This window comes from Condylostylus longicornis, unplaced genomic scaffold, assembly GCF_029603195.1.
Source record: "Condylostylus longicornis isolate FDR11 unplaced genomic scaffold, ASM2960319v2 ptg000013l, whole genome shotgun sequence".
Taxonomy (NCBI): domain Eukaryota; kingdom Metazoa; phylum Arthropoda; class Insecta; order Diptera; family Dolichopodidae; genus Condylostylus; species Condylostylus longicornis.
The window spans coordinates 10,594,337-10,663,631 of record NW_026577982.1 but is presented as its reverse complement, the minus strand read 5'-3'; the positions used below and the strand labels follow the sequence as shown (position 1 = coordinate 10,663,631).

General features: G+C 25.6%; 2 protein-coding genes across 2 annotated transcripts; one reads left to right on the top strand and one right to left on the bottom strand.

Annotated features, from left to right (window-relative positions):
* Window positions 1-9,027: 9,027 nt before the first annotated feature.
* LOC129605268 (transmembrane protein 120 homolog) lies at window positions 9,028-24,402 on the top strand. Its single transcript, XM_055514911.1, has 8 exons — window positions 9,028-9,493; window positions 9,846-9,964; window positions 19,828-19,957; window positions 20,284-20,423; window positions 20,490-20,707; window positions 21,131-21,354; window positions 22,685-22,837; window positions 23,189-24,402. The coding sequence occupies exons 1-8, from the start codon at window positions 9,425-9,427 to the stop codon at window positions 23,441-23,443; spliced, it is 1,308 nt and encodes a 435-aa protein (XP_055370886.1). The 5' UTR covers window positions 9,028-9,424; the 3' UTR covers window positions 23,444-24,402.
* Window positions 24,403-33,863: 9,461 nt separating this feature from the next.
* Window positions 33,864-38,739, bottom strand: LOC129619396 (protein white; the record flags this gene model as incomplete). The annotated part of the gene is made up of 6 exons (XM_055534658.1): window positions 33,864-34,478; window positions 34,829-34,960; window positions 36,238-36,427; window positions 37,155-37,286; window positions 37,375-38,029; window positions 38,397-38,739. Coding segments are annotated over 6 exons (2,067 nt in total), but the record flags the coding sequence as incomplete, so codon positions are not given.
* Window positions 38,740-69,295: the final 30,556 nt, after the last annotated feature.

The following is a 69,295-nucleotide window of genomic DNA, read 5'->3' as shown; positions in this document are numbered from 1 at the left end:
ATTTTTCCTTAATAAAAATTTATACAAAAGAAAAAAATAAATAAAAATTGTTAACAGACCATTTTGAATGTTTTATATAAAAAGCCCCTCCCCGAAATAAAAATTAAAAAATAACTTAGTTAAATTTTAACAGGGCAAAATGTAAATTTATTGGCATGGCATTATATCACTTTTAGTTTTTTATTTTATAGCGTTCTTTGTCTAAGAAGTATGACAAAATAGAATTATGTTACAGTCTTTTTGAGAAGCTTGAGGTATGACATTCTTATTGTAATATAGCAAGATTTTTTTTGCAATTCTAAAAGAATAGAACTAAAAAATTAATACAATGAAGGAGGTGATGTGATGATACAAATTCTCAGTTGTAGAGTTTACGACACAAATACATTTCTTTACGCTAGGAAAGTGTAAATAAAATAATTTTAGAGGAATGTCTGTCGGTTTGTCTGTCTGTTTATCTATCTGTTTGTGAATCTGTCTGTCCACATAGATTGATAAACGGTCTGTTCCTCTCAAATTCAACTTAATCGATTTAATTTGTATTGTGTGATCAAATTTTGGAATATGTTAAATCTTTGGAACTAGATCTTTATTAAATACGGTCCGATTTTAAACTCCTTACGCTTACTATGAGCTCCTTCTATAATAAAATACAGCAACTCACCTAATGTTAAAGAAATAAAGTGTTAACAAGTGTACTTTTACTGTTTGCAAAATTTATATTTTTACCCATGTGCAAAAAAAATAATAAATCAATTTCCTAGACATTTAATATTTGAATTCAAGGTGTTAAAGCCATAAAACGGAAATTTTTTTGGAATATAAGGGCTCGCAAACACAATTTTCACTTAGGAACGATTTAAGATATTTACCATATATCCGCAACAAATGGACGGAATTTTTTTAAAAGTTAATATTTGTGTTCTTGTTGTTAATGAAATTGAATGAAAAACTTTGCGGAAAACTCGAATTACCGAAAATTAAACTCTACTAAGAGCCAAATATACATTTTTCTAGATATACATTAACTATAAAACCTATATTCTATTTTTCGCAAAATTTGAAATAAATATTATGAATAAAAGAATGAAAGGAAGTTTTCAAAATTTTATATGCAACATTTTAAAAATGCGATCGGGTATGTGCTGCTCACATCTCATTTTCTCGTTTTAATTATAAATCTGGAAATTCCCATTATCTTATAACTTAAAAAAAAAATGCATAAATGTGCGAAAAAAAATCTTGCTAAAATCTAAGTTACTATTGTACATACATATATATAAAAAAGTGAATTTTTAAATGCTAATCGGAAATCCCCTATTTTCGAAAAATAACAATATTATAACTTACTGACAGCTGAAAACATAAAGAAATTATACATAATGCATGTGTAGTGTACTTGCAAGTATATAAAAAGAAAATTTTTCATTTATTTTCCCTTAAAAATTGCTCAGCTTTTGTGCTATAAGTATAAGTACAAAATTAAAAAACTTTTACGTGAAAAATATTTTAATTTTTTTATTAAGAAAGTGTTTTTTTTAAATTAAAAAATAATTGTAATTATAAAAAAATATGGATAATGATTTAGAGTGGCAAAATAATTGTCCAAATATTTCGACAAGAGGAAAGAAAATTCTAGAAATTGAAAAATGGTACGTATGTATGTATGCACATACTATTATTTCTTTATAAATATTTCGTAAATATTAAAGATACGTACGAGTTAATTATGACTCGAGGGAACAACGTATATTTAGTTTTTAAAAATAATTCCATTCAAATGTTGGTCGGGACTACGTGATCATATAAACGGTCCATCTCGACGATCGAATTTTTCTGAAGGATGTCATAACGCTAAGTTGTTCCTTTCATTTTGCTCAAGAAAATTTCTTCAGAGTTGTTGAAAATAAATCGAAACCGGATTTTTGCTATTACTAGCTTATTCGCCGGCACTTTCCATCGAAATACCTTTTGTACAAAATGAACAAGTCGGACTCGCCTTTGTGTAGATTTTGGTCTTGCCATCAGAAGCCTCAAATTGGAGGTGTTCCTTAGTAATCAACAATTTACAATCAATGCAAAGAACCCTGCATATTTATGCATTTAGTATAACAACTAATAATATTCTTTGTTTTGTATTTTAGGTGTGATTGCAAATTCCTGGTTGAAGAAGAGGCTATTTTTGGGCATAAATTAATATTGGCTATGTCATCACCAGTTTTTGAAAAATTATTATATAAAAACAATTATTCATTAAATGAAAATGATCCTATATTAATAAATGATATAAAACCGAGAATATTTCGAATTATCATTGAATATATTTATACCGATTCAATGAAAATTAATTTATTTGATGATGTTTTCGATTTATATAATGCTACTAAAAAATTTCTACTTTTATATGGACAAAAAGAGTGTATAAATTATATTATAAATAATTTGAATACAGAAAATATTTTTAAAACTTATGAATTTTCTAAAAGATTTAATGAATTTCATATAGAAAATAAATGTTTAGAATTATTTTCAAATAAAACTGAAGAAATTCTAAATCATAATGATTTCTTATATATTAATTTATCAACATTTTTAATAATATATAATTTAGATAGATTAAATATATCTGAAATAAATTTATTTAAAAAATTAAATGAATATGCTATTAAAAATAATTATATTAAAATGGAATCGAATAAAATTGAAAAAAATTTCGAAATAATTGAAAAAATTAATAAAGAAAATAATTCTAACAAAAATAATTCAAAATATGATGATAATAATATTAATAATGATGAAAAAAGATTTAATTCAATAAATAATAATAATGAAAATTTAAATATTAAATTAAATTCAATTAATAATTTTAATGATTTTAAACAAGCTATTAAAAATATTCGATTTTTATCAATGAGTTCCGAACAATTAACTGAAATTGTAAAAAATACGAAAATTTTAACAGAATCTGAATATTTTGCAATACTAAATAATATTTTATTGGGTAAAAAGAGTAAATATCCAATGCCAGAAGGTTTTTCTACAAGTACAATACCACGGCAATACTATTATGCATTCAATAAAAAATTTTATTAAAAAAAAAAATTTAGAAATTCTTTGAGCATATTGAATTTTTAATAAATTCATCATTGTATTTTAAAAAATTTTGTATGTGTGTATATGTTTATGAAATAAAAAAAAACTCAATATTATTATTAAAATAATTTCATTTTATTGCCACCTAAGAAATTCCATCAATTATATTGAAATGAGATTTTAGATTAAGTTTAATACAGACCGGCATTTTTTCAATTCATACTCGAAAAATTTATCCAAGATCATAAAATATTTCAGAAATATGGAAAACAAGAACATTCTATACATACAAGTATCTACGTTATGTTATTAATACCAAGAAGGTTATTATTAAAAAAGTTCACTTTTTTATGTTTTCAGTTACGCGCATTGTAAATGCTTACTTTTCATATATGGTAGATCTGCTGCTGTATGTATTTATGTATAGTAGTATTTTTCCTCTTCAAATATGTAAACTACTTATTTTTGTGCCAATTAAGTTTTTTTTCTTCCTACTTGGTTTTTCATAAATACATGGTAAATATGTACTCTCACAATAAAATTTAATATAAAAAAAAGATAACTAAGAAGGAATCCTTTTATAAAATTGCTATAAAAAAAATTGCATCAAAGCGTTATTGCAGACCTTTGTTTAAGAAGCAATATCAAATATTAATCCAACTTAATATTTTATTTGTTTTCCAACAAAATATGTTTGTATGTAGCTGTATATATATGTGAAACTTTGTTGTATTTTATATCCTTTACTTTACTATTATTACATTTTTATCTTATCCTGCTCTTAAAACAATTTGTTTTTTTTTGTACACTTTCGGCTACAAATACTTAAAGAAAGGTATTGTTTTAGCGTTCAAAATTTATATTCCCAAGCTAACAAAATATAAAAATTTACTATTTTCAGTGTGATTTCAGAAATAGGCTTCGGTTGTTGAATTGTTCGGACACTTCTGTACATCATTTTCTATTAAACTAATTTTCACAATTTTGTATCTTAAATTTTGTTATAATTGGTTTGATTCATCGAAATTGCTACAAACTTAATCAATTAATTAAAACTATCTAGAACCTATATATTATATTAAGTTTGTGAAGACTAGTTTCTTACAAAGTTCCTGAGATTTAAAATAAGAATGATAATAATTGAAAATATACAATAGGTCGATCGATTATTATGTACTGTTTACATAAAAATTTTTATTAGTCTCATAAATCTATCGCATATCTCCCAAGTTAGATGAGATCTAATATTCAAAATTATGCTAGGATTGTTAATATTTGGGTAAGATGCCATGAACGCAGAATTAATTCCTTCATTAAACAAACTACTAATAAGATGCAATTTTTATTCTCAAATTTTTACTTTCATTCTACAAATTTCGTTTTGTGTACTTCCACATACCGTCTAAAATTTTCTGATACATCCTGGTGAATATGGAAACAAAATGAGAAATTAGTAATTTCCTCCAACAAAATTATCGTTATTACAATATGAAATTAATTTTTTTTATCAAAATTTTTTCTTGCAGAGTTTTCTTATCCTTTGGTTAGGTTTTTACTTTATTCAAGCATGGTATTTTTTTTTAATTTCAATATGCAAATTTTCCTTATTTAAATTTTTATGCAATTACCTACATATAATAAGCTGTTATTTATGTTATTTTCTGTTTAATTTAAATACATATTTTTTTAGTGTAATGTTTTTTTCATAATAATGAAAAATAAATTAAATTTTTTTGGAGATTAAAACATAACACAATTCTTTTTCTAAAGTTTTTTAAAAATTTGATTAAATTTGATCATTGCACAATTTAAATATACTACATTAATAGCTTCAAGATAAAAATGTATAATAACTTCTGGCAAAAGACTAGATTTTATAGAACATGATTTCAACAAAGTCTTTTTTACATCGCTTGCTTAAGAAGAAAACTCTCAGAAATAACTATATTAATAAAATTCATAATGCAACAGTATAAAAGGCTTCTAGTGAAAGTCGTCTGACAAAAGTTACCTATGAAGAATTCGATTAAAATGGGGCTATTAAAAATTATTAGTCCTTTATAAGTAAATTAAATATTTGAAAAAAACTTACCCTACTGCTATAGGCTACCCAAAAATTTCGTTAAGTGACCAAAAATGGTTTTTTTTTTCTTTATTTCTTTCTGTAAATGCATCTTCAATCGTTATTTATTTTAGTTATAAAGTTGAATGTTGTTATTGAAAAACTTATTGAATAAAATGATTGGATTTTCCAAAGTAAAACAACAAATGGCATATGTAAAAGCACGCACAAATATTAAAGTAAGATGTGAGCTGAAATTAAAAATTAAAATTTGATGTAATTAATCCTTGAAACATCTGCAACATGAGTTTTATCTGTAATTAAAACTGCAAGTATTTAATCTTAAACAACAATGAAATGTTTGGTAATTCGGAATAATTTTCATGAATTTTTCATTAAATGAATCCCATATATATATGTATAATTAATTAAGGATTTTATTAAACGTTTCACTAAATTTGATTTAATTAAGATTATATTCGAATATATAAGATGAAATCCTAAACAAACTAGCCCAAATAAAATTTCCCTTATCTTTTTCTTATTATCATCAATCAATTTAATTTTAATCAATATTATTACAAAAGCACATATATAATCATATATACTTAGCGATATACTTTTCTTTTAAAAATGATACAGAAACAAAATGATATATTACATATATACAAACTTATGTATAAGACGCTAAATATGAATTCCTTGTAATCATCCAGGGTATTTCAAATTAACGAAAAATCAACAAGTATTTATAGTGTAAACATTTTATGATATAAAGAAGAAAACAAATTTAAAAACTGTATGTATTTTACAGTGTTTCCCTAAAATATTTGCACATAATTAAATTTTTAATAATTCGATTACAATCTAAAATTTATAAATTATTAACCTGTTTGTGTTTCTCTCTCTTGTAATGAAATACTCAACAAATTGTGTCTAGAAATTTTTATGAAAATCGGCCATGCTTCAGGTTCCAAAATTTGAAAGATTGAAGGGTCTGAAAAAAGTTAGCAAAAATATAGTAACAGAAATAATTAACATTTTAAAAGATAAATAAGATAATCGAAAAATTGTTTCGTAAAAGGAACTGTTGATTCAAATTAATGCAAAAGTGATCTTAATAAAAGAATTAAGGCTATGTAATTCAATTAGAAGAAGTAGCCATTTAATTGAAATTCTTATTTAAAATTATGTGTTTTATTAAGAAATTAAAAAGTTAATTTAAATTTGAATATCCTCCTAAAAGAAAGTCGTGCAACTTTTAAAACTTTTATTTTCATAAATTTTATAAAAATTTTTCATATCCTTATAAGGAATTCTTTTATTGATTGAAAAATAACCAGATGCATAAACAGAATTTTGTTCCTTCAGGATAAACGCTAAAAATCACTGATTGTACATTCAAATGATCTATGTATATTTGAAAAGGTATTATAAAATTTGTTACTCCGATAGTGACAACGTGTAAGATAAGGTGCTAAACCTGAAGGATAAAGAAAATTTTTTGAAATATACATATGTCTACTGATGAGTGACTAGTTAGGATCATTCTTTGTATTTCTTAATATCTTCTTAAGTCATCACTAAAACTGTTTAGACTGTTAGTGTCTTTAACTCAATTATTCAATTCAAACGCTAAATATTAAATTTAATTTTTATTTTTTATTTTATATAAGAAAAATTGGAAAATCTTATTGAAAAATTTGAAAAACTTACAGTTAAAATGCAATCTAAACCTTAAAAATTGTTGATTTGCTTTTTTTTCTATGAACAATTTTTAATAAAAAGAATTTTCAGTTACAAAACTGAATGGTTTAAAAAAATTACCATAAATTTAATAAAAGGGAAAAGTTAAAAACTTTTTTCCTTTTGTTTCTGGAATTGAATTTTAAAATATTAAAGATTTTACATAAATATTTTGCATTTCAATATCAAAAATAAAAAAAAAATTGCCATTCCTTAACAACCTGTAGAAGATTGAAAAAATTTTGATTGATATTCTTAATAAATTTAAAATGAAAAAATCAAACAGTTAAGTGAAAAAATATATGATGACAAAGAAAATTGTTTTATCCTTTGACATCAATTATCATAAGTTTCGAAACAAATCAGGGCATAACCAAAGCATTATATTCAAACTTTTTAATATCCGAAGTGTTATTTATCATCACGCGTGACTATTTTTTAATTTTATTTAATTAAATATCTTCTACAAAACGCTCTGCTTTTTTTGGTCCTAACGTATCAGAGCATAGAAATAAGCAAAGAAAATAATGCTGACACTTTAAATTTTAAATAAATTTCAAATTTTTGAAAACTGTTTCTATATCCGTAGAAATAAAATAAATACAAATTTTAATTTTTCCAAAGTTGATTTTTAGAATCTGTGAATCTGCAAGCCCAACTTCTTGAAAAAGTGATGAAGTGAGCGACGGTTTCTAAGACCCAACATAGTGATCTGAATTATTCACGATCAGTATGCATATCCATATGTATCTATAAGCAGTAAATTGGAACTTTAAATGAAAAAGATAAATTCCTTCAGAAATAAATTGTAGAATAATAGGTATTTTATTAATGAGTAAGAAACATAGGAAGCAGTTTGTATTTTTGGGATAAATTAGATAATCTATTGTTTTGTAAAAATAAAATTGTGTTATTTCTAATTTTTTAAATAGATTGGATAATGATTAAATCTTATTCCAGCTTCCTATTTAATTTCCAGTTTTATATTAATTATGAAGCAGTTTACTTACCAAAACTCAGGTGGGGTCACTTTCGTGAGTTCGAAGTTAGGATGTGGAACATTTTTATAATATTTAATATCTGTTCGTTTTTCAATATTACTGACTCCGTTATGTTGGTTTCTAATTCTTACTGTGAGGATTTATAATTTTTCTTCACGGGTTGCATCTTCAGTGCCAACCTTGAATGTCTATGAATTTTTTCCAAAAATGTTTCAACAACAGAAAAGAAAACCAAAAATAAATTTCCAATTCGAAAATATTTTCATTAATTTGAAATTTTTTATTTTTAAATTTAAAGTAACAAAAATATTTGTACAATTGAATTTTAAACAATGGCAATACTTTAAAATTTTTTTTTGTCAATTAGCTATGTCAACTCATTTAAATATTTGACATTTACAAAATTAGCACTGTTATAACATTCTGGTTGGTTTTTCATATTTTAATTAAAAAATAATGAAAATCTGACTCTTGAAGATAAAAATTTTATTGATTTATTAAAATATTAACGATTTTTGCCAATATTATAAAAAGTAAATTTAAGTTATTGGGAAGTCAGAACCTTCAAAATTCCCAAAAAATGTCAAAAACAAGTTATCAATTCTGAAAGTATTGATAAGTTTCCACAAATTTTCATTTTCAAAGTTTCGACAATCTGTGAAAATGTTTAAGGACAGTCTTATCAAACTTCACTTTTCAAATATCTTTCGACCTCACAAAATATGACAGAAAAATTCATATACCTAATAAATATAAGTTGGTAATCTTAGAAATTTGAAACATAAAGAAATTCTTACAGTCGTGTGTCACAACATAATAATCAAAATAAATTTGTACATAACAGAAAATTTAAAGTGGTATATACCCATTTTGTACAGCCATTTCAGATCATGCGCTTTCGTTAAAATTATATCGAAAGAAAAATTCAAAAACAAAAACACAACAATATAAATGTCATATGCATTTGACAAAAGGTTATTTTATTTTTGACGTTTCTATATTTTCTGTATTCTCTGCAATTTTTTTTTTCTTTTTGTTGTTTTGACTCTTATACAGAATTTACTACTCATTTTTTTATATTTCTATTCAGAAACGCATTAAAAAAATTAGGTGACGCGTTGTTGTTCGAAAGTAAAATTTTTATTGTATATTATTAAAAACGCAATTTTATATACAAAAAAAAAAAAAACAAATGATATAAAAATAAATTTTTATGTAATATTTTGTGAGCATTTTATTTATTACATTAAAATGAAAATATCGTGTTTGATAATCGTATGATTTAAAATATAAAATTGAAGAAATTAAGAATAATTGTTATAAGTAAAAGCCTCATTGGTTTGTGTATATTGTTTGATCAAGAACATTTTTTACTGTAAATCTAGTGTTCAGATTGTAACATTCATAATAGTATTATTATAATAATTTGAAAAGACAAAATCTATGAATATTATTTTCTTGTTAATCAATTTAAAATAACATAGTTTATGAATTTAATATTATAAAGGTGGAAAATTTAAAAATGGCTGTTGATATATCAGCACTGTCTAAAGAAGTTGATGAGCTCAATAGTGAATATAAAGAATTAGAGGTAGGTATATATACCGGCATTTTTTAAATATGCATGGGTTAGCTGAGTCATTTAAATATGTATGTACATTTAAGTATTCTTTTGTACATCGAAATACATTGATAAAATTATTACTTAACTTCACTAATAACTGTTCTTTTCTAATTAGAAATAATTTTAATTCAAATAAAAAATATTCCCGCAAAAAAAGTATACATATTATATGTACATACACATTGCTCAAATTGTTACCACTTGTGTAGGTATACCTAACCAAATAACCAAATTACATGCATAAAACTACCAAAATTTCAAAAATTTTAAATTAAATTGATATCTACTGTCTACTTATTTTAATTTTTAAAATTTTCAGGTTGCTAATCAAAAATATGTTGAGCTTTTAGAAGGATTATATAGCCAACAACAAAAATGTTTCAATGAAATTAAACACCAAAGATATCGATTAGGGCAAATTACTTCACAATTAGCTAAGTAAGTATGCAATTGGAATTTTTATTCCTTAACATAAAAAAGAAAATATCTACATTCTTATATGATTAAAATTAATAATTATAAAATCAAAAAATAGAAAAATGTAAAAACAAAACACAAAATTATTAATGTTTACAATTTGTAAGTTGTAAACTAAAATTTTGCATATCAGCGGAATCATACGATTTTTTTACGCATTCTCTGTACAAGTTTTGTATGTATCTCATTAAAAAAAAAAATTTTCAACAGATAGAGAAACAATTATTCTTTTTTCATTCATTTCTTACTATACAATACTAGGTGGGCCGGTACCTGTTTATGTAGATACTCGTTAAGTTTACCATATATGTACTTGTTTATTTCATCAAGAATACACTGTTGCAAAATAAGTGAGGTACTAAGTTATTTTACTTGATAAATTCAATTTTCATATTATATTGTACAGGAAATTTTTTAAAGAAGTTATAGAAACCTGTGATATTTAAATCTGGTTAGATTAAAGTTAAATTATATAGGTATTACCTACCTACCCTATATCTATTTATTCAAACTAAACAAGCTTTAATGTCTTACTTAAGCACATACATGCAAAGTATTTCCTTTTTCATGTTTTTTTTTCTTATGAGCAAGATAAGTTTGTTTCAATACAATGTATTGTAATCTTGGCCATTAAAGGATTTAGAAAACTAAATTATATAATTTTAATTTGAATTATAAATCAAGAAATTGTCGAAGTAGAGAAGTAAGTAGGTACATACTCGTCAAGGAAAATTTGAATTTGCAAATTTCTTTTACCTCAAGTGGGTACGAAATCTTTAATTTTTTTTAACAATATTTTACTAAGTGTTAAATTATAATAAATGTTTATATATTGGGAAATTATGTTAATTACATCGATACATATAACGTATATCTATTTAGTTGCAAGTTATATGAGAATTTCTCATTTTTTAATCAATGAATTTCTTTTTGTAAATTAACACGAAAATTGATAATTGGTAGGAAAATATACCGAGACAATATCAAATTGATGCGGTATGATTCTACAAATAAATTAATTAATTAATTAATTATCTCTAATTATGATTAATTTGTTATAGTCAATACACTATTTAATACCAATACCATAATAATAAGTACCTTGTGAGTATCACAAATTGGGTTTCAATTATAGATGGTCAATTTATTTTTTTTTGTTTTAATGTTCCATATTTTAATTAAATGATATAAGTACGAGTATATATAGACGGTTCATACTGAGGTTTATCGAAATGCCTACAAACTATAAACACTGACGTTGGCAAAATTTTCAATTTAAATAAAAATATTTTATTTATTTTTCAATGTTTATAAACATAAAGAGTTCATTTTAATATATTTTTTTATTAAATACTTACTCGTTTTTTTTTTATATAAATTTGATCAGCTATTTATATACAAAATATTAAGTATTATTTTTTTTACGGTAAATGTGCGAATTGTTATAGTAATATGTAAATTCAGGTGACAATGTTGGAGCTATGTTGTTTAAAAATAGTACCTATATATTTATTGATCTGTTTCAAAAAAATTTTGAAAATAAAATTGTTATTGTTCTGTAGAATAGAGTAAATTTACTTACATAGAGTGGTCCGAGGCAAGTTTTAAAGCCCTCATGCGGTGATTCGTTGAAATTTTTTAGAAAAAAATTGGATAGGTGAGGAGGGAAGAACTCAAACGTCTAGTGGTAATTTTGGAGAATTAAAAAAATGAGGCTGAAAAGATTTTGTTCGAAGAATGTTCGTTATAGCTTTAAAGCTTTTGAAATTAGGGCAAATTTGCGTTCAGAAATTTATATTAATTGATAGACCTACATAACAGTATGCCGTTGATTGGTGTCAGACTAACCGTTTTCAATTAATAGCTGTTGAAACACAAAATTTTCAATGAAAAACTGAAAACTTTCCAATTTAATTTGCAAAATGGATATCATGGATTATTTGCTTTTACCGTAACATTTTAACAACACATATGTGAATACATTTAAGTATTATAAATTGTTTTATAGTTAAACAAAGTATTAGGTGTTTGTGTACATTCGTATACATTGTATATGTTTAAATTTAAAATATATGCATGTAGATATATCCATAAGTGTTGGAAGTTTTTATGAATTTAACGAAAAAAGAATAATATTGCTTTTTTCGTTGTTGTTTGTATTCATAAGTTTGACATTGAAATTTTTATTCGGGGTCGGGGTAGCTTTAACTTATATTCGTTTTGTTTAATAAAAATTCATAATAATATTAGGCTATTTTAATCCGAAGCAACTTGTTGCCATTTAAATGTATGGTTATACTTTTTAGCAAGATGAATATAAATGACATTACCATTTGTGTGTGTATATTGTATGTACCTAGATTGATGATCTGATCATATTCAATATACCGCAATAATATCAAAACAAAATTACCTAACTACTTTATTTTTTTGATTAAAAATAAAAAATAATCATAAAAATTTAAACATACTTACCCAATTTTTTTTTTAAATATTTCAACAAAGTTAAATATTGTTTCTAAGTTCATTCCTTTACTTAATAACAAAAAAAAAATATTTTGAAGGTTATTTGATTAGATTGCATGCTATCATTAAGTTTTTGATTACGATTATTATTAATTCCACGGTTTAGAAATCAAAATTTCAAAATTATTATTGAATAAATTTTTTTTAAATATTAAATAGCAATATATGTATGTGTGTGTATAGGTCTATTTAAAAACATGTTGTAATTTATAATACTACGCTTATGTAGTATTTTGTTTATTTATAGAAGTTGGTTTTGTTTTCAGTATATGATACGTAAATAATGCGATTGTATGCCTTCAATGAAAATAAAATTGCATATAATAAATTGCAAGGTGTATTATAAATGTGCAATTAAACACGTTCGAGTGTACTTATTTACACTGATCCGAAACACGTTCAAAGATTTCATGTTAAATTTGCATTATTTTTAATTCTTTAGAGGATATTGTCCACTTAAACACAAATTTATTTTGAAAAATTTCCGCAGTAAGATAGGATTCCGTGTTGTCAAAAACAAAGTTTTGAAAACAGCCTGTAAACCGTATTTGAATCCAAAACAAAATACAATGACACTGTGTTGCCAAACAAAAACAAGATTTTATCTTACATTCTGGAATAGAAGTTTTGATATTTTGGCTCTTTAAATTGATATTTTAAATAACATCTTAATTTTATAACCATTTTTCTTAAAATTTCCAGTATATTACTTTGTACATCAAAGTCAATGCAAAAAGTAAAAAATTAGTGCTACCAATTAAAATATTAGCTGTCGCATACTGGTAATACTTATTGTCAAAAGTTTAAAAAAATTATCCAGAATGTTTTGATTCGCTTTTCTCTGCGGTTCGAAAACGAATTTTATAAAATTCGGAATGCGCATAACATTGTAAAATTTTTTTAAGATGCAATTCGGAACGTGATAAGAACTTTGTGTTTTTTTTACTGACTAACCTAAAATAGTTATTTTTGCTTTTGCTGTATGGAAATGCTACAATCATACAATCAAAATATAAGATTCTTTCTGGCTGTGTTATGGTACCTATTTTGTAGTTCCATAAACTTCTTAAATTATTTTATTTTCTATTAGAAAATCTTAAAAAATCATCCTATACTTTACATGATCAAAATTAAAGATCATATTTTAAATTTATGCTTTTAATTAAATATTGTTAAATTAAATTTTTTCGGGAACGAAAATTCATCTGTTCCATTTAATTATAAAAAATTATGAAATAATATGCTTAAGAAAATGCAATAAATGCAATTTATTTAAACTCATTTATTTTTTGATTGAAATTTTAAATATATTATTTTTGAAATGATTCCAACTAATATATAAAAATATTTAAATTTTAAGTACTCTTCAGCTATTACAGCATAGAAAATTATTTATATTCGTATATTGGTACATTATTATCATATTTTGATTGCTTAACGCGCCAACACTAAAATTTGTAGGTGTTTATGCTAACTGACATAATAAATATTTTAGAAAATTTCATTAAATGTAATATTTACATTATGGCAAATATGTATGATTAATTGTAATTTATTTAAAGCATTTTTGATTTTAACATACTTAATTTTCGATTCAATGTCTGAGTTTTTCATATTTAACTTACACAAAATAATATGCTTTATTATGAAAAAGTAAGCTGACCATGGGTGCAGTGGTTATGGCACCGGCCCTTTAACCGAAGGGTCTCGGGTTCAAACCCCGGTTAGGTCACTATAAAAAATTATATTCAATATTATATAACTTAATATGCAATACTAATAAATATTATACAAGTAACTTTCAAATATTCATAATATTCGATACTAAAGACTAAGAAAAATAAACAGTAAATATTAAGAAACTGAAATATTTAACATAAATAAAAACTACGGTAGGCTAGTCACCTACCTAGCTAACTCTCTATGACTATAGAAACTAGGGCATGATAGATATCATGCACTAGCCCTATATTCCTCCTAGGAGTGAAGAAGGAAAAAAAAAAAAAATTATGAAAAAGTACGATACACGCTATACGATAACCATCTTGTGTATTATACGGTATTGATTTTTCATGAATAGAGACAATATTTTGAATTATGTGAATCAAAGTAATTCGTTTTGAAAATTTTATCGGTTCATATTATTGGGATACAAATTTACCTAACCGTAATTATGGAATTAATAAGTACAACTTAGATTTCGGTTTTAAAGTGTTAGGCTGCTTGACATAAGCAACTCGTCTGACTAACTTCAACAAATTTTCACGAATGAATTACAATAATAAATATCTTAACCCTATTTAAATTGGATGTCATCGAAGCAGTGGTTCGGGTAGCTACCTTATAGTAATGAAATTTTGTAAAAATTAATATGCTAAAATGGCCATTATGTTTGATAAAACCTGTTGAGTACGTAAAAAACAGTGTGGCAATTAACATATAGAACATTTATTTTTGCGAATATCACAGTATAGAACACAAATTTAACTGTCTCGTTTTAAAATATTTTAAAATATAAATTAGTTTGACACTATCGCTATCGCTTATATAACATTATCAAAATAGGAATAGGAAATATTAAAAAAAAAACGTGTAAGTGATAATTTTAACAATTGTTTAAGGAGGTTGTTAAACAGTTCGCTCAATTTTATATGAAATTTATTACTCATATAAATTTGGCGGAATATGGTGAATTAAGCTCAAAATTTCTACATGGTTTTCTAAAACACGAAAATGTTTCTTTTAACAAAATAAGAATAATATGGTTTCTTCATATTTTAATTGTGGCAGTGTTATCGTAGGAATGCGAAATGTGAAAAAAACGTGACAATATTTTAAATTTTATATTTAAGTACAAATAAGTTATTTTTTATTTTTAGATTTATTTTTTAAAATTTTTTGTTTTTAGTATTTAAACATAAATATAATTTTTTAAATAATATTTTAAGGTCAATATTAATAGAAATTTTAATTTATAAATATTTAAGTTGGGTACATAGTTACATGATCTGTGTATAATAATATGAAAAGTGATATAATCTATACATAAGTATTTGAATTTATAACCCTCAAAAATTTCATCAGACCATAACGAATTAAATATCTCTAAATTATTGTTATTGAGCCAAATCAAAAAATATGCCAATATAACATACATATAAGGATTCGGCGTATAATTTTTGGATTAAGATGAGATGAAGGTACAATGATGGTAGAAGGTTGCGCTATATAAAGCACTACATTTCTTAATTTATCTTGTTCAGATGTGGCTTGATTATTACACTTGAAATCAGCTCGAGACTCAAGCTCCATTTTTAATATGTCAGCTTGAAAGCTCATTTAGAATTCATCTGATAAATGAAGTGAACTTAAATTTTTGAAAATAAAAAAAATGCTATTTTTGAGAAAAACAGAAAATTTTTATTGTTAACAGAAAATTTTACAGGTTATTGATTTAACATTTAATATAAGTTATAATTATTCATGTTCCTTTGTTTTTAAGAGATTTGGCTATAAGACAAAATAAAAATTAACCTTTATTAATCATATTAAAATCATCATATTACTTACATATTTTTCGCTAAAATTGACCTAATTTCAAATTAAAAAAAATAGTTAAAATAAATTCAAATTGTTTCCTATTATATTTATATATGGATCGGATAACAATGAAAATAAATTATTTTCTATATGAAACAAAGCTTTTTTTTTAGGTAATCTCATAATTTATAAAGAAAATAATTAAAATGACGTAACGCGGATAAAAATTTAACAAGCAATTTTAAAATAAATTTCACTATCAACATTAAAAATTTTATTTTGGTTTAAGGTTACTATACTACAAAAAATAATATGCATTATTGCATATACACTCATTTAAGTTTTAAGGTTATTTTTTAATTTGTGATAGTGTTTGAAATTATTCATTTGAAGATAAATAATTACGGTTTTAGTACAGAGTTATTATTCCGGAGCTACATGAGTAATATCGAAATTGAGAATTAAATATTTAGCGTTAAATGTAGGTCTGCATTAATAAACGAGTTTGTAATATTTAATAATTAGTATAAAGCTATAGTGATTACCTAATTAACATTATTTGAAAATTATAATTTATTTACTGAGACTATTTACCATTAACCAAGAATATTATATTCTATATATACTTTAATTATTGCAGCAAATAAGCTTAAGCATTCGCCATCTATTTAAAATGATAACTTTAAACTAAATGAGAATTTATAAACATAAGAGAATCTTTGTTTTTATATCACTATCTTATTTTACTGTTGTTACTGTAATGTTAATTTTAAGTGGCAATAAAATTTTTATTAATTACTTTTAATTTTATTAGAATTTTGACATTTGATCTGCTTGCATAATGTATGAAACTTTTTCACTTTAACCTACAGTAATTACAAACTTAATTATAAATTTTTTATTGTTTATAAGTGCTTCCATAATTACCGACCTTTTTTTATTTTCCAACATTTAATTATTAATTATAGTTTTTAAAAATTTTGCTGTTGAAATCATGATTGATATGTCAAAATTATTGTGAAAAGTTATTTTTTGACGATTTTCAAATTGTTGACAGATATCAGAAGTGCTTTCATATTTTCTGTTGAAGCAGTAATAAATAATTTTTTTAACAAAATATAATACAAGTAAAAGCATTTTATAAATTAAAAATGATTTTTGCAATTGATTTTCTTATTTGTTAAATTTGTATTTGTTAAATTTGATACTGTCATCAACAAATACGAAACTACGCGGCAACTCTGGTTTTTTGATTTTCTACACGTGCTGAAAAAATTCTATAATTTAAAAATTTTGATTTTTTCTTTTTTGATTTTAACAAGTACATTTCATATATGTACATATATTCTAATTCATAATTCATATAAAGAAGAATGCACAAGTGTGAACGTTAAGAATATATTAAAAAAACGTCTGATGTTGAAGAAAATCTGATGTTGATATGCGCAGCACATAATCGACAGTTTCATTCGAATTTATTTTAAATTTCGGCATTGGTCAGCAAAAACATCTTTAAAAATATAAAACTGATTCTTCGTAGAGAAAACGGATTTTAAATTTTTAATTCGACTTCACATTGATGGCTATTACAGACTTTGATATGATCGAAAAAGCAAATGAGGCCTGTAATAAAGGTTATTGTTAAAAATACAGTTTTTAAGATTAAAAGTGCAAACTTTCTAAAGCTTTATGTAGAAATTAATTAACTTTTCAGAGCTCTGCAGTCTTACTTTTAAGTACCGCATTTTTAAAAATAAATACCCAAAATTTCAGTTTCTGGTTTGGAATTTTTGTAAAAAATTGCTATAAATTACAATTCCATCAAAACTAAAATAGTTTGCGTTCTTTTAAAAATTGTAATTGATAATATAAGGTAATTGATTTAAAAAGCTATTGAACCTATGTATATAATAATAACCTTATGCATTTTGATATTGAATTTCAATAAGAATAGGTGTAAAAAAATATAAGGGAGAATGGGAGACTTGTAAATAAAATAAAACTAAGAAAAACAGGAAATAATGGTGGTTAAATTTCAAGATAATTAAATTTACACTGAAACACTTTTCAATTGTTTTAACAGGCGGAAGTTGTTTTCTTTTTAAAAATCAATAATTATGAAAGGAGAAGCATTTTGTTTTGAGAATAAGAATTGCGAATTCAAAAAAATAAATTTTATAAGTATTTCATATATGTATAAGGTTTTTTTTTAGAACGTAATTTGGAAATAATTTGCAAAGTTATGAATTTCAATTCTGTTTGACAATATTGTTCGGTTCTAATGGCTGCCAGAAGTAATTTTATATTTTTGATTTGTGCTTTTTAATTCTGTGCGAATAATTTTTAAAAAATGAGTGCTGTAAGTCAATCACTTCAACTATTTTCATTTACAAATCGTCAAACATCGACATTTTGGGAAAGTGCCTAACTAATTTCGACTATTATCGACAAAAAGTAAAATCATTGACAGACTGGCATTTTTATTTTATTCTAGAATTACATAAAAAAGAGTATAGTTTAAAATCTACTGTCTTTATTTTTATTTTTCATTGTTACAAACAATATTGTGGATATAAGATTGGTAAACACTTATCTGCTATATTACACGTTATGAAAATGCATGCAGATAGACACTTGTTTTTAATAATAACAACCCTTTTATAAATTTTGCTACTATACAAAAAAAGGGTTTTTTTAAAGTTATTTTTAAAAAAGTAAAGCAAAGCGTGTATATGTGTATATAAAATTTATTTTTACAATATTACGTTATACGAGTACATACATATTGATTTTAATTGTTGATAAATGTAAATAATTATTGTAAGGGGATTAGTCTTGCCATCAATATTAAAATTATAATTTTGCAACATAATATTTAAGATTTAACAAAATTAAGTAAGTATGGTTGAGTTCATGCTTCCTGTTAGGAGTCGCAACTCGTTTTTGCTACCTTATTACAAACCTTTTGTTACCTTGCCTGTTTTGAGTTGTAATTCTGCAGAAGTTCTGACGCAGAACGAGAATTTCGAAAAAAATTGCAGAAACTGAATATTTTACTCCCACAATATCCAAACATTTTTCTATTATCCTCCTCTTCCAATTTATAATATTTTTGCAGTATCTGTAAAAAGAACTTGAAAACGCCTTTAAAATTTTAAGCATAACATCTAGCATTTTCGAACATGCTATTTTTGCAGATTCTTCAATTTATATGTTGTTATACTGCCGTTATTAAAATCAAGATTTAATTTAATTTTTATTAAATTATTTTATTGTTTGTGTAGGATCTCATTCATTAAATTTATAAAATTTATTCATTACTCGAAAAAATTGCAAATTTTTTAAAATTGGATCATTCTAATTTTATTTATCCATTTTTGTATTCTAATATAGTTGATGCACTCGATATTTTTTAACCTTCAAACTTAATGAAATTATATTGATTTGATTTTGCAATTTATTGGAAAAAAAAAGAAGAAAATTATTTTTAAATTATAATTGAAGAAAAATATGAAAATGCTTATTGCAAAATTATAATATACGAGTATATAATGGTGTATATAACAATATACATAAATATTATAAGATTTTTATATTATATATACGTTACAATTAAGTATGTAAATTACAATACAATTCAATTCAATATCAAGACATCAATATTATTTTATAGATATGCGATATTATTTAAAATTGGATTAAATTGAATTAAAATTATTTAGGAGATTTAAAGAAAAAACTAAAATAATTTTTTCCAGAGTTAAAATAGAAAAGAATTCCAAAGATGCAGAAACTATAGCAGAATTGGAAAAAAATGTTATTAAAAGAAAAGCTCAATTGCATGAAATAGAACAGTCTCTGCCAAGAAAATCAGGATTTTATTTACAAGTAAGTGTTATTTCATTTGGATTTTCAATGACGGGGGGCTTATTGCGAGTATCGAATCACTAAGTGATAGTAATACCTATCGTACAAAGTTCGATATTATTATTGTAAACGCAAACCAATTCATACAAATGATTCGTGTCTATAATATAATTTTTGAAATTTTACGATATGACTATTACTTAGCGATTCGATACTCTGCAGAATAGCTGTAATATTGCTTATATTATATTGGAAATTTTTTATTTTTATAAAAATTTTGTTTTCTTCAAATTTTCCAATATCTTTCTAAAAAATTTTACTTATATTTTATTCCTTTTTTTTTGCAGATTATTTTAGGAGATGTAAACGTTTCAATTCTAAATAGAAATGATAAAGTCCGATATAAAGATGATTATGAAAAATTTAAATTAGTACTCAATGTAATAGGATTAGTGATGGCATTTTTAAATTTATGGTTAAATTACAGGTAAAGATTTTTAAATAATAAAAATTATGTTTTTGAATTTGTAAAGTCTATCCTTTTCATTTGTAGAGCACTGGAATTAGCATTTATATTTTTATTAGTTTGGTATTATTGTACTTTAACAATACGTGAAAGTATATTAAAAGTGAATGGTTCAAGAATAAAAGGCTGGTGGAGAGCACATCATTTTATATCAACAGTTTGTTCTGGTGTATTATTAATATGGCCACAAGGTGAAACATGGCAATTATTTCGGCATCAATTCATGTATTTCAATGCTTATATAAGTAAGTTTTATAATTATTTTTAAATAGATAATGACTATAATGAAATATACTTAATATATTTTGTATAATTCTGTACAAATAACTCAGAAATGGTTTTTTGAGTTATATTAATGTTGCACTAAATGATACGATACGTATTTGTGCTTTTGTTTTGGGATCGTATATGCTCCTATAATATTATTATGTATGATGGCTATAAATGTACAATTTTTTCGTTATTTATTCATTTTAGTTAAATTTCTAGGGGCTTATATATAATTTATGGGGGCATTAATATTAAAATATACGTAGATTTTCACTACTTTATTTCATATGTGCCGAGCAATCAAAAGATTCAATCATAAAATTTAAAATCTAATTATTATAGTTGCTTATATTATACGATTTTAATATTATTTTTGTTTGTTTTTCTTTATTTTTTAGGTATGGTACAATATTTACAATTTCGATATCAAAAAGGACTTTTATATCGTTTAAAAGCATTGGGTGAACGTCATAATATGGATATTACAATTGAGGGATTTCATTCATGGATGTGGCGAGGATTAAGCTTTTTATTACCATTTTTATTTGCTGGTTATGCATTCCAAGCTTACATGAGTTATGTATTATATAAATTATCATATCATCCGGAAATGACTTGGCAGGTAAATTGAATCTTATTTTGTACTTAAATAAGTAGGACTTCAGTAGACATTCAAATATTTCGTGCATGTAAATGCGCACGATTAATTAATTTCTTTAACAATATAAAGTTAGATTTTGTAAACAAAATGTTAGAGCTGGTGAAACATCCCCAAATTTACTAAATATATGTTTACAAAATGTGTGAACTTTGTATCGACTTTAAAATTATAGTTAAATTAAAATTTTTTAAATTTATTATAAAGTAGTAGAATAAAAAATTCAGGGCATTTTTATAAAATTAAAATGTTAAATCACAATTCATTTAAAGATTTCTTTTTTTTAATCAGTTTATGTAAACATTCAATTTTTGATAAGATATATAGATTAGATTAAAATTATTTTAAATAAAAAAAAAATTATTGTTGCAAAAATTAAATAAAAAGTCAACTTTGAACTTTTTCAAGTACAATTAATCTATAATTACGGCACTAATTCTTAAATTTCATTAAATTAAAGTGTAAGATAATTTATTTATTAATCTTTTGTGTTGAGGAAATATTTTGTATTTATGTTAAAAGAATGCATCGCTGACTTTAATAATTGAATTGTGCAATTATGTGCAAAACTGCTACGCCTGACATATAAGTTTCGTGAAAAGCGGACACAAAAAAATGACATTTTTGTTTGTTATTCACAGTCAATTTTATGCTTTTTTTATTTTTGTGTATTTACGTTACTGTTAATGCTTATGATGCTTAATTTTTACATTAGCTGTGGAAATGTAAAAATTAAATATCGCTACTGTCAAACCAGCTGTGTGTAACAAACCAAAAATTAAGCATGTATAAAGTTTTCTATGCTCGAAAAACCCTCTAACTGCACATATCCCTTTATCTCAATAACAAACTACATTGAATTTTAAGTTTACTGATTTTCATGCTCATGTAAAATTCTAGACTTTGTAATATTACGAATCTTTCTAATATAGTATATTTCTACAAGTATGAAGTCTTGAAGAAAATCTGTCAATCTGAAGTCAGTGATATGATAATTGGAATGTATGGAAAATATAAGCTTATTTTTATATAAATTCAAATCAATTTCATTTATTTCTTTTCTCAAATGTAATTATTATGTAAATTTGTAATTATTATTATCGGTCAAATTTCTGTCAATAAATTCAAATTTTGAATACAAGAGGTTAATTAATATGTTGTTATATTTTTTAATTTAATTTTTAATTAGTTAAAAATTTAATATGAAATTATTAAACTTCTTTTATGTATTAAAATTTTAACTATAATGAAAATTTATTTATTTAATAATTAATATTATTGTTATATTTTGTAGATTCCAGCATTGAGTTTATTATTTGGATTACTTTTTATTGGTAATACAACGACCACATTATTAACATTAAGAGAAAAAATTCGTGAAAGAGTTAAGGAACGTTATCGGTTAATGAGTGTATCATGGTCTATGAAACAAAGGAATCAAATTAAGGTAAAATATATTTAAGATATTATTTTAAAATATTCCCTCTTAAAAACATGATTACTTAAATTTAATAAATTCTAATTAAAAGAAGATATAAAAAAATTGCCTTATAAAAAGTAATTATTTTTCCTTTTCCATCTTATTTTTTTCGCTTCAATATCCTATTTATCTCAATAATCTATTAATAATTATCCTTTATTTTTCTTCATCTCATTCCGTATTAATTTATTAAATTATATTATTATGCTTTTTTATTTGTTTGGCAATAATGTAAGTAATATTTAAAAATAATTATGTAAAAACCAACTAAAGCAAATTATAATTTCTAATATTTTAATAATTTATTTTTCTATTTAGGATGAAATCAGTAGCTCTGACGATCAAAGTATTAGCAGCACCGTTAATAATACACCAGTTAAAACAAAATCTAGTATTAACTCTACCGTTGGTACCAGCTCCGAAATTAATAATTCCATTAAGAGTAATAATGTTGGAATAACAAATTCTAAAATTGCTAATGATGTCGCTCCTACTACCGCTGATGCTAACAACGATGAAAAATCCACCTCAAATATCATCACTACCAAAACTGTTGATAAGAAAACACAATAAACGGAAAAATAGAAGCTGTGCTTTTTTGTTTTTTTTTTTTTTTTTGAACTAATAGAAATAATAGAATACCTATATATATACAAAAAACAAAATGTAAAAAATAAGTTAAAAACAATAGGGAATAAAAATATGCAAACATAAAAAAACAATTATGTTGTAAAATTGAAATTAACAAAAAGAAAAAAATAGCAAAACAAAAATATATTGAAAATACATACAAATATAAGTGTATTCATAAGAGATAATTCTGTGGCAAAAAAGAATAATCGTTAAAGTCGGCTTTATCGAAAAATTAAATAATTATATGCTGTAATGTTTTCGATTTTCAAATCTGTCCGAAAAATGTCCGAAAAAATTTTGTGCGTACTGATCATTTATTTTGACTATTCTACTAGAAATTTTCGCTAATAGTTTAAAATGAATATTACTAGAATAGAATCCTTAAATTTGAAATAAATAAGCTAGAATAATGAACAAAAAATACTTAAATCTAACGTAATCAAAAATTCAAATTTAATTCGATTGCAATCATAAGTAGAATTAAACTCATGAAAATCAGCAATAATCAATTTTAGTGATTATTCCTTTTTACCACACCTGTACTGAAAATATTTACAGAACTATACAAAAAAAAAAACAAAGATATACAATGTAATCATTCATCACAAGAAAAATAATTTTATATATTATATAATTATACATAATTACTAAATCTTACATGGTAGATTATTAAATCTAATCCTATAAAAAATTTTCCGGCCTATATCATATTACAAAACAACAAAACCAAAATAATAATAGAAAACTAAATAAATTGTAAAAAACGAAAAAAATTATCAGAATCATTCTTTTAGTTCCTTGAATTTTTTTTTACCCTTTATTAAATTTCCTAATACTTATACACCTTTATATTATAAAAAAACAAATGAAACGATTTTAAAATAATAAAAGCATTTCAATAGAGTTAGTGGGAAAATTTTTCATTAAATCATGTAATTTCTTTGTTTTCTTTTAAAATTAAAATCTATGAAAATTAAAAATATATTAAAAAATTTTGAAGGTAATTAAATTACAATTATCAAAAAAAAAAATAATTTGTTCTTCCGAAAAAATTATAAAAGAAATATTATACAAAACGAAACATTGTTATTAAAAAATTAAATTAAGAAAAATAAAAAATAACAACTGATAACAAAGATTTTATAAATAATAAATGCCAATGATTGATATTTTTATTTTCATTTTTGCTAATTAGTCATTTATAATTTAATTAATAAATAGAAACGACTTAATTACTAATGATATCCTGTATAATTATTTATTGATATTAATAATTAATTATTATTAATGACTAATTTTTATAATAATATAAAATTAATTTAAAGATTATGTATTACGTATCATATAACAAATAAATAAAAAGAAAATTCATATTATTGTTTATAAATCATAGTAAATTGCAAAAAATTATGTATATATATATAAAAAAAACTTAATTACATATTTGTGTTAATTAATAAATTAAGAAATATGTGAAAAATTAGAAAATTTAATGGATATATGAATTTATCCCTAATTCAAAGAAAATAAACTATTTTGTATCTATTTTGTAAATCTTGTGATTAAAATTTTTTGAAATTTGAGCATGAAATTTTTATTTGAATACTTCTTTATGTCATCATTTTCAAAATTTCATTGATTATAACACTTTAAAATATATTTAATATTTTATTTAATTGTTCTATTATTTGCGCTATTAATAAAACCACCTACACTTATTGAATTTTTAGAATTTTATTATATTATCTAAAAAACAAAAAAAAATGCTTGGGTTCCTGGTTAGATAAGAAGATAGATAAGAAATCTGTGTTAAAATATGTTGATATATTGGAAAATATTTCTAAATTAAATTCAAAATTATAGTTGATATTTTTAAATTCGAACAAAATTGTATTTATTTAGTAAAATTGATATTGGAAATGGACTAGTAATCTTACTTATCAATATTTTTCAAAATGATTTTATAAAATCTCGTGTAAAAAATCTAAATATTATAATTTTTATTTTGTTTATCTGATTGCATTTAACTATATTGGCTATTGTAAGACATCCTAATCAATTGTACTAAATAAATTAATTTTGTTAAAAAAAAAAAAAACAATTTTTATTCACATATTGATATTGTATAATATGTTAATGATCAACTTTATCAAATTTTAAATGTAAATTGAAATTATATTCAACATAATTTTATATTGTAATTTTATATAAAATATATTAAAATTGATTAAAATGTTCTGTGTGTAGAAAAAAAAAGAAAAACCAAAAAAAAAAAAAGAAAAAATAAATCATAAGCATAACTTATATAAAATTAATTCAAAATAAATACATATTTTAGGATGTTTTATTAAAGCAAAATTTATTTAGTTAAGATATTATTAATATTAAATTATATGAATTATTTTCATTAAAATTTAATATAGTTATTTATTACATTTAAATATGTAATTTAATATGAGATGCTCACGATATTCTATGTATAAATACATAAATATTTAATTTATTTTGTCAAATAATTTAAAACTCTTGAGTTTTATTTTGTCATACAAACTCCAAAAAAATATATATATTAGAATATTTAATTAAAATCTGAGTTTATAATGAATATCATTATCAATTTTAGTAATTATTATAATGCTTTAATATTTTTATGTACTTTATTTTTCGAATTTTAAAAAGTTATTATAAAAACATTTTGAAATTATGGTACATAATTTTATTTTGCATTTACATTTGCTTTAGAAATTAATTTAAAATATAAATAAATAAAATATTTAAAATAAAATTCTGTACTTAATATTTATTGTTAAAAATTATATACTATGTAATTGTATTGAACATTTATTATTTTATATAATTCTTATATATATTTTGCAACTTGTTAAAAACAAAAAATTATTTAAACTACATTATTAAATTTATATAATTATATGCTGTGATTAAAATGAATTAGATAATTTATTATCTGATAACAATATTTAAAACCTTAATTTGAAAATTCAAATTTAATTTTAAATTAAGAAATTATTTCTTATTGGAAAACTTTAATAAAATAAATCACAATTTTTTTTCACATATTATTCTGAAAATTTTAAACTGCAATCTATGTAAATATTAATTATTATCTAATAGTAAAAATAAATTTCTATAAAAATTTAATAAAATTTGCAAGCACAATTAAATATTACATATTATTATATATAAATAAAAATAATTCAAAAATTAAACTAAATTTCTTGTTTAATGTGAATTTTTAAACCAAGAATTTCTTTTATAAAATTATAATTATTATAATTTCATAGATTATTTGTAAGTTAATTATAAATTATAAAATGAATGTTATATTATAAAATTTATAAACAAGATATTCTTTTGCCTTTCAAAGTTCTTAATAGATTAGCCACTCAAAAATCAATACTTTTAGTTAATTTTATTCGTAATACTATTCAAAATATTCACTTTAAGAATATTGAATTGCCAAAATTTTGTTAAAAAATTCTCGAGATTATTTCAACCGTCTCCACACATTTAATATAGATTTCTAAATAGATGTAGAATGTAAACATTTTTTTTTTAATTTACAAGTACATATTTGAAAATGGGTTCTTACATACTATCGAACAATAAATTCAAAATTAAAAAAAAAAATTTCTAATGCCTATAATTTGATTCATTAATATATAATATATTTATATATTTTATTTTTCTATAATTTTGTGCTAATTATTATTGTTATATAATTTAAATGTACATGTTATGTTTCATAATCAAATTGAAATGTGTCATATACAAGTATTAATAAATTACATAAATAAATTTTTATCACAAATTTCAGAAACAATTTTTTTCTTGCTTATTATTACTTCTAGTATCTATTAGATTGGTTTGGTATCATAATATTATAATATTATAGTATCCTACAAATATAAAAATAATAATATTTAGTTTGAAAATAATATTAATTTTTTTTAGAGCATCTTTTTCTTATTTTTGTGAGGCATATTATTAATTAGCCAATTTTATATTTTATTTTTATTAATGTTATACAATACTATTAATTTTTTATTTTGATTAATTTATTATTTACGTATATTATTTACATACAAGTATATAACACTAAATTATTTTTTTTAAATAAAAAAAAAGTTATGTAACATTCATCACAAACACATTTATAAACTTATAATATATATATACATACACACATACATAACATAGTTTTAAAAGTTAAAATGTAATTTGTTATATTGATAATTTGAAATTTAGTTTTGGGACTTTATAATTAAAAAATGAAAAATAGTTTGTAATAAAAAAAGAAATAAAAAAAAAAAACATGTAAAAACCAAATTTGATAAGAATATGAAATTATATTATTTATCTGTTATAAATGATTCAAAGGATTTTAGATTACATATAATAATATCATCTACATATTTATTCTGTTCTAGTTTTCTTGAATAATGTTTGAGAGGTGCCTGTACAGTGCAGTAGTAGATGTAGTAAGTGTGCCGTATTTGCTTCATCTATATAACACAGAGTAGTATAAAATGAAATAGATCCCCCGTTTTCTAACATATTTCATATTAATCTGATTCATTTATTTCCATTTATTTTATTTTGATAACATATGATTCTTAATTAAAATCATAAATTCAGTTACGATAAATTGTTTATATTAATTATATTTTAAGAAAAAGAAGAGAACATACATATATTAAGGATATCCAATTATAAAATTTAAGGGTCTGCATAATTTCTATGTTTTATAAAGAAAAAAGAAGGAAAACCAATTAAATTATTTCTTTAACAATAAAATTAAATAAAATTTAAATTATCAAAGATCTTTAAAATATTAAAAATATTTACGCAGATTTATAATGTTTGTTACTTAATTTAACAGAGTTATATGTAAGTTTTACAAGTTGTAACAATTTGTTAATTCTAAATTATTAATTTTTTCAAGCTTATACAAATACCCTAAATGGTATTACAAATCTGACAAAGTTTAAATTTTTAATTACGAAAAAAATTATTGATTTTTAAGAATTAAATTAGAATTTTAATGTGATTCCAAAGAAATTTTAAATAGTTCTTCTAAAAAACTTTCAAAATCTGATTTGGAATCTTGTTCTGATTTAAGGCTGAAATATATCATTCTGTGTATTTTTTTTGTATATTACCCATTTTCTAACGCGATTCAAGATAAATATCAGATCTCATACTTAAAAATATTTTCATAATTTTTATTATTAATAATCTCAAAAGAGGCAAATTTTCCTTAATGAAAATTTTATAAAAAAAAACAAAAACAAAATCTTAAGACAAATATTTTTAAAGGTTTAAAATAAATAAAAAAAAAAATCAATGTTTCGTAAATTTATATAAATACTATGTAAGCAGCAGGTAAATGTAAATAAATATTTATTATGTTTATTTAAGAGCGAACCTTTTTCTTTTGGGTATTCAATCCCAAAACAAATTCCAAATTGGTAGAACGTTTTTATTTAATTAAATTGCTAATATTAAAAAGGAACTAATCTTTGGGATATTTTCAAAACCAAATCCTATATTGTTTTCGTTAAGGATATTTAAAAAAATCCTATCTTGTTATCATTAAGGATATTAGTTAAAATTATGGTCTTTTATAAAAAGTTTCTTTCTAATTCAATTTTTAATATGGAAGGCGTTTTTAAGAAATCATTTAGTAGCAAATACATAGTGTGTAAATTAATTTTTCAAAGAAATAAATTAAGTAAAATGGTATAAATTTTGATTGTAACTATGGGGTATTTAATTTTAAAAATTGTGCTGCACTTTAATTACGGTCTATTGTACGTGCATTTTTTAAATTTTGTTAATTACGGTATTATGTTTTAGTAGACTTAAATTTCTAATATAATATTTATTTACAATATATTTTGGAAATGTTATCATACAAATATTTTAATTTAATACCTTTGTAATTTAATCTATACCCAAAGGAATATTGATATTATTTTGTTAGTGTATAATATTATATAAGCAAATATATTACATATTCTTAGACTTTTATACATATTTTTTCAAGGTATATAATACATATTCTCTATGTAATATTAATGTCTTTTAAAAGCAACATATAGTAATGCCATCGGCACCATCATAATAAATATTCAATTCTTTTAAAAGAATATTTATAAAAAATAACAAAATGATAGTATAGGTAAATAATAAAAAAGCTTCATCATCTAGCCTAAAAACGAGGAAAAATTTTATGTACATACTATAATATACATACACACATGTATAAGGTATTGCTTAAAAAAATTGTACCTATAACAACAAAAATAAATAAAATCAATGGTAAAAATCATTTAATAATTCCGCCCGAATTATGTTGTATATGTATATATACTTGTATAATGTGTAGGTAACTATAATATATTTATTATTTTCTTGTTGCTCTGTTTTTTCCCCAAAATAATTTGTTTCATCCCATTGCTTGTTTCCAAATGTTTATCCTACAAAATGTTATACATGGGTATACAAAATATTTTTGTATTTATGTAGGTATATTATGCTCTCTCTATTTATTTTGCACTCTTTAAAAGATAAAGAAAAGACTAACAGTAGATTATTATTTTTAGTATACAAAGTGTTTTATTCTAAATGATTATATTTCGAGATTTGAGGAAAACCTAGTCAAATATTTTATATTTTCCATATAGCGGGATATTAGGATTACAACATTCACGTTTCCATGAGAGAAGTATTTGACTTTGAAATTTTTTAAATATTTTCGCCATTTTAACTATTACCGAAGTTCTAAATAAAATTTTTTGTTAAAAAATTTTTTTCTTTTTATCTATAGGTAACTGAAATAATCACAACCGGAGATTATGGGATTTCTTATAATCGATGGGTCGAATTCCTAAGCGAATTAATTGAATTTGTCGAAATCAGCAACATTTCAAATGACGATCAGCGAATCATATAATTCACAGCGAAAAATCTAAATGTTACTCAAAATAGCTTGTTAAATCAAAATATTTTATTTCCATTCGCCAAGCTTTTACTAAAATTGTAGGCGAATTCGCCAATCATAGTACCAACAAATCATATTTCTATGAAAATACTATTCACTTCGCCGATCATGACAAGGCCCTACACTTATAATAATTAAGTCACTCAATTTTTTAGGAAATTAAACTTAAAAGACCTGTTTTTTTGCCTCACGAACCCTGTCTTAAAGAAAAAAAAATTTAAAAATTCATTAAAGTATTTATTTTAATTTTGAATATCTTGTACAGCTGTTGATAATATGATTTATGGAGATGAAATGAATGATTATTTGAAATTAAACACCATGTTTGGATCCTATAGCACAACATACATATACGCTTATACGTGAACTTTTCAAAAAAAATTATATATGGATATATATACTTGAATGATTATAATATGTATGTATTGTGTAAATTGTAAGCCACTGGCATTTATATCTTAATATTATATACATATACCTACCTATTCTTTATCCTAATTTCAAATTTTACCCTAAGCTATTGTTCTCAGAGATTTCTTTTTGCTTTTTCATCGATATCAATTTCTTTTTCTTTCCCTCTTTCTCTATAATAAAATAAATGAGAATATGAGTTTCATATACGTTTCTTTTTTTTTTTTCGTTATTTCTACTTCCTGAATGCGTCAGGATATTTCATTCATATTATAACGAAAAATAGTAGAAGCAGGATAATAAAAGAAAAAGGAGAAAAAAAAGCAAAAAAAATATTTATCTTTTAAGGATATAATAAAAAGGAGATAACATGATGTAATAATGATGTAAGGCTGTCCGCCTACAAATATGCTTTCATCCTTTTACTCATATTTTAATAATAAAACACCTAGCTATCTATAATAATAATAATAATAACAATAATAACAATGATTCTAAAGTAAAAGAAACTAGACAAAAAATAATAAATAATAATAGAATAGAAATATGGGATTAAGAGTAATAGCAACAAAGAAACAGATAGAAGTAACAAATTTGAAATCAATTATATACAGGGTTGTATTAAGGGATTGGCAATAAAAAAAAATTAAATTTTTGAGCGAAAGTTGTTGTAAACTTTTTTAAAAATGATTTAAGAAATTAATGAAGGAAATTTTCCTTTTATGATTTTTGAAGGAAGGATGTATTGTTATTTAGAACTTTATAATTTTGGGCTCTTTGTTAAATGCACAATATCGCAATATATATAATAGCGAAAACTGCGCTATATTTTTGTAAATAAACAAAGTGTTGCTAACATAAATTGTTTATAAACATTGATAATTTTTCGCAATATAGCGATATTAGTATAAATAGCACAGTTAAATCATAATTTTATAGAATAGTTAAAAATTAAATTGCATGTTCATCTCTTTTATGTTCAAAATTTCTTGCAAAAATCAACTTATATACAATTTTAGTAAATTCTGGTCAAAACTTTAATTGGTTTTCATTTTTGAATTAAATTGTTCAGTTTTACTTTTTATGTTTTATGAATTATACATTCAAGATGTGGGTGTCAACGAACATGTCAAATTATCACTGCAATTCAGAAGACTTCATATAACTATGAATTACTTATAAACACAATGAAGTTTTTTAGTCGAATCAAATAAAGTTGGGTCAAACCAATGGTTTGTATTGTAGCACTTTTCCCTTCAACAAGTGAAAATTCTGCTTTTAAATACAGTCTATGTATACCTATCACAGTATTAAAATTATTTTCATTCATCTACCAAACTATTTCTAGAATTGCATATATTTAGGATGACGCATATATGCAGTCTTTGAAATAAAGCAAAAATTAATATAAAAAGGGGTTAACACAATGCTCGATTTTAAGGGTTAATTGTGTGAGTTAAGAAAAATAATTATATTTTTTAATTTCATGGAATTTACCGTTAGCTTTTTGCGTTTATAAAAATTTGGAAAAGCTTGCGGTTTCGGAAATATAAGGTGTCAAAAATTCAAATTTTACGAATTTCAAGAGGTGATACCTTGAGAGGGGGTGGAGATGGAAAAAAATTTTCTTCTAACGAAATGAACTATTTGATAATGTCTAAAAGCTCTTAAAATTTCAAGCTTCTACAGTCTGGGGTCTAGAAGAAAAACGACATCAAAAATTTGGAAAAAAGGGACCTTAGATAACGGTAAATTTGAACGGCCATTTTGTTTTTCTAAAGTCTAACTATAGTATATCGCGCTAGCGGAAGCAAGCCACTGCCTTTCTGCGTTTGCAAAATTTCAAAAATGCTTATGGTTTCATTGCAACAAATATTTAAAAAAGGCCATTTTTAGGGTTTTGGAGGGGTATAACTTCTAGAGGGGGGGAGATAGGTAAAAATTTTGTTCTACGGAAATAAGTTTCTAGTAAAGATCTATGTACGTAGGAAATTTCAGCTTTCTATCTTCAAGGGTGTAGAAGTTTTGTAAACAGACACACGGACAGACGGACGGACGGACGGACGGACGGACGGACGGACGGACGGACGGACGGACGGACGGACGGACGGACAGAGTGAAACTAATAAGCACTTTTTTCAAAAAAATTTTTGGAAAAGTGCTAAAAACAAACTCCAACTCTGTTAAATAAAACAGTAAATATAAAAATATTTTATTTTTAAATTTTAAGCACTTAATTCAATGGTAAGTATAACAGAATATCAAAAATTTTGTATAAAATATTATACATAATTAGGCTATGTAAAGGTAATAACAGAATTATTAAGCGAAATTTAGAAAAATTATAAAATTGATGTCGTCAAATGCCGGAAAATTACAATTTTCGGTATTACGAAGAGCCATTGAAAAAACAACTTTTAAAATTCCGATCCCAATTTAGAACATTTGATCTGAATTGGTAACCCTTCAAAAGTCGGACCCAATGATATCAAATTACCAGCTTTTAATTCTTTGATTAGGTTCGTCCTTTTTTCCTAGCATAGTATAAAATAGTCAGAGTGTGGTTTATCTCTTAAACTTTAATTTTAAATTGAATTGGTGGTAATGAACGTCTCATATTTATATACAAGCATTAGAGAAAGGATATTTCACCCTTATTTGAGATTTTCTAACTCAAATTTTGTAGAAAACAAAAAAAAAACCTTTCTTTTGTTATGTGATTAACATTTTATTTAATTTTCATAATATAAAACCTTTTAAATGTCCTAGAAACATTTTCATTATTAGAAATAAAAACATTTTATCCTTAATAATATTAAACTGAATTATTTAAATATTTTAATAAATTTTTATTCTATTAAAATAATAAAAATCTTACAATTATTTAGAAAAAAAAAATATATATATAAAAAAATGACGGCCATTTTATTCTTTTTTTCTTGTTTTCATAACTAATGAAAAATATGCAAAAAATCGAAAACTTATTATTAATACACTTAAACCAATAAAATCCCATATTAAATTATTTTCATTAAAATTTAATGTTTCTAATATTGCATGACCAGATGCTGGACATGTTGCATTTGATCTTGTACATGCTATTTCACCTGGTTGTACATCTTCCCATTGATTAATTAAAAGACCTTCATTACCATATTTAAACCATGATAAATATGATAACCATTTAAAATATATTGGTACTGAACCAGAATTTAAAAAAAAGCCACCAAATAATAAAAATGGTATTATAACTGGTGAACCAATTGATAATGCCATTGATGTTGATGTACTAGCACATGATATTAAATAACCAAATGATGTTGAAACATTTGCAACTAATGTTACTAATCCTAATGCAATTAAATAATGTATAATACCAGCACGTAAATTAATCATTGGATATGCAATTGATGTAAATACAAATGGTACCAATAAAAATAATGGTAATTCAGCTATTGTTTTACCCAAAAAATATGTATCACATCTATATAAACGACTTCTTGATTCACGCATAAATACAGGTAATTCACCAGTAAAAACCTTCAAAATAAAAAAATAAAATAATTAATTAAAATTAATAAAATTTTTTAAAATATTTTTATTAATTTAAAATTAGAGATTATCGTTTTATTGCAAAATGGAACGAATGCAATATTAATTGCATAACGAAAGGACATACAAAGAAAATTAATGTTAAAGATTTTGGATTTTAACATTGCATATGCCCACATTGTTCTACTCATAACTAATAAAAATTTATACGAACTGAAATAGTTTTATACAAAACTATATGCAGCTGTACGTCATAATATAAACGTATACGTGTACCCATTCAATTGTTTCCTCTATATACGTAACATTAAAATTAAACAATAAAAATTTTCACTTACATTTATTGTTGCGAAAACATTTTGAAATGTCATATTTGTTAAAAATAAAAATATTGCTCCATTTATATTCATAACGCCATCTTGATCAAGTTGTTGATTTAAAAATATTAATCCTATGAGAATTGCCACCATCTATTTAAAATGAAAAAATGATGAAATATAAATTAAATGAAAAAGGAAATTTGGCAAAAAAGGAATATTTATTTTTAAGTTGAGTATAGGTCCTGGTCTGCAAAATGAGTATAGGTCCTGGTCAACTATAAGATATTGGGCCTATTTAATAGTGTATTCGTTGAGCGTATACTTTGAAGCATAACATTAATAATTACTATGTGTTTCTTAAACCTTCTCCCAAATAAATTTTATTTTTATGGGAAAAAGGTTGTCTAGTGTTGTAAGAAGCATAAAGAAGAGCTATTTGCAAAAGCTCAATGTAAATTGCAGCAATTATTACAAGAAAACTTTTCAATTAAAAATTATTTTACGATATAGTACAACAAGCTATGAATTATTGTCTAAGTCTAGTTAATTTTTCTTCACTTTTGTGTCATTCAAAAATTAGAATAATATTTTAATGTTCGAAATCAGGTCATAATTTTTTCAACAATTTGTTAATATTCGTATTATATTGGTATACATACTTTATTAATTAATTAACCCAATTCTAATTTCCAGTTTGGTTCCATATAATGGATTCATACTTTATGACTCATCATAGCTTAGATGAGACAAGAAACTTTTGTTCTATCACTTTTGGCAAAAATTTCTTTGAATGACAATTATTGCAATCACCAGAACTCTTTTAATGTCCCAGACTAATAATAAAATCAATACTTGTAATTGCAAAGTATGTGTGTGCAGCCGAAGAGAAAAAAAAAACCCAAAAGTTCAATAATATTTCAATAGTAATAAAAGTGAACTTAGGGTCACCTCCAAAATAAACGGTCCAAAATGGTCCATACATGTTTTGTATTTCTACAGTAAAACGTTTATCAGAGACAAGCATTATAAAATTTAATCATGTTTTATTACAAAATTTGAAAAATTGATTTACCATAATTTTATTCTGATTTAACCATATTTTATTTGTATGTCACTAGTTTGCTACAACACTGCCATAACTCGAAAATTGCACATTTTGTAGCGAATGAGCAATGTAATATTTGTATTAGATTGTAAAACACAAAAAAGAGAAAGAAAAGAACCGAAACAGAAAGAAATTTTTGCATTATAAGGAATTTTTTTTTCTCTAAAAAATCTACGTAATGTTATGTAATACTCGTATGCTTGTGTTGTACATAATTATAATATAATAACAAATTGTATACTGTGCTATTATGAATAGCAACAAAAACAATAAAAATAAATAATTATACAGTATAAAAGAAAAAGTACAAAAATAAACTTACCGTTGTCTGAATTAGACGAACTCTAACCAATAATGGTTCTTTTAAAACGGTTAACCAAGCTCGCCACAATACAGCTCTGAATTGCATAAAATATGTTGCACGATATCCTCGTAAAGCTTCACCTTCCATAGGCATTGATGTTGCATGTTCACGAACTTTTTGAAATTTTCTTTCCATTTCTTTTGCAATACTATTTATATATGAAAAATATGTTTATATGTATACGATTATTTATGTTATACTAGGATTTATCTAATATATTCTTATTGTGTAATAAATTTTGAAAATTAAAAATTAAAAATATATTCTCATTATGTATTAAATTACGTAGTTTTTAAAAGAATTTCTGATGTTAAATTTCATATACCGGAAGAATATCGAAAAATAATATCAAACGGACTTGTTACTTTGTGAGAGAGAATAATATGAAGTAATTATGGCCATACGAATAGATATTATAGAGTTATAGAGAAATTTTCACATATGGCAATCTTATCTGTATACCATTCAATTTTATATGTGTATGTAGGTGAAACAATGCGTATATAACAGAAAGGCGGAAAGGAGGGGGGCGGGGGCTGTTATACTCTTTTTTGAGCTACAGCCTGTTGAAAAAATAAGTTACCGGACTTTTTCTGCATATAAATAAATTATTATAACTTCGGAACCATACAACATAAAGTTATCATTGGAAGCTTGTTTTATAGGCAATTGATTGTTCTTCATTTTTCTTACAATTTGATTTGAGCCCCCCTCCGAACAATACAATTTTTTTCTGAAAATTAATCAAAGAACAATAACTTATGCAAAACACCCTTTATAGTCAAATATAATTCACTTATGTGTTAGAACCATAGTAACACCCATTCTATCATAACTAATTTAAATTATGCTAAGATAAAATATTTTAAACAAACCTGCTTGTGGCAAAACTATCGCAAATTTTCCCAATTCTGTCACGTGATTCTTCGTCTTTACCTGGTATTATAGCTAAAACTTGAACATAAAAATCAGCTGGATTATAATTTGTTGGGCATGGTGCTCCTAGTCTAGAAATATTTCATTTATTTTAAATATTAAAAATATTTGAATTTATTCAATATTTATTTAGAAAAGACAAAAAAAATCAAATCTTACTGTGAAAAAAATTGTGTTGCTTGATCTGGTGTTCCAAGGAATGCAACACGACCTTCAGCCATCAATAAAATTTTATCAAACATTTCATATAATTCTGATGATGGCTGATGTATTGTCAATATTATTGTTTTATTTTTTTGTGATAAACCTTTTAATACTTGTACAACACTATTTGCCATAAATGAATCTAAACCAGATGTTGGTTCATCACATAATAATAATGGTGGATCAGTTAATGCTTCAGATGCAAATGCAAGACGTTTACGTTCACCACCTGATAAACCTTTAATACGACCTGGTACACCAATTATTGTATTTTGACATTTACCCAATGATAAATCTTGTATTACTTGTTCGACACGTTCAATACGACGTTTATATGATGTATTACGTGGCATACGTAACATTGCTTGAAATATTAAATGTTCTCTTGCTGTTAATGAACCAATAAAAAGATCATCTTGTTGTACATATGCACAACGTGCTTGCATTACATTTGCATCTACAGCATATCCATTAAGCATTCTAATTGCTGATGGTGCCAATTGTACACCGGATGCTGATCTAAATGCTAAAGCATTTAATAATGTTGTTTTTCCAGCTCCAGAACTACCTAATACAGCAAGTAATTCACCGGGATATGCTATACCTGAAACTGTAAAAAACCGTATTTGAAATTGTTTGTATAAATTTGAAAATATTTTTCTAAAAAAATATTCGGATTATTAACAATTCTTTAATTAGCGCTAAGGGGAAGTATGAAATACTGTGTGATACTGTGTGATTCGAGAACCTTCTTAGGAATTTTGGAACTAATGTTCGTTGTCGCTTTAACGACTTTAGAAATATGATTTTTATTTATAGGATTACATGATTTTTATGTACTTAAAATTAAATTGAAAGTTATTAAAAATTCTGACGTTAGGGGTTGCCCAAACTAGTTTATTTTGTGAGAAAGAGCAATTTGGTGAGATTCCTTATTTATTTTAATCAAAAAAAAATTCTTTTTGTTTTTTACTTACCATTTTTTAACAAATGTTTTCTTGGTGCTGGTATATGCCTTTCAGAGCATAAAAAATTTTTTGTACGATTAATTAATCGTCCAATAGCTGTTGAACCATTTTGATGATGTACAGCACCAAATATATCTAAATTATGCCAAATATATGTAAGTTTTTCATTATTTCCTAATTGACCATATTCTTCTAATGATCCTTTTAATGGTGTTACAGTACCATAATTTTTTGGTTGTACAATACGTATTGCAGTTTGTTCAGTTGATGAACTATGTGTAACATTACTAATATTAGTAGTGCCATTACCACCATTACTACCACCACCACCTGGAATAATATTATCAGTTCCACTATTATCATTTCCACCATTATCATTATTTATATTTGTTTGATGACCATCACTATTTGATGATTGTAATGGTTGAATTGTTGATGGATTCTGTGATGTTGTAGTTGTCGTTTGATTTGATGCCATCTGTTTTGAAATTTAAAAAAAAATTCAAAAAGATTTATTATTGTATGTATGTGTGTGTATGTATAGGTGAACGAAAAACGAAATTGATTTGACAATTTATTATAGAATACCGTTAACCTTTTCCCTTTTTATTTTTCTGTTTATTTGAGTGTGTGCCATTTTTTTTCTCTTTTTAAATGAATAAAACTGTTTCATAGTTTAAAATTTATCCATTTTTGTTTTAATAATTTTTTTGGTTTTTTTTTGTGAATTCAATGAGTTTTAAAATCGAAACTAGACTATAAGTAAAAAAATTGTTTTCAAAAAGGAAATTGAAATTAATTAATTTTAGTAGAATTTCAATTTTTTTTTTCTGTTTTTAATGAATTTTGCAAACATGGAAATTTTATTTATTTCTTTTTATAACCCTGTATGAATGCATTCATAAGTTATGATAAATTTGTCGCTATGTTTGTAACACTAAGAAAATAATAACGGTCCGAGATATATTAAGCGTACGTATATTCTAGGTCAGCATTGAATCCTGGTTTAATCATGACTGCTTGCATATTCGTTAGTCTGTGCAAGCAATAGCTCAAAAATATAATTGAACTGAGCTTAACAAATTTTCACAAAGCGAAAAAGTCTTTCCGTTGTATATTAAAAATTATTTGCTGTAAGAGACAAAACTATGAGAGACTGAAGAAAATATTGTATGGGAGGGTCTTTACCTCTCATTTCAGTGAAGTTTTTAGCACTTATTTAGACGAAGATCTTGGGCCAATTTTTTTCGACAGGTTGTAGCTCGAAAACAAGTATGTCTGCACCCCTTACCAAAAGGTTTTCTTTTTGCAGGAAATTGATCAAAGAATCATCCGTGAAATTATCTGCAACCTTATGCGAAAAACCCTGCATAGTAAAAAGACTATTGTACTTAATTAAGAAAGAATTGAGATTTTATAAAGCTTTATGGTAAAAGCGATACAATTTCAAAAGTGGTTTGTTATCGTATTTCGGAATTTTGCTTAAACTCATACACGTGCTTGCTAGGCCAATAACTTTGAAAAAGTAATTTTAATTACTTGAAAAACTAACATTCGTTTTTTTATTTTCTAGTTGTCATGCAACCCCAAAATATATTTAACTGTACTTCGTAAACTATATTAAGGGTATGTAGTGGTGAAATTTAACATAAACAAATATAACAATAGGGTAATTACTTTCGTTAATCCAGAAACAAAGTTTTTAACGCTGCAGTCTTAAAGTTTAACATGCAGATTAGAGTTGCAGCTTGAATATTTGGCTATCAATTCACACCCGTACCACAGAGTTGACGAGGTCAACTCTACCTGTTCTTCTCTTTTTTTTGTTAAAGTTGGTTTCTTCTTTCCTATTATGTACTATATTGTATCTTTATTTATTGTGTTGTAATTGGAGTGTTATATAAGAGATTCTATGTGCTGTTTTTAACTGAAAAAAAATGCAAAAAAAACTTTTTTTTTGGCACTCGCTTGTTGGTTTTTTTTGACTTTTTTTCGAAATAATTTTTTTTAATAACTTTTCAATCTATATTGAAGTATAACGTTATAAAAAATAGTTGTATACATATATCTATACGGTGTACTAAATAGATTGAGATTTCTATTAAAAAGGACGTTACAGGAAATTGATAGTTTCGCAAGCTATTGAAAATATTTTCAACAATATTTTTTCAATCAAAAAATTTTAGAAAAAAATTTTGTAATAAAAGTTAATTTTTGAATTAGTTTTTAAATAAAAATTTATTCAAAAAACAACAAAAAAAAAATTTATAGTATTAGATCCCTAGAAGTATGCAATTATTATTTTTTCTAATTATATTAATTTGCCTAATAGTTTTGATTTGTAAGTATAAGGTACTTATGTTTTCTAAATTCAATTAGGTGCCTGAAAGTTTTGCATGAAATCTTGAAATTTTTTACATTAATTAACATTGAAGAGAAATTGGTTTCTCTTTTAAGAAAATTATTTAAAATTTTCCATACTTCGCTAATCAGAGCCATAAATAATTTTTAATTAACGGAAGAAAAAATTAATTTTACTCAATTTTTTTTAATAATTAAAGAACGCAAATTGTCGTCGGAGCATTAACTTGGATGCTCATAAAATTTTCTAAACGTTTTGCTGTATTGTGTTTTTGTGTCTGAATTCCGTAAAAAAGGCAGGGAAGTGTTGTTTTAGAATTTGATTTAAATCGAGAGTTCTAGTTCGTTTTAGTCCTAATCTTCCCCTCTATAAATTAGGAGGCTTATCAAACGATTTTATTTAATAAATAAATAATTTCAGCTTCATTTCACTGCTTCATTTTACTTAAACTGAAAAGAAATTATTGAAAACCGGACCTGGTCACTAACCCCATCTACATATTATATTTGTAAATATTAAATCTACTTTGTGTATAACACTTAAATTATGCAAAATTATACAAAAAATAATAATCTTTCAATTTCTTATCCATCCACTCTTAAAAGCATTTTTCTTATTTTATTATTTCAAATTTTTCTAATATTAAATCCCAAATATTAAATTTGTGGTTCTTTGAATTTTTAACACTTCTTACATTTTTGTTATTGTAAATATTTTGCTCTGGAATAGAATGAAAATTATTAATGAAATTTTATTGAAATTTGTATTCTCTGCTTGAATTTTGCATAAAAATAACGATTTATTTAAATTATTATTAAAAAATACACAAAAAAAAACAAAAAAACAAAAAAGGACAAAAAATGAAATGAAAAAGGAAGAAATCAGCAAAAAATATTTTTCTAAATTTTATAGATATATAAAAATATTGAGAAATAATGTCTTGCATTTAAAATAAGTTGAAATATTTTTTTAAATTTTTAGATTATTTTTTGATTGAAATTTCAATTTATTTAGATAAATAATAATAGTATTAAAAGGATATCAAAAAAGGACATCATATTAAGTTAAACATATTTGCATTGATATTGAATTGATATTTGTATTATAGTTGATTAATTTTCATATTAAATTAGATTTGATGAATCAGTAAATTGGACATACTGGGTTCATTCAACATGATCCTGATTTAATTTAAATTCTTAGTTTGTTTAATATTTAATTTATGTAAATTTTGAATTATTTTTCAAAAGAAGCGCAAGTTATAATTACTTCTAAATTTTTTAAGTTGTATAACAGTTTTAAGAAATTCATGGGAAAAAATAATTGTTTTGTCGAATTTAAGGATCTCTTAAATCTACTCCTGTCTATATAGTCGCTCATTAGTAAAATGCATAGAAGTTAAATATAGTGGTTATTCGCATTTATTCCGGCAGATAGCTTCATATAACAAGTACAAAATAAACGGCAAATCTTTAATATTTAAGTTCAAATCCTTAATATTCAAATTAAAGCTGTTTAGGGAGGTTTCATTTGGCAAAATGAATGTAACAATATAAATTTTAACAAAGATTTTTTAAGTATAATTTTTTATGGTAAAAAAACAAATTATATTAAGAATTTTAAGTGCATTTATAAACAACACTCAAAATTATTTTGTAGCCTATTTTGTGTAATTAGAAAAAACGGGCACAATTTGATAGTGCCGACGATAAAATGCCATAATATTGAGCCAAAAAAAGCGATGTTCCCGAAATTATAAATGAAAATACAACAATATATTATGTATAACGTTATTAAGTTGTGGAACCAAATCTTTGCCACATTCGAAAAGCGTTCAACATGGTCGCAATGTATTTATAAAATCGAAAATAAAAAAAAAATCCTTGTTTTTAAAGTTTATTCTAAATTTAATTATTTCGATTAGGAATGATTAGGAATATTCATTATAATTCTAAATTAGCATTATTGTAAGTAGATAATGAATGAATTTGCATATTATTGCATATGTTTTTAAAAGCAGTAATGCGGGTATTGAACTTAAATAAAAATATAGAAAATCCATAATATTAAAACCAAACTGAAATCATTCTACGTATTCAGCACCGGATCTACCATTTATGCAAAGTAAGCATTTGTAATGAGCGCCGAAAAACACAGGCAACACAAACACAAGAAATAAGTTTTAAAAAATAATTATAATAAAAAAAAACTTTTTCTACTATGTGATTTTAAAAATTCTTTCTGTCTTTCTATTTGCCGTGGAATTAACTTGATAAGGTGAAATGTTATTTTCAGACTGTGACTAATAATGCATTCTTTAATAATCTTGCATGATAGACAAAAATTGCAATGTGAAACGCTGGAGAAGCGTATTTTTTAAAAACCGGGCAGGGCGCTGAACAAAACAGAAACGGACCTGTATATACTAATAAGCTATCAATATTCATCTTGAACTGAATTCTTTTAAGATATTCAAGATAAAGAATTCTTTAATATAAGTACATGTTTATCAGTTTATATGCATTAACATAGAAGACTATACGAATGTATTTGTGCATTGTAGATTTGAGGAACATTTAGATAATTTCTTGAGTTTCTATATCTATGTAGATTTATATAAACATTCTTTTATTTAATATTAGCATCTTTCACGATTTTAATAAAATTTTTTTTTATTTTTGTTTAAAAAATGATGAAAGTGAGATAGTCTTATCTTTTGGTATATGCATTACACATCTACGAGAACATAATTTTCATTTTTATGTTGAAATTTCTGTAAAATATTTCAAAGTTAAAATTTCAATTTCATAATATGATGGATTTTATTCAAACAATCTTAAGGTTATAATTATATGTACTTGTAATATTAAAACAAATTTGAAAATTAAATGAATTGATAAAATATATTTGAACAGATTTAAAATTATAATAAATAAAGAATTGTAAGTCGCAAACGTAAGATATAAGTCGCCCGCCCTAGGAAAAATTTCAAAATTATTAGAGGACATTACGTTAGTCTGCAAAGAAATTCTTTAATTTTCATGATAAATTTAATGGAAAAGCTTCCATAAACTATTGGAAAGAAGCGAAAACAGGAACAGAGAGAGAATGGATGTGCTCGAAAATTAAAAAAAAAATTACTTTAGGTCGGAGAGCAAGCGTCTGGATCAGATATGAAAGATTTTCATCGGGGATCGATTTGTCAAAATAACTGCTACGCTCAATGAAGGCCTGCTAACTACGGGGTGGTGGTAGCAATACGACAAATCTGTGCTATTCGAGGAGCAAAAGATATGCCGCACCGGCCACATCAACCAGCCAACCAACTAAGTTTCTGTAACTCGGAACTTTCCGTTGAGCTGTGAACATCGTCTCTATGCAAAGGTTTTGTCTGCTCATGAGAGTCTATATGGTATTATAGAGCAAAATAATACGGAATACTCTTAAACTACTCTATACGGAATACGGAATACTCTATCTTTTAAAGTATAACGAATGGATTCGGATAATTTGATAACAAATATTTTACATTATAAGATTATAAGCTTCATTCATGTTATCTCGTATATATACATACATATATATTAGATACATGAAGTATTATCCAAAATACTTTACTTAATCATAATACATACATGCATACATTCATATAAAAGTATTTTTAGTATTAAATAAAATTTTACTATAACAATTTCACTTAAAACTTATTTCTTCTTCTTTTTCTTTATTATAAGCATAGTTGCTTGTTTTTCTACACGCTAGTCGTTCAATTACAGTTTTTTTAAAAAAATTATGGAAGTTATAAAAATGAATAGTTTGTAGTGAAAACGTTATGTTAATGGTTAAGTTAATTAAGTGTATAGTTATTTGTTTGATAGTGAAATAATAGATTGAAATGAAAGATGCAATTTCCTAAAGTTCCGTTGATGTAGATATCCAGCTTTGAGCCCATCGTTTCGGCGGTCTGCCTGGTAGACGTCTTCCAAATGGTTTATTATCCCTGGCTATTTTAATAAGTTGGTTTTGACTGGCTCTAGATACATGATTATCCCAGGCTTTTCTTCTGCTTTTTATGAATTTCGCAATGTCGGTAATGTCGCACTGTGTACGAACCTCAGTATTTCTTACACGATCTAGTCTGGTCTTTCCTACAATTGCTCTTAGAGTATTCATCTCCGCCGTACGTAGTAGCTGTTTTGTTGTACTCGTTTCAGCTCTAGTTTCAGATGCATACGTAAGTATAGGTCTGACAACCGTCTTATATATCTTTGTTTTGCTTTTGACGCTCAAATATTTATTTCTCCATACAGTATCGGCCAAGAAACCTGATACACGTGCTCCTCTCATACTGCTTTCTCTTACTTCTCCTACCGTGTTGCGTTCACTTGTTATTTCGACCCCCAGATATTTAAACTTCATTACTTGTTCAATCATTTTTGTTTCTATTTCGAGTTTACATCTAATAGGTTCCTTGGAAATAACTAAAGATTTTGTTTTTTCTATCGAGACCTCCATATTGTACTTTTTTGCAGTAACGACGAATTTATGAAGAAGCCTTTGTAGATCATTTTCTGTTTTGGCGATCAGGATTGCATCATCTGCATAGCACACAATTGATATATTATTATCACCCATTTGATAGCCCGTTAGGTTGTCCACCTCTTCGATTATTTTATCCATAACGAGATTAAATAATATAGGGCTTAGTGAATCTCCTTGACGGATACCTGTCTTGCAGTTGATTTCGTCTCCCAATTTTCCATCAACCTGTATTCTAGTTTTGCATTCAGTATTTAGATCTTTAACAACTTCTATTACATCTAAAGGCACATTTTTTTCATGAAGGATGTTTAGTACGTCTTGCAATCTTACTCGATCGAAAGCCTTGACAAGATCTACGAAGCACATGAAAGCCGGGACGTTAAATTCGATAGATTTTTCTGCTATTTGTCGAACTATAAAAATGGCGTCCGTTGTCGATCTGTTGGCTCTAAAGCCCTGTTGTTCTTCTCGAGTTGTGACGTATGAGGCCATTTTGTCTATAATTACTTTTGACAGGAGCTTCTGTGAGGAAGACAAAAGTGTTATACCACGATAATTTTTAGGGTCGTTCTTGTTACCCTTTTTAAAAATCGGTATGGTTACGCTTCCCTTCCATTCAACGGGTACCTTATTAGTTGTAAAGATAATTTGGAACAGCTTTACTAGTTCGGTTTGCAGAGACTCACCACCATACTTCAGCATTTCGTTAGTAATGCGGTCGTTGCCAGGAGCTTTTCTATTCTTCAGTTTAGTTATTGCATTATCTAAATTATGATATTCTACTGTAACGCGCTCTATATTGTTCGTGATAAACTGCTCGCTTGATGATTCTTCCGAAGTGTCTTGCTCATACAATATCTGAAAGAAATTCATCCATCTTCTATTGCTAATGGGGTTTATTTTGACTGTTTCGCTTACTTCAGATTTTCTATTGCGCAACATTTTCCACACTTTTTTCTGAGCTCCGTACATGTCGTTTTCCATATCTTTAGTGAATCTTTCCCAGTACGACTCTTTGATTTCTCTTATTTTTCTGTTTGCCTCATTTCTGATACGAATGTAAGACTGCTTATCTTCTAGCGTTCTGGTGGTTTTATAACGCAGATACGATTGCTTCTTCTCTTTAGCAATTCGTTTGACCTCTTCTGTGAACCATGGGGTTTTATAGTTAGTTGTTTTTCTTGCTCTAACAGTTCTTCTACCTAGCGCTTCACCTGCTGCACTCATTATGTTATTTTTCAGTCTTTCCCACGCTTGATCTGGATTATCTGTTTCAACTATTGGGTTATCGTGTGTTTTATCATTGAGTCTTCGTTGGTAAAGGTATTTAGTACTTTCATTCTGGAATGATTCGACGTTAAACTTTTCAATTGTGTCATGGCTATTGTTAGGACACAGATTGTACTTCAATCGAATTTTGCCGAGAACTAGTGCATGGTCACTGCCAATATTCGCTGAGTTTAGAGTCCGAACATCTAAAATTTCTGCGGGCTTGAAGTGTCTGCTCGTAATTATATAATCGATCATGGAACGGTTCCCCTGGTAGTTTTCGAATGTGTACTTATACCTAAAATCATGATCAAAGAACGTGTTGTTTAACCGAAGACTATTATGAGCACAGAAGTTTGTTAAAAGGTCGCCATTTTCATTCAGTGTGCTTTCGTTAAATCTTTGTTTTACACCAGATAAGGGGATGTTTCCTACACGTGCATTGAAATCCCCCATTAAAATAATATGCTCACTCGAAGGTATTGCACTAGTCAGATTTTGAAGTTTTTCGTAAAATTCGGCTCGGTCTTCTCTGGGTTTAGACATGTCAGGCGCATAGATACTAACGATATTGTATACTTTTTTCTCGATTTTAAGCTTCATGTGTAATAAATTCTCGTTAAGGTATTCGATGTCAATGATGTTATCAACAAATTTATTGTGAAGCAGTATTCCAACCCCAGCTTGTGCTCGTATATTTTTTTCTACTCCGCTATATATCATTAAGTATTCATCAACATTTATATTTCCTTTTCCTTTTCTTTTCGTTTCTGAAATGCAGCATATATCGATTTTCTTTTCTTTCATTTCCATTATTATTTCTTGATTTTTTGTGTTCCAAGATTTAATATTCCAAGTTGCCAATCTAATTATTCCTTTTCGTTTTAATCTCATTGTCCTTTTTCGGTTCTGGTTCGTTATCAAATTATCAGTTGGGTATCCGAGGCTTTGCGTGGTTCTGTGAGCATAATGTATTTTCCACTACAATAGGTTGCTGGCCTGGTTGAGTGGGATTTTTTGTCGACCTTTTCTGGTCTAGATCCATTGTGTTCAGCGTTAGCAGGGGCACCTCTAGAAGGATGTTATTCTTCATAACGCACAATGGTCTTGAATAGGGAGAGGCTCTGGTCCACTGGCTCTATAATTACGCATCACCTATTCCTGGGAGAGTTCCCTCGCCCCCTTATCTTATATATCTTAAAAACTTATCAAAATTTATAATGATATGCGATATATGGTTGAATGAATCCCATAAGAATACAACAATTTTCATTCAGTATTAAAAATGACTAGTGGTTTTTTGTACATATTCTGCATGTTTTCTTCTCTTAAAAGTTAAATAGAGATTCTTTGAAAATGAACCAATATGTTGGATTCATGTTCATTCTATCAATATGCACGCTAAGTAAATAAGTTTTGTCTTAATTTGTAGTATAGTGATAGCCATGTACATTGCATGCTATATTAGTAAATATGTATATATTACGTACATATATACTCGTATGTATACATAATTCAGAATGAAAAAAGTTTAAAATAGCCAAGAGCCAAAATATTTGTTGAATCTTCAAATAAACTTTTATTTTCCTGAAAAAAATGGAAGAGAAACCAAACAGAAGGGTATGCACCAGCATAATGAAGCATACACACATACGAATGCACGTATGTATGTATGTAATTATTTATGGAATATTCATAACTTTTACATTACTTATGTTATAAGAATTGGTTCAGTTAAGTCAACACTAAAAAAAAAAAGAAAAAAAAAATAATGCAACCGCATACTTACAACATGCGACAATCTTGATGAAGTTTATGCATATATGATAAAGTTTTTAGCATATAAAATTGTCATAGTGGTTTCTAAAGTAGCACATTTCCAAATAGTCTGTACTTACATATTATTTTCGTTTAATGTAATTAACAATTTGTGTTTAGTTGGGTCATTCAAAATATTTAATTTTATTTTTGGAATAACAAGACATTTACCGTTACATATTTGTTTTCAGAGAAATTCGATAAACTTTTAAAGAAATAAATTGCTGAAAATTGGAGTTTTGCTAATTTTGAGAGAGACTAAATCGGTTGGTAGTGGGGAGTAGAGGGAGAAGAATATATTATTTCCGAAAGGTTTCTAAAGTTTAAAATTCTTACAATCTAAAAGAATATTATCGGAAATTGTAAAATTTGAACCTTTAAATAACAGTAAATTTTGATGATATTTCGTAATTTTCATGATGTTTAGTAAAATGTTTTATTATGCTATACAATAGAATAAGTAAGGAGGCTACAATTTTTGCGACTAAATGGCCATAACTTTCAGAGAGTTGAAGGAGGTTAAAATTTACTTGCAAAGAAATCTACAACAGACAAGAAGTTGAACAATGTAGAAAAATTCTAAAATATACGGACGAACGAATTTCGAACTGAACGGAACCGTAATAAGCAGATTGTTTTTGAATACTTCCCATTCCTGAAAAAAAATTAAATAGTTTCCATGCATTTCTTGGCTAAAGGGTAAACTCTATGTTGATTATTAATTCCCTTATTACTTTACTTTTTTAAATTTTTTTCATTTTTTCCTTTTTTTTCCCATAGTTTAAGCTTATTGCAATTTGGTTATCAAAATAATCATAAACCTTTTAAGCAAAAATCTTTTTTATACTTATAGTTTGATAAATTCAATAATGTCAAATGATGCGATGCACTTACATACTTAATACGTATGTAAGTAGATTTTGCACCGTACATACATGGTGCATTCTAGTCGCGATGAAAAATATAATTTCGAATTTACTTTGATTTTCTTTATTTTCTCGATTATTAGTGAAAATAGTATTGCTGGGGTTTAAAAAGATTTAATATTTTAGCTTTGCTTATAAAAAATTATTAGTGCCATCTATTGGAATAAAAGTTTGTAAATATTTGTCTCAAATCACCTATGATATCATTATACAATTTAACTGAACAATTCTTTTAATTAAACTTAAGTAGCTGGGAGTAGAGAGAGAGGTGTTATACAAGTTATAAGTGATGTTGAAACCATGCTCGATCAGAAGCTTGGCTCCAGAGTCCACCATATAGCATTATTATATATAAGGCAAATGAATATGGTAAAATATATTATATGCGAATGTGCTTGGAATTTTAATTTTTAACTTTTTCTTAATAAAATTCGGAACAAGTTCATTATGGATTGGCTACAATCATAATCTGTCGGGAAAGTTTATTCACTTTACATTCTTTTTAATTTATTTGTATTGAATTTTAGATATCATGTTTAATTAAAAATTTCTAAGAATTACTAATATATGAGATTATCATCTTTAATATATAGATTTTTAGATATTTTAGGATTAAGTATCGAGTTCTTCATCAGTTACAAAATTTTTCGATATTATACGAATAAGATTAAATTGTGTATTTAGTATTATGATATATAGATAGCTTAGTGTACTTTAGAAAGACATTAATAATTAAATCGTGAAATAATATTAAACGTAACATAATTTTGGAAGTCAAACAATTCAAATGCGGCGAATTCGTGCTTTAAAGGATTACGATTGATACAGAACAATATAATTTAACTCGTCAAATTTCTTAAGCCAGTCTATCATTTCGGAGAGATAGCGAGTATTTTGCGGAAATGATTTGACGTAAAAACTTAATTACGGAAAGGTTTTGAGGTAAGATATCTTTATATATTATATTAGAATATATTAAGTTCAAGAGCTTTCGATTGTTATTAAATATGAATAAATATTTGGTGGAGTTTCAAGGTCAGCTCAAAGGAGAAGTCATCAAGTTTTCCAAATATATACAAATGTCAAAGTATGGTAGCATTGCATTTCAAATGGCTTTAAAATAACGTGCTAGTTAATAACGAAGTTCTTGTTGTGATTGATAAGATAGATATACATGTTAAAGTTCTTGATCATGACTCGAATTATCATGACAATGTTACAATTTCAATATTAAAATTATATTCCCTTCAGACTGTCCTTAAATTTTACAAAGTATTTCGTATTTTACCTTCATACAAAATTATTGACATAAATTTTTTTATGCGCCTCTCTAGACACTTAAAACTTACCGATGTATTTAATCTTCCACCATATTAGAATTTCATTTTGCATTTAATTTAGTATGGAATAAAAAATAATATTAAAAAAACCATTGAAAGAAAGAAACCAAAATCAACAATAGAACAGAAATAAAAAAAAAACTCTAAAATTCGTAATAGAAAAGGATTTTTGAAAATAGTAAACGTTTAAAATGGCACCCAAATGAGCAATTTTTTTCTAAAATTTTATTACAAAATTTTTCCAAATTATAAGAGAATAAATTGAAAAAGTCCTTTGAATCTAGAAGAATAAAAAAACGAACTGCGAATAATTAAAAACATAAAAAAAAAATTATTTAAAATTTGTGTTTTTTTTTTGGTTTTTCAAATTCATGCAATTTGACATAAAATAGAATGCATTCTAACACAATAATTTTGTGTTCCTTATGAGATTTGTGTAAATTTGAAAGTGTATTATAAACTTCATATTTGCTCCTTTCCATTTACATCCTCCAACTACTCATGAGTAGCGGAGTAGTGAACACAATTCAAGTACACCACGTCGAACAAATGAGCAGAAAAGCTGTACCGTTTGATTTTCTTTCCGATGGAGAGAAAGAATATTTTTGATTTACAGTTAGATATATCATATGTTACCGGAGTTATTTTGGCATTTAAACTTGACACTCGGAATGTCTTTCATATTAATTCGACATTTGATTTTTGATAGCTTTCAATTTTATTTATTGTTTCAAAACTGTAATCCTGAATAATATGATGGCTCTAAAGCCAAGCTTGTGATCCAGCATTCTTTCGAAATGAAATCAATTTAAAACAATTGTCCATCTTTCTATTCAGGGTATCTTCTTACAGTTATAAATGTAAAATATAGTAAAACAAATTAAAAATTCAAAATTATTGTACTAAAAATTTAATATTTTTAAAATAGTTAAAGGAATATTGTATAGATGCATTTGCTGAAGAGAAAAGAGAACAGAAAAATGTATAACAGCTAATTGTAAAGAGTAGAGAAACTCACTGATGCAGAAAAACTTTCGCTTGCTTCACTTTTTGTAATTATAAAGTAGAAATATTTTATAAGAGAAAAAAAAGCATACTTTTGCTGTTCTTATTAGTTTTTTTTTAGGATACCACGAATTCCATAAAGCATATTAAGTATCCAGTGAGCACTTAATTTTTTTGTTCTTCCGTCGTTCAAAAATCTCCATTATTTTTCGGATATTTCTATTTCTTTTTTTTTTGTTGTGATTTTTGATAATTAATCTGGGATATATTGGAGTATAATGAATTCCAATTTTCTAAAACAAATTCGAAATTATATAACAGAACCGTTATTTAAGTAATATAATTTTAATAAAAACAAGAACAAAGTAAGAAAATCGGGAGAACCAAAACAAAACTTACACACAACACAACAATAAAAATACTAAACCACTTGTGAATTACCGGTGGGAAGTGGTAAAATTGTTAGAATTTTAGTTAGTGTGAATATTTATATATGGAGCGAGTATGAAATACATGATTGCACACACGTTTTTAAGGATGTTTCGTATATGGCATGTAAAACAATGAAAATAAACAAGTAAAAGAGAAAATTTGGTCCAGTAGGATTTTCATATAAAAAATAATTTTTTTTCTTTGTTTATTTCTAGGTTGTTTCCTTCATATTTGGGTGTCGTTTGACAATAATACTTATCGATTCATCTTACATGATGCCGAGGCGTCGGGTTCGTGGGAAGAGTATAAAAACTCACACACGAAATACAATAAAGAAATTACGAAAGCGAAGAGAATTTCGTGGAGGGCGTTCTGCAAGGGTATTGATGAACTCTCTAGCATTGCGCGTCCTCACAGGGTGCTTTCCAAAAAGTATGCTAGCGGGTTGGGCCTAATGGAACGGCCTGATGGCTCCATGATTGAGAACGGAAAGCTGACGATGGAGCTTATGGCGTCAACGCATTTTCCTGACTCGGAGATTCTTCGGAATCACTCAAATGCGGTCATCGAACCGAGGGCATCCTGGCCAAGGAGGGATGACTGGCAACGATCCCGTCTGGTCTTCACGATGGGCTGTTTTCTCTTTCAGGCCCTTCAAATCTCCAGGTGATGACGAGATATATCCTGCATTTTTGCAGAGGGGTTTCCAACATATCGCCAGAGCACTGTTGGATCGTGCCAGCTATGCGTGGGGTTACATCATTCAGGCATGGAGGGTGGCTAAAGTGACGTATATTCCGAAGGCGGGTAAGCGACCAAGCAACCACCCAAGGTCTTTCCATCCAATTAACCTTATTTCTTTTCTATTGAAAGCAATGGAAAAAGTGATTGATAGATTTATACGGGACGATGCACTGCCAGTGCGGGAGGTTGCAGTTGGCTGCTTCGTTGATATAGAGGCAGCTTTTGACAACACCCCATATCATGTCATCTGTGAGTCGTTGCACAAACGAGGGATTGATGCGACGACTAGCAGATGGGTTAATCGGATGCTACAGGATAGGATTATCAAATCCACCATAGCTGACGATATACTCTTCATCTCCGCTGCAAAAGAGTGTCCGCAGGGCGGGGTTCTTTCGCCCCTCCTATGGTCTATTGTAGTGGATGATCTAATCGCTGCTCTCAGGGGCCCCGGGGCACGTGTCTGGGGATACGCCCACGATGTGGGCTTCGTCGTACGGGGAAAATTTGAGAGCACTATTTCTGATTTTCTACAGGAAAATTTTCGTGTTATGGAGAAGTGGTGCGAAGGCGTTGGGTTAAATATAAATCCAAGCAAGAGCACTATGGTTGCCTTCACCAGACGCAGAAGCAGGGAAAGATTAACGAGCTCAATTCTGTTTGGTGAACATATTAGTTACTCTAGGGAGGTGAAGTATCTGGGGGTAATCCTAGATGATCGTCTCTCCTGGAATACCCATATAGATAGAGTTATAGATACACATATAGATGGAGAGCCCTTGCTAGGCCCATCGTCACTTATGCGTCGATTGTACGGTGCCGTAAGGCTCAGCAGGCGGGTGTGCGAGCCAGGCTGGAAAATCCGCAAAGGCTGGCCTACCTGGGAGTGACCGGGCCAATGCGGACGGCTCCTACCGCTGCATTGGAGGTGATGATCGGGTTGCCGCCACTGCACCTCCATATATTGAAGGAAGCTCGGCTAGAGACTTACCGACTTCTCTCTGGCGAGGACAGGGCAGGGCTAAATTTGGCCCACAGGACTCAAAAAGACTTCATTGAGAGCGATCCGATTCCAAGAGTAACCATGTCGGATACCTGTCTGCCGCGGTACAACTTCGACCACAAGTACAGGGTTCTGTTTCCCGATCGATGGACGTGGGATCGGGCTGGCCCGGTACTTGAGTCGTGTGGTATTGCGAATTTCTTCACGGGGCACTGCCCAGTGAAGTACCATCTGCATAGGCTGGGGAAGTCGGGCTCCCCCCTGTGCAGATTTTGTGTGGGTGGCGATGAGGCCGCGGGAGCGTGGGGAGGCTACAATAAGTCAAGAATGGCTGCGGTGGCTTGGTTGGTTACTCCTGTTCCACTCGCTTCCCATAAAATCTACAATCAACATGATGCCGATTATACGACGTTTGGATGGTTTGATCGTATGCTCTACTGGATAGGTTTATTCAGTTAAACATATCCGATGACAAACTCTATATCTCTACTGCAAAAGGGTGCCTATACCGATGATTCATTCGCCAATAAAGTGGTAGATTGGCGACTCTGTAGCCCGGGCAAAATTTCAGGTCTCGATTTCTGATTTTCTGCCCGTATCTTAAAGTTGATCTTAAATATAAATCCCAGTAAGATCAGTTTTGCTGCCTTTACCAAACGCAGCAATAAGCACAATTGACAACTCCCATTGTTTAACAACTTCCATGAATGCACTTCGTATTCTATAAAAGACAACCATCGACTACCTAGGATATCACTGTGGCAATATTTTTGTACTTTTAAATTGGCATCATCAAACAGCGTGACGGGTTTACATGGAAATTTTAAAATAATTAAAGTTTCTTAAAAAAAAACTATCATCTCGTAATACTATGATGTAAAAAAAATCTAATATTTTATTTATAAAATTAATTCCACTAAATTTAATAACAAAAAACAAAATTAGACCCCCAAAATATTTAAACAGAAAATTATTGAATCTGAATTTAATATTCACTTCACCCCTCCTTACAATGGCACATTTTTTTAATTCTCATAATAGGTACTTGCTACAGCACTACCTAATTTAATCCTTAAAATATTATATAATAATATGCACATTCTATATTATACGTGTATGTACATTCCAATCGCATCTAATTTTCCTATATACACATATATATATACATTGCTTGTGTATGTGAAAATGTGATTTGCATTTTAAATTTGTGTAGCTGTCAATCTACTCTAAAATAATTCATTCTAGAACGTTGAACAAAATTTTCATTCTTTGTAATAATTTTCTATTGGATCTCATTGTGGTAGTTTAATATTACTATTGTTTTCAAAAATAGTGTAAAAGAAAAAAAATCAGAAAAAAATATAAAAAAGGATAAGTAGAAAATATGAAACTTCACTCATACTGTTTTTAAAATTTTTCTACTGTAAAATATTTTTAATATATGGGTTTAAAAATTTTCGATTTGAAGAACTTTTTCAAAGTTATTTTCACGAGTTTCGATATAGCAGTAGAAGTAAAAATATATTGATGGATCGTACAAATTCCAGTCATTTGTTAAATTTAACAATAATCTTATACGATCGTAATAAACAAATATTATTCCCAACTGTATCAACTAATATAAGGAACTTATGGAAAGTTACGCATATTTATTCCAATAGATGGTTTTGTCTTTCTATATTGGCAACAAACGCCGATTTTAAATGCTCAAATTTAAATTTTTTTTACACCCAGCATAACTGGATTTCTATACAAATCCGAGTTCCATTTACAGAACTACTCCTACTATGGAAAATATAGGAGTGTTATACACATTTAAATAGAACGTATATATATATATAACTGTTATTACAAGTAAATTTGTTTATAATATTTTCTATTGATTCAAAAATGAAATATTTCATATTTTATGCAAATTTTATAATAAATGGAAAAGTGAGGATGCAGCACGCAACACACTAAAAAAAATAACAAAAAATATAAAATAATCAAAATGCAGTTAAGAGCAATAGCATTTTACCGATTTTTAGCAGTTTTCCGAAAAAAAATTTGATAAGAAATTATTTATTACTTTCACTTAGTTCGTCCGTTCAATGTGTCTGTTTGCAAATCTTCTATACACCCTTTAATATGGAAAGCTAAAATTTATATATGCATAGATCTTTACTGGAAGCTTATTCCCGTAGAAGAAAATTTTTACCTATCTCCTCCCCCGTTAAAAGTTATAGTCCAACAAGTTACCTAAAAATGACATTTTTTGAATGTTTATTGTTAAGAAACCACAAACATTTTCCGAATTCTGCAAACGTAAAAAAGTAATGCCAGGACTTTTCTACTGCGGCATAAGATAATTGAATATAAATATGACGAAATGACCGTTAAAATTAACCCTTTTCTAAAATCGGTTTTTTTTTTTAATTTTTTAAATTCTTTTTCTTGTAGACCACAAGTTGTAAGAGCCTATAATTTTGGCAGCTTTTGTAATATCAATTCTCTATTTTTATAAAATTTGAATTTTGCGGCATCCAATAAATAAGATGTTGTACGCTTTCTTTAATTTCTAGTAGGTGTAGAATGCTAATGGCCTGTTATTAAAAGCAGTATTTTCGTTTGTTGAAGGGAAAAGTGCTACTTTGAAAGCCATTGGTTTGACCATATTGTATTTATGTATGTATACGATTTTAGCGCATTCAATGCTATTTAACATTATTGAACTTTAATATTCAGGACCCATTCTCTAATTTTATATTATTTGGTATACATTCTGATTGTAAAGAAGTTCTTTTATTTGTTTTTTATTTTTGATTTTATTTTTGGGTTTTTTTTGTAAAATTTATTCAATGTACATAATATTATGAATATGCTTTATTTATGTATGTATATGGAAATTTATGTTTGTACATACTATCAACAATAATTTTTTAGTATAATAACGTAAACAATATTATATTTTGTACTGCGAATCTACTTAAGTTTGTATGAGTTTATGATATTTGGAATGCAGTTTTTATATTATCGGATTATTTTTTTCAAAATATTATTATTAACAATCGTATATATAGCTATTGGTTGAAAATTCATCAAAAATATTATGTTAATTTTGAAAAATTTTCAAATTTTTATAATATATACTTTCATATTAATGGACATACATTTTATAATATAAAGTATATTATGTAAATCAAATAGTGTATACCTAGTACGAGTATATATCTGGTATAAGTTATGTACACATTATAATAAACCATGAAATTTTTGATTTAAATTTATTATTACTGATAGTTTCATATAAACTCTTTGAATTATAAAAATATAAGATTGCATTCAATAAATAGATTAGAGTAGTGGTAATTTTAATATTTATAGTGTATATAGATTTCTAATATAAATTTCAATTTAAAAATGCTATTATAAGATTTTCACTTCATATTTTTTATATTATAAATTTGAATATACAGGTATCACTCGTATAACACGGCACTTTATAACACGTTTTCGATATTACACGATATAAAATTTCCGACTTTTTTAACACGATTTTCGATATTACACGGAAATTTTTTTTTAAATTTTGATATTCAACACAACAAAAAGTAGATTCCCCCTAAAAATAATAACAAATACTTAAACATACAAAATACATTTCGTAATATGTACTTGAATAATTTATATTCTCTGTCAAGCCACTTGTGTTTTTCACTTTGATAAAGAAAGATCGTTCAAGTTTCAACTAACTAAAGGAAAATATTAATGTCAAATATTTTAATTAATTCTTATCTACATAATTATAGATGAAGAAATAACTAGTGACGAGGATTTTCAAGCAAATATGAAAAAAATTAATACTAAGTCACGGGTCATTTTTGATGACAGCGATGATTCAAATTAATCTAATGAAATTGTTTCATTACGATTTATACATTATGAATTTATATTTTTATTTTTGTTCGTTATTACTTATGATTGAATTTATTATTTATTTATATTAAAAAAATAAAGTTAATAAGTTTTTCATTAATTTTTTTATGAAATTTCAGATTTTCTAAAATTTACCTCTCGATATAACACGGACCATGTTTTCGATATTACACGGAAAATACATTAGTTTTACAGTCTCGTTTAACACGGTTTCGATACAACACGGTTTTTATATAACACGGTCTCGATATTACACGGACAAAAAAATTTTCTTGAATTGATGTAATTACGTTATTTATTGTACCTAACAATATTATGTACATAATTTGTTATCTTTTTAAAAACCTCGTATCCCACGGTTTCGATATAACACGGAACCAATTAACCGTGTTATAGGAGTGATACCTGTAATATTATTGTATGTATATTAAATGTTATGACACTTTTTGAATCTTATAAATCGCATCAATTCTCAAAGTATAATTTTGATATACTATATGTATGCACACACATTCTTATATTATATACTCAACTTACACTAATATAAACAGTAGCTATATGCACTTTGTGCAATATAATTTATTTTATTTCTTTTTAAAGTGAAAATTTATTAATACTGGGATTGGATTGCAAATAAAAATGTTATACAGTATATAAGACTATTAAATTTCAACATGTTTTCATTTTGTTTGTTTTTTTCTTTTTTGTAAATTTAATATTTTATATTTGGAATTTTTAGTTTAAACCTAGATGATCTCATATGAATATTATTAAAGTACTCGTTTATATTACACTTAAAGGGAACATTTAAAACATGTATAACAGTTGTATAACACTTATGTATAACAGTTTTTTCAGTTTGATATTTGAAGTATTCATATAAATGAATATCAATTATTGATAATTCAAACCTAAGACTCAATTTAATCATGTTCTTTCGATTATTTTGTGGAGCATGCAAATGGCTCGGAATTTCTAATTTTGTATAAACATCTCTTTTAAATTCACGTTAATCGAAATCAACCGTTTCAGCAAGCGGGTAAGATCTGCTTACTGACTCTATTACTTATAATGCGAAAATTTAACGATGTACTATTAATTATTTCGAAAAAATTCAAAAAGTGTGTTCATAGGAAATATAACTGAAGGGTTCTGTATTCCCTATGAACTGGTCAAAAATTTTTTTTCAGTGGTCGATTTTTTTGTAAAGGCTGAGTAAAGGTTACAAATTCTTTATTAATCAATCCCTTTTTCAAATCAATACTGTACATCTATGTGATTTATATTGTCGTTGAATGAAAAATTAAAAATACCATATTGATATTAGCAGTGACATCTTGACTGCACCATTTGAGAGAATACAATAATCTGCTATGTTATACTTTAACAAAATTATTCAAAAACAGTGTTAGAATAGAAATTATTTAAAATAAATTAATTGAAAGTTTTGATGTTTGAATTTTCCAAAAATTATTTTAATAATATTTATATTGAATGGATTTTAAACTTATATTGTAGATGAAATTGTAATTCACCATACTTGAGTTCAATTTTCACGATTTTGTTATCAACTTTTCAATTTCAACTTCAAAGATTTGATCACAATATATTCACAATGAATTGATTTGTTAAGTATTTAAAATTTTTAATTGTCAGCTTTGTATACGAAATTAATTTAAAGAAATGTAAATTAAAATTTATTATACAAATGAAATGGAGGGGATAAAAAAGTTCAGAAAAAAAAATTATGTATGTTTTACTGATTTTAACATTATTGTAAAAATTATGTTTTATTTACAATACTCACAGTTAAAATATTCACAAAATTGCATGCAACAATATTAATAAATATTAATAAAAAAAAATGCAAATATTGTTGGCAGTCATTTTATTTAAATGAAATTTGAATTTATCAAATATTTATAAAGAATTTAATTTTAATAATTTTTTTTTTGTAGCTTGATTCTTCTTGTATTTTAATAAAGCACAGTAATTGCTTACGAGGACATTTTAATGAATTTAATTTTAATTTTGTATTATTTTTGCGGGCAGTTTTTATATTATAACTGTTGAGCTGAAAAGAAGAAGAACAAGTTTTAAAATCAAAGCTATTTATTAAAGAAATTCGATAATGTGGCCAGTTTATGATCAACTACATTCAATTATTTAGAAAATGTTGACAAGAGGTTTTGTAAATTGAATTGTCACTCTGCTACCAACAAAATAAAATGCGATCTTTTTCCTTTAATTGTTGTTTTTAACGAAATTTCTCTAAGTATATTCTATATAAATACTCTATTAAGAAATTAATGCTCTACCAATTATTTTATTCTCAATCTCTTAAAGTCATCATTGAATTTATCCATCTTTCAATAATATTGTGTATGATCTGTTGAAATTTTAATTCACACTACTCTATTAAGAGAGATATTCCTTCTCTTTTTGAATTAATTGGACATGGGTGAGAAAGCAAGTATAAAAATAAATGTATACAATTTTAAAAGATTTAAATTTCAGCATAATGCGGTCAAATTATTTTGAATTATCGTCAATTATTTTATACTTGTTTTTACTGTTCTAAATCGTGGTTGAAATTTAATTTAATAATACAAAGCTTACGTTCTTATTATAAGTAAAAATGTTTTGTTAAGAAATTTTATACAATCTCAAATTGTAATCAACGTTCCATTACTCTTACATTTAATACTATTACTAGCAATTCTATAACATTAAAAACTAAATACTCGTATATATAAGAAAATGAAAATTATCGAAAAAAGAAAATGATTTCATTATGCGTGTACACTAAAAAGGATTATTAAAAATTGTAAGTGAAAGGAGATGAAAATTAATGAAAATTTTAAATGAGGGTTGACTACTAAATACTAACGAGTATAAATTATATAATGACAACAACAACAACCATGAGAAAAATTCAATTTAATTTAATTGACAGAATATTTAAATGTCAGTAACATTACTTAATGCCAATAATAATATTTAACTATTTTTTTTTTGTACAATTTAATTATATAAAAATTAAATTAAATTTTTTAATGAATTTTCTACTTTCGCAGAAATCTTGCTTAATTTTTTTCCATTATTAATAATTATCTTTTGATGGTATTGTTACCATACTCATGCTTTCTGGAATTGATTAAATTAAACGAAATTTTTTTTTTTAATTTAATTTTAATTATAGTGAAAATTAATAAGTTAAATAATAAAATTTACAAATAAATACAGCGGGATTATAAAAGGAAATTAATGAATTCTCTGATATTTGAATCGAGTATTAATTTGGTGAAACGGGTTCTTAAATTATACAGTTTTTCCCAAGTCCTTGGGTAGTTTTACACTCATACTTAAATAGAACGTAAAATATTAAAAGTTCTTAATGCAAATTTTAGTACAAAGCAAAAGAAGAAAGTGTTCTCTATAATTTGTTCAAGTGTATAGCAAAAACGAAGTAAAATTGAAATTAACGAGATTTAAAGGCAACAATAGGGGCCTAAATGACAGAGAACACTGTGAGGGTAATGGCAGAGAACAAAAGTAATTTTAATGTTATTACGAAATATGAACCCCGGAGTAAATATTTTACAAATTGTGTGAAAGGAAATATCGAATCAGGAAATTAACTAAGTGTTTTCATCTCTCAATTGATTCCGACAATTCAAACACATAATATTCACTTGATATAAGATTTTCCTACTTGAGAAATTAAAAATAGAAATATTTTATAATCAGACCCTGAATTCTAAAATATATACAATTAGTATTTAATTTTAGTAACCGTAAATTATAAACGCATTTTGTAAATATTATTTTATTTTTCTGTTAAATATTTACTTTTATATAATGTAATATAATGTGTCTGCGATATGTGAAACTATGTCTCTGCCAAATACATAAAAAAATATTTCTTTATCAGAGAATTTTAAATACATAAATTGTGCCAACAATATAATTTATACTATACATTGTATACTATTTTAAAATTTATTTTTATCTCTTTCTTTAATAATGAGTAAATAAAACAGGGGTTTGATCTTTCCAAAGAATTATACAAGGTTTGTGAGCACCTATAGTATGAAAATTTTAATTCTAAATGCATCAAATTTTTGTTTATTTCAGAAAAATCACAAATATTTTAGGTAAGTACCCGTAAATTTCATATTTTTTTTTTATCCTACTTCGCTCCTAGGAGGAGCATAGGGCTGGGGTATAGTATGATTATTGTATATAAGCATGAACCAGTTTCTGACGTCATTGGGTTTTATTAGGTAGGTGACGAACCTACCGTAAACCCAAAACTGAAAAATAGAATTTATTTGTGATCGCCGACCATAATTCATTGAATTTATGCGCTGTTCATGAGAGCGAGAGTTGTACTACGAGCAATAGCAGAAATGGCGTTGTTATTGCAATTCAGTTTGCAATTGGCATGACAGCAACAGTAAATTTTACCTCAATAATATATAGAGGTATACTACTTACTAAATTAATCTCAAATATTAAATAAAAATTTTGATTATTTTTAAGTTTTTCTTAAGAAATTATGAATTCAAAATGATTGAGCCAAAATATTATTTTACTGTTACAACATATAATAATGCTAACATTTAATATTTTTTCAATTTTTGTCTAGACTACAAATTTTTTATATTAATCCCTTAGGACCTAATTTTGATTTTTTATTTTTTCTTTGTTTTTATTATTAAAAATGTACAAAATACCAACAATTTTTATTCTTTATTAGAAAAATCATTTTTTTTATTGAAAGGAAAAATGTCATTAAGACATTTAATATAATGGACTTATTGAAAAAAAAAAAAAATTATCAAGGATATTTTAATAACAATAAGTAGTATGCCATTACAATGACTTGAAAATTAATAATATGTCAAATAGTTGCCATTAAATTAATATGAACTTTTTTTAATTCCACAAATTAAAAAACGGAGAATTCCTGTAAAATGACATTTTCGGATGAAATTAGATTCAATTAAATGATGTGTAAATTTTCGTACGAATTTTAGGTAAGAATTTTGCAAAATTTTTTTAAAAAGGATTAAATTGCGTTCATAAACTTTCAAAAGTAATTTAATGAAATTGAAAAAGAAGTAGACGTCCGAGTTGAAAGCAATAATTTTCAATTCCAGCAAAATCTCGCCCTTTCGATGAAAAATTAAATTTGTTTCATATATCCGTCAAGGTGGTAGTTATTATTACATCTCTCTTCCAATTTCTCCATAAGAGTTTTACGCACGATAGCAAAATTAACACTGAGCAAGAGAGCATAAAACAGTATGAAGGTGTACAGCGAATATGAAAGTATTGAGACAGTAGTATAAGAAAGTAATTATAAACGAAAAAAGTAAAGGTTTAAAATTTATGACAACGTTGGTGAAAGATTAATTCAAAATAATAAAATTTCAAACCACAAGATTTATGATGACAATAATGATTGTAGCTCATCTTTGATTACATACTGCTCCAATTTAAAATATGTATATAAATTTATGCACTACGTTTTATGCAAATAATGGCTTTCTTCGCATACCTTAATTTATTGCAACAGTTCTATTCTTGTACCCAAATATGTTATCTAAAAATGTAGGCATATACAATTCTGTACTACCAAAAACATACAACCATACAAAATATTTAAATGAGCATCTTTTATCATTGCTATATTTGTACTTAATTTTAAAAGATAAGAAGATAAAAATTTCATTATTTTTATAAAAGCGAATGTACTTGAATAATGAACGATAAAATTTTTAATTTATTTACTTTAAAAAGTGAAATTTGATCTAAAAACGAAATATTTAAGTTTAATGAAAAGAAAACAGTAAAATTTTTGAGCGAAGAATTTTATTTTATTTTATTTGGCGGAATTGTTGAATATTGTAAATTTTTATTTTTAATATTATCAAGCCGAAATTATTGCAATTCATGATTTTTGAATCAGTCTGTTTATGCAGTTTTTGGAATTGAATGATTTTTCATTTTAAAACAGGAGTTCATTCAAATTTTGAATATTCTATTTCTTTGAAATGTTCAAATACTAATTGTAAAATTGTTACGCTAACAGACGCATACTGTTAAATTAACATATCTAATCGTTAATGATGAAATGAGTTTTTTTTTAATAAACAAATTATTCATTGTGATGGCAGCAAAATTCGGCACCAGGTTTTTGGCGAAAATGTGTCACTCTGTTATAGAGGAGTGTAAGCAATTTATTTTTAGAAAGTTTGTCTATCTATATGTTTGTCCATCGTTTTTCACTTTGAGGCCTATTCTATTTGAATGAAAATTCATACACTGATAGATCGTTAAGGAAAAATTTAAAATTTTCGATTTTATCTAGGCAAAATTATTAAAATACATTAAGAAAAACTTTACTAGTTTACTGAAAATTTGAAACAAATCTTTAAAATGTAATTTAAGAAACTTGAGCAACCCTTTCATCCACCTATAATATAAATTGTGTGACATTATGGTCGATTATAATATGCTGTTCGTATTAGTTTTATCAAATGCTGAATCCAAACTATTCAAATATTCCAGATTTGCATTTTCATGTATAAAATTTATCGTTTTGTAGAATACTCTCGTGTGTTGTAATTTTAGAGAATATTGAGAGTACTAAGATTATCTTATAAACTTATATACATCATTATTATACTGTTATACATAATATTGTATAGAACCATAATAGTATTACTACCAAAAGTTTTATTAACTTTTTCAATAATTAGCACGGATTATTAGAAAAGTTTCTGTTTCTTTTTTTCTTCACTCTTTTAGTTTTAAAAAATTCTTCATTTATTTTTTGTTTTTATTTTTTCAATTCAATGGTGTATTAAGAGCTTCTATCCCTTCAATGTATAAATATTTTTATCAAAGATTATCCTTTAATGGTGTTAAACAATATTAGAAAAAAATAAAAAAAAAAAAACAGGGGAATTAAACAACAAGTTTGTTAATTATTGTAAGGTATTTAAATAAAAAAAATTTAAAAATCGATCGATATTCAAAAGATTAAGGAAGGTGTTAAAAAATCTGAAGGTAATGCAATTATATTACGAATAAAACTAGAGAATAATAAACTTTGAAGTATTCTTTAGAAACAATTTAGTCAAAAATTAGAGTGTACCAGAAGGGAACACAAAAGTATACAAGGTTCTGGAGAACATATTTGGTACCATTATTATTATTCTATTGTGGAAATATATTGGTATTTTACGGGTCAAAATAAAATATAAAATCAATTTCCTTAGCACGTTAGAACATATTAGAAAAATAGGTAATTTAATTTGAAAAATTAATTATTTAAAAATTTAAAGTTGCCAATATTTCGAAAAAAGATTTGTATGCTCTCTAATTTAAGAATAGAAGAAGGTTAAGAAATATTTAAAAAAAAATGTTTAATTTAAATATTCAGTAATTTTTCTTTACCAAATTTTAGTCTTAAATTATAAGGATGTCTTCTTGTTTTCGAATAGAACATAGAATTTATTAACTATACAAGATAATACCATAAGGTAGAATTCCCAGAATTTGATGGAATATCCTTAATGTTCCTGGTTTACTTTTCTTGTAATATTTTATTATAAACGGTTTGGACCCCATCAGTATAATAAATAAACAATAAGCTTATAGCTTCGAAAATTATTTTTTTCAAAAATATTGATCCTTTAGCCAACTTTATTAGTCCTCGAAGAGGATTTCATTAAAATCTCTTAAAAAAAAATATTTCTAATACAAATTCTTAAATTTTCCTCAACTAAAATTTTATATTTCATCCTTTTAAAATTAATTATTATCGTTTTTTTTTTTTTCTTTTTGTATTCTAGCCAACTTTGAATAAACTGTTAATTTTAATTTTTATAGAATCACTTAATATATTAAAACTGGACGCTCACAAGAAAACAAAAAGGGGGGAAAAAAAGACGGAAAAATTTAATTTTTCTTTTTAAAACTTCTATTGAATTTCAGGAAAAAAAGGAATAAAGAAAACTTTAAATCTAATTCATATTCCTATTTTTCTCCATTTTTTTTTAATTTTTGTTTTTTTTAACTATTTTAAGAATTTAATGAGTTTTAAAATTGTTTCGTTTGTGCTTTTATTTTTAAACCATAGAAAAAATATTTTTTTTTCTTAACTTTTGTTGTATTGCGTTTTTTAAGCGTTCTTTTTCTTTCTGGAATATGAGAAAGTATTGTAAAAGAAAAGAATAAAAGACACAAGCAATGCAAGAAGAGGGGCTGTAAAATGCAAGAGAAGGGCTGTATGAAAGGAAAATTGTGACCTCTTGTCATATTACAACTAAATTTGAAAAAAACATGGTGAAAGAATGGGGAGGAAAAACTTAGAAAATGCAAAAAAAAAAATAAGAGGAAAAATAAAATTGTGACCTTAGGATTTTATGAATAAAAGTCTAAATGACGACGGTAAGTGTTTTATTTGGCCGTGTCGACTTTAACTTCCTTTACATGTCGACTATATTCTTGAATGTTTTCTCCGACATTAACAGTGTCTTGATATTTGTAATAAAGTTCATACCAATTAAATGGAATTTTAAAAAACCAATTGAAATTGGTAGCTCGATAACTATTGTTTAAGCATATGGATCTATTCTTAAACTGGTTTCTTTGAAAGTGGTATAATTCCATTTCTTTACATATTCAGATATTTATTGGCTTGCGTTTGAATCAATTTAAATATTCTGGCCATAATAACATAATTTGTTAGTTTTATGTCTACATAGAACTCTGTTGAAATATTGATTGTAAATAGTAGAGAGAAGTTGTCTATAAATCACTAAAATTACCATTAACTTAGCCTTTTTAACAAGTGGACTTATACCACTTTCAAAAAAACCAGTTCATTTATTGTTATTAGTAAAATTTTCTTGATTAATATGAAAATTTCAAAGCAATACCCCTATAAATATGCAATATTTACTTTAATTTTCTTTAAATTTATTTTTATTATTTTAAAATATTTATTTATTAATAATTAAAATGTAATGGAAGACGTGTTTAGATGAATTTTGGCTAATTGACTGTATGCAATAAGTATACTAGTATGTACTTAGGTTTTACGTTGAGAATAGCTAAGATTTTAAATATTTTTCAAAATGAAAAATATCTCAGTAATCGCATTTGAGTGCTCGTTTTCGTCATGATATGCAAAATATTTGCTAATATTTGCCATACTGGGAATGAATTATTTTTTTTTTTTCAAAAATTTTAGCTTTAACACGGGAATTAATTAATTAATAAATTAATTTAATTAATTAATATCAAAATTTTATTGCCAATAATGCAATGAATTGCAAAAATCTTGCTCCAAAACAAGAAAATAAAATTACAAATTCTTAACCGCTTTGGTATTTTTTTGGTCTCCTTTCGTTTTAATTCTATGATTTTCTAATTACCATAAACTTTTTTTTCTTCTATATTTTCTGAATATTAAATTATGTGTTTTTTTTTTTTTGAAAAAAAATTCCACTTACATTATTCAGGTTGTCTGTGGTTGAAGAAGAACGTCTAATAAGTCGTTCTTGATCATCATTATTACCCAAAACCATTTTTTATTCTCCAATTTATTTTATTTTCGTTTTCGTGTACTAGATCCTTTCGTACTAGACTTTATTATCCTTTCGCTATTTGTTATATGCAAGTTGTTGAAAAATTGTATGATTTTTTTTCTTAATTCCTTTACAGTTTTTGAATTTTTGAGGATTTTTTGTTTTTTATCTTGATATTTTCCAATTTTCACTTGTTGTTTCTTATGCACTTTAAATATTCAATTTGAATTTAATTAAAGAATTTTTACAATTTTCACAATTCTTAGCTTAATGTTTAAAAAATTTTTTATTATTTTTCCTTTAAGTGTAGTTGGTTCTTTAAATTAATTTTATTTAATAATTTTAATTAAAAGATTTAAAGTGAAAGTTATACTGTGTGGCAAAAATTGAGGAACAGTAAAATTTCACACTGATTAATAATATTTAATTTTCGAAAAAATAATAATTATTTAATTATTTTAAAATGAAACTAGAATTTTATAGAAAATTAATTTACTAAATTTTTTCAATTCGATTGTAAATTCACGACGACGGTGACAGCAACAGTTAAGTGAAACGCTCAAATTAAAACTGAATTATCGTTGACTTGATTTATTTTAAAACTTTTATTTTAAAGCTACTTTAAATTTAATATTATTGTAGCTATAAAAAATAGTAGTAAAATAGTAGTGAGTGAGAATTAATGTGGGTAAAATTGTGGTAAAGAAATAATCATAAATAACCTAAAATAATAATCTTACTCTATTCATTAGACTACGATGGTATGTGAAAGGAGAAAAATTTTATAATAAAAATAAATTTACAATAGCAAGCAAGATATTTAAAACCTGTAGATTGTAAATTGTTAGCTTTTGTATGGATTCTTGAAACTCCAAATTAAAGTCATATTGTCGTTCTCTTTGTTATAATTATTTTGTTATTCTATATTATATGCTTGTATGGTAAGTAGCTGTCTCTCAAAGATAAGAGAAAAATATTAATGGAGAGAATTTATTTGCATTGTAATATGATCGTCGTAGATGATAAGATGAGTAAACTGATAAAATGTTGTAGAGAAAAAAAGTGAAAATATATTGTATAAATAAAATAGAGAAGAACAAAAATCGTTTGCTTACTACAAAATAAAAATGCTGTAACAGTTTTGGTAATACTTGTTGCCTTTAAATTTAATTCACACGGATGCAATAAGATTTGAATTGTGTTGTTAAGAAATGAGTGTTCTAATAATTTTGTATAGTTTTCAGATACACATATGTTATATGAAGTTTAATTTTGGGCTAAGAAACGTGAGTTGAACAATATCTCTATTGCGAGCGGACGCGGTATAGAAAACAGTAAATGAGCAAATTAATTTAAGAGAAAAAGATTGTAACATGAAAGTGGATTGCTAAAATTTTGCATGAAAGCAGCACTTTTACATTTGTTCCATTTATCATTAAGAATAGTTTGTTTTGTAAATATAAACTACGGGGGCATGTTAAAAAACAATAATGAAAGTTGTACAAATTGAAGTTAATGATTAATACGAATGTCGGAATTAATTATTAATTAAAATTATTCTTATAATATTATGACCAATTATTATGACTCTTCACAAGTAACCACAAACATCACCTACTTTTAAACAGTGTTCTTCCACATGAACCCAGATTTAGTTTGTACAATTTTTAGAACAGAAAGCCTACTGGGCCTGTTTATGTATACATTTCATATATATATATATATATATACGTTTATAATTATTTTTGTGAAAGAATGAAAACAAAACCGCAATCATTTTACTATACAAATTTCTCTTATTTAATGTCGTAATAGTAATGATTATCTTGTAATGTAGTGTACTACAACACAACTCGCCATAGTATTCCGTTTATTATAAAGAATATGCAATTTAATTATTATGATAGTGGCTGCGTTAAAGCCGTTGTATACGAATAACAA

Bases quoted from the DNA above. Each gene is read 5' to 3' on its own strand.
- LOC129605268 (XM_055514911.1), top strand. From the start codon at position 9,425: ATGGCTGTTGATATATCAGCACTGTCTAAAGAAGTTGATGAGCTCAAT. The intron at 9,494-9,845 runs GTAGGTATATAT...TAAAATTTTCAG, and splicing joins GTGAATATAAAGAATTAGAG to GTTGCTAATCAAAAATATGT. The intron at 20,424-20,489 runs GTAAAGATTTTT...TTTCATTTGTAG, and splicing joins AATTTATGGTTAAATTACAG to AGCACTGGAATTAGCATTTA.